General features: G+C 42.3%; 4 protein-coding genes and 1 long non-coding RNA gene across 8 annotated transcripts; 2 read left to right on the top strand and 3 right to left on the bottom strand.

Moving 5' to 3' along the window:
• Positions 1-230: 230 nt before the first annotated feature.
• Positions 231-2,955, bottom strand: NAT8 (N-acetyltransferase 8 (putative)). The gene is given in 2 exon segments (XM_027621291.1): positions 231-1,227; positions 2,350-2,955. A coding segment is annotated over 1 exon segment (690 nt). The 5' UTR covers positions 1,153-1,227; positions 2,350-2,955; the 3' UTR covers positions 231-462.
• Positions 2,956-2,969: 14 nt separating this feature from the next.
• LOC113937268 lies at positions 2,970-11,775 on the top strand. Of its 3 annotated transcripts, none has more exons than XR_003524567.1 (3): positions 2,975-3,100; positions 6,368-6,436; positions 10,891-11,775. It is a non-coding gene; the product is annotated as an uncharacterized LOC113937268 (long non-coding RNA). The 3 variants fall into 3 exon arrangements; XR_003524568.2 differs by lacking the exon at positions 2,975-3,100 and adding an exon at positions 4,146-4,844; XR_003524569.1 differs by lacking the exons at positions 6,368-6,436; positions 10,891-11,775 and adding an exon at positions 4,710-6,351 and having other exon boundaries at positions 2,970-3,100.
• Positions 8,401-14,770, bottom strand: TPRKB (TP53RK binding protein). Of its 2 annotated transcripts, XM_027621293.1 has the most exons (6): positions 14,612-14,769; positions 13,964-14,042; positions 12,569-12,726; positions 10,989-11,111; positions 9,462-9,638; positions 8,401-8,717 (listed from the first exon to the last, which is right to left on the bottom strand). In XM_027621293.1, exons 3-6 carry the CDS (start codon positions 12,707-12,709, stop codon positions 8,631-8,633), a joined length of 528 nt encoding a protein of 175 aa, XP_027477094.1. In that variant the 5' UTR covers positions 12,710-12,726; positions 13,964-14,042; positions 14,612-14,769; the 3' UTR covers positions 8,401-8,630. The 2 variants fall into 2 exon arrangements, with proteins under 2 accessions (XP_027477094.1, XP_027477095.1); XM_027621294.1 differs by lacking the exon at positions 13,964-14,042 and having other exon boundaries at positions 14,612-14,770.
• Positions 14,771-24,020: 9,250 nt separating this feature from the next.
• Positions 24,021-41,401, bottom strand: DUSP11 (dual specificity phosphatase 11). The gene is made up of 9 exons (XM_027621292.1): positions 41,166-41,401; positions 39,464-39,539; positions 35,217-35,348; positions 32,073-32,196; positions 28,427-28,487; positions 26,170-26,216; positions 25,819-25,894; positions 25,408-25,593; positions 24,021-24,502 (listed from the first exon to the last, which is right to left on the bottom strand). Exons 1-9 carry the CDS (start codon positions 41,264-41,266, stop codon positions 24,307-24,309), a joined length of 999 nt encoding a protein of 332 aa, XP_027477093.1. The 5' UTR covers positions 41,267-41,401; the 3' UTR covers positions 24,021-24,306.
• A 3,379-nt stretch (positions 41,402-44,780) lies between these two features.
• Positions 44,781-51,890, top strand: C8H2orf78 (chromosome 8 C2orf78 homolog). Its single transcript, XM_027623305.2, has 3 exons — positions 44,781-44,887; positions 48,348-49,109; positions 49,981-51,890. The coding sequence occupies exons 1-3, from the start codon at positions 44,788-44,790 to the stop codon at positions 51,888-51,890; spliced, it is 2,772 nt and encodes a 923-aa protein (XP_027479106.2). The 5' UTR covers positions 44,781-44,787.
• The last annotated feature ends 3,082 nt before the right edge of the window (positions 51,891-54,972 follow it).

The following is a 54,972-nucleotide window of genomic DNA, read 5'->3' as shown; positions in this document are numbered from 1 at the left end:
AATGTTTATTTGGGGATGCCTAGGTGGCTCGGTTGTCAAGCGTCTGCCTTCGGCTCAGGTCAGGATACCAAAGTCCTGGGATCAAGCCCCACATCGGGCTCCCTGCTCAGTGGGAGGCCTGCTTCTCCCTCTCCCACTCCCCCTGCTTGTGTTCCCTCTCTCGCTGTCTCTCTGTCAAATAAATAAATAAAATCTTTAAAAAAATAAAATAAATGTTTATTCGTGTGTGTTTATTAGTTTGTTTTAACTCAGCCTTCTCGTGGCACTGGATAAATGAAACAGTGGCCACCCCAAAAGACAGAAAGGAGCAGAGCTCTCCCCGCCCCCCCCGGGTCTTCCCACAGAAGGAACAGTGAGCTCTCTCTGTGCTGTCACACTGAGACTTCGGGGTTTGCTTCCTACCTCAGCAGAGCCAGCCCTCTCCTGACTAAGCCACCAGGAACTGGATCATGGGCCCCCTTCCTACTCCTGTGCCTGAGAGGCCTGAGCAGAGGGCAGGTGGTAGACAAACATAACCGAAGGAAAAGCAACTAGACTCCAGCTCCGGGAGAAGAAGAACTGGTTTGTCTTCTGGAAGCCCATGTGCTGGTAGAGGGCCAAGGCCGAATGCTACAGCACGCTGGTGTTGAGGACGACCTGGCGGTATCCCTGGTTGCGTGCGAACTGGAGGACAGTCCTGACCAGGGCTTTCGCTATACCCTGACGCCGGTGCGCCGAGGCTACGCACAGGTGAAACAGCTGCAACTGCTCCTTCGGCAGGGGGCGCTCCTTGATGGGCAGCAGGCCCGCAGTGCCCACCACCTGCCCCTCAGTCTCGACCACCCAGAAGCAGGAGCCGGGCTCACTCAGGTAGGACTTGCTGATGTCGGACATGTCTGTGCGCAAGCACATGACTTTAAACTTGGTCCAGGGGTATTTGGAGAGGAATCTCAGAGCAGTGAGGAGGGTGAGGCTGGCTACCAGGGCCAGGAGCCAGGAGCCAGAGACCAGGAAGAAGGCGAGGGACAGCCCCAGCAAGAGCACCAGGGTTCGGGGCAGCTTCAGGATGTGGCGGAAGGTGGTGGGGACGTACTCTTCCATTGCCTGGGAGAACAAGTCCAGGACCTGTGTGCGGTGGCTCTCCGGGTATTTGCAGATGTGGTAAGGAGCCATGGAGGTCTGCTGTGTCTGAACCTCAAAGTCCACGAGGGGGTGAGGTAGGTGTCCCTGCACACCTTCCTAGCAGCCCTGGGGAAGACAAAAGAAGCCAGGTAAGTGCCCCATCTCTGCCACCTCCCAGGAGTGGGGGAGACCCTGCTCAAGGGCATTTCTGCTTTTGCCCTAGAGGATGTAGGCAACAGCCACTGGGAGAAGGTGTAGGGTCAGAATGATTTGTGTATGATCTTGGCTCCATCCCTTTCTAGCTGTGTAACCTTGGTATGTCACCTAACTTCTCTGAACCTCTGTTTCTTCATCTGTAGAACAGAGTAAAATACAAACCTGCCTTCTGGGATTGTTTCGAGGATTTAATAAAATAACACATACAGGAGCACCTGGGTGGCTCAGTTGGTTAAGCTGCCTTTGGCCCCAGTCATGATCTCAGGGTCCTGGGATCGAGCCCTGGGTTGGTCTCCCTGCTCAGCGGGGAGTCTGCTTCTCTCTCTCTCTCTCTCTCTCTCTGCCCCTCCCCCTGCTCATATTCACACTCTCTCTCAAATACATAAATAATCTTTTAAAAAATAAAATAAAGGGGTGCCTGGGTGGCTCAGTCGGTTAAGGGTCTGCCTTCCACTCAGGGCATGATCCCAGGGTCCTGGGGTAGAGTCTCATGTCAGGCTCCCCACTCAGTGGGGAGTCTGCTTCTCCCTCTCCCTCTGCCTCTCCCCTGCTTGTGCTCTCTGTCAAATAAGTAAGTAAATAAATAAATAAATAAATAAAATCTTAAAAAAAAAAAAAGAGTCAAACATCAAAAAAGTCCCAGGCTTGATACCCAGAGGAGTGTCCGAGGCTCCAGGCCTCTCTCAAGACACTGTCCTTCAACCTGAGTCCTCTCACCTGCTATCACAACAGACTTGAATGTCCAGGGCAGTGACAGGACGGCCTCTGCTCTCAGCCTCTGCCTGACATCCAGGAGAGACTGCCCAGGGCTCAGTCCCCCACCAGGAAGCACGCCCTCCCTGGACGGCCACCTCATTGGCTGGCTTCTGCACACTGGATAATCATAAACCCCAGGATCAAAAGGCTGGGCTATTATGGAGCAGAAGCCCATTCCCCCCTGACCTCTGTGATCACCAGGGAATTAGCCTGGGGGGGCGGTGTTAGCAGGGTCTGGCACATCTCAGGGGATCCTTGCCCTCGCAGATGGCCTACACTCTTCCTCCCACGGTGGTTCGGGCCTGGAGCATCTCCCAGCTGGCATCTTGATGTGCTGTGGTGTCCACCCTCGGCCCCTTCACACAGCTTCTAGGACCCCGGGGATTGCACGCCTCGCCTTGTGCTGTCGTCGCAGGCTAGAGTCCAGACCCGCGGCGCAGCACGCAAGGGACCCTCTCCCTGCCTACGCTCTACCCGGTCTGAGGCAAACTGATCGTTTGCAGCTCGCCGCCCTCATCTCACTAGGCTGCATCTTCATTCGTTCGTTGGTTCGTTCGTTCAAGGCTCTGTCGTGTAGGATGCGGCGACTGCGCGCTCGGCGGCCTTGCCGCTCTGAGCAACAGCGACGTGCGGCTGACGGGCACGAGCACGGCGTGCAGCTGGTGTGTGTTCTGGTCGTTAGTCAGGGCCTGTGCCATAACAGCTGTTAAATATTTTGCGCTGAGATGCACTGAAGCAGGGAAAAGCAAAACAGGAAATCCCTTCTCCGTGGCACGTAGATGCCGTCGAGGGGGGTGCTTCCGTCCCAAAACGTCGCGCGCGCCTCTCCCCTCGCCGCGCAGTCAAGCCCCGGCGCTCGGGTCTCACGGCTCCTGAAGCCAGACTCTCCTCGTCCGCAAGATGTGTGTGAAGTGTTACAAACGCTTGTCTGGCGCCATGTGGGAGACGGGGCCAGAGCAGAGGGCCTGGCGCGCCCAGGTTTTCGGTGCTAGGAGCTCCTCGGGAGTTGCCGGCAATGGGCAGACCGGTGAGGCGCGCGGCGCGGAGAAGGGCCGGCTGCCCTAGAGGGTGACAGGGCCTCCGGGAGAGGACCCTCAGGTAGACAGCCGAAGGAGAGGTGGATGCGAGCAGGGCTGAGTGAAGGAGAGCGTCTGGGGCTGAGGGAACAGAGGCGCGGAGACCCTGAGGCAGGACAAAGGCAAGGTTTTCAGGGAAAGGGGGCCGACGTGGCCGCGGAGGGAGAGAGGGAGGGAGTGGTGACGGCAGCTGGGGCCTGGGCTTGTAGAGCCTGTCGTCCCAGTTGTGGGGTTTGGACCCTACTCCAGAAGTGACGGGAAGCCATCGATAAGCTTTTACCTGGGGAGTAACACAGGCAGGGGTGCGTGCATGTGCGTTGCTCTGGCTACAGCTGGAGAGTGAATGGGAGGAGAGAGTAGTGGAAGCACATATTTCCCACCCCACAGGCTAGTGTAGCAGTCCAGGTGAAAAAAGAGCCCCCAGGGACAGATATGCAGGTTGCTCACTGTTCAAGAGCAGCTGGCCGAGGAGGGCTAGTCAGAACAAGAATAGAGGCCCACTCCACTCACCAAGCCATGAGCCCTGGCACAGAGCTGAGTCTGGCCCAAGGAAAAGGTGACCTTTTCCTTATTTGCTCAAAGGCATCGCTGCCCACTGGGCTGTGCATCGAATGGGCTGCATCTGTGTGAAAGGGGTACCTTGTTCTATGTTCACTAAGGAGCCACATGGGCTAGCAGAGGCCCTACAAGGGTAAGTGGTGGCTTGGACCAGAGTGAGGTGATCCAGATGGTGAGAACCAGCCCACCTGTAGGTGCATTTTGGGGGCAGAAATGGCAGGAGTTTGTAATGACCCAAATGGGAATGAGGACGAGAAAAGGGTCAGAGATGAAAGCCACATTTCTGGCAAGAACTTCTAGAGGATGCAGGAGGGACAGACTTGGAGAGAAAGATCATGACTGCCCCTAGTGGTACCATCTTGTGGCCTTCTGGTTAGAAACCATAGGCTGGCAGCTGGGGCCCAGGCCCAGTGGACAGAGACTGATCACATTCCAAGTCTTTGGCACCCAACAAGGCCACAAGGGTAGAGTTTAACATGAAATCTGAGGGGTGAGCCATGGGTATTTGCTCCATTGCTTTCATACATTTTAATATTTAAACATTTCAGTGTTAACCAAAAAAAAATGAACTAGGAATCAAAAGGGGCTCTAAAGTACAACTGAGTTTGCCTAGAGAGTCTATTATTAACCAGTCAAAAACCTAATAGTCAAGCTGAAGAGCCAGAGGTCTGCGATCTGTCCCCATGCCCTCCTTCACTGTATTCTCACTGGCTTCTGTGGTCTCCTCAGAACTCAGTGGTCTTGGTTTCCATTCAGGCTTTTCATCCTTCCTCACAGCCATAAACAATGATAATGAGAATTTATTGACATGAAAAAAGTCAAAATACAGCTCCAAGAAATAAAAAACTATAAAACAGGTTTTAACTCATTTTTGGAAAAATATAACTTGAAACTAATGTACAGACATAAGCATGCAGGGAGAAAAGTCTGAGCGATCATACCAAATGCTGGCAGCAGCTGTCTCTGGATAGAAGACTTAACGGGTCATTCTCTGTGCAAAAGATGGAGCTTGGAGTGTGCTGAGGCTTCAGGCTCTTACCTTCATATGGTGAAAAAGAGGCTTGGGAATCTACCTGGCTCTGCTCAGCTGGATCTAAGAGTCCAAAGGCACCTAGCTAAGATCACGAACTCCTAAAGGTAAGGCAGATGTGTTTATTCTGTTATTTCATGTTTTAACTATTATAGTGTGTACAATCCAGCACACTCACTATGTTGTGCAACCACCGCCTCTGCCTGGTTCCAAAGCATGTTCACACTCCAAAAGGAACTCCCTGGCCCCTACACAGTCACTCTCTCTTCCTCCTCTCACCAGACTCTGGCAACAACTAACCTGCTTTCTGGATGTTTCATTTAAACGGAATCATGGGATAGACGAACCTCTATGTTCAGCTTCTTTCACTTTTTTAAGACTCACCCATGTTGTAGCATGTATCAGTAGGTCATGGCTTTTTATGGCTGCATAATATTCCATGGTAGGGCTATCCCCCCTTTTGTTTATCCATTCATCCATTGAGGGACACTTGGGTTTTCTCCACATTTTGGCTATTGTGAATTGTGCTGTTATGAACATTGGTGTCCACGTTTTGGGTTGAGCACCTGTTTTCAGTTCTACTGGGTATATACCTAGGAGTAGAATTTCTGGGTCATATGGTGATTTTATGTTTAACATTTTGAGGAACTGCCATACTGTTGTCCAAAGTGGCTGAACTGTTCTACTTTCCCACCAGCAACGAGTCCTATTTTATTTTCCTATCTGCCTCAGCACTAGTGCCTGGTACATAAAGAGAAATCAGATGCCTGGCACTGTGAGGAATCTCTTTGCCTAGGCTCTGTTTGATATTCATGCCAACCTAAGTACTAAGGTTGATATTAATGTCCCCATTTTACAAAAGAGAAACCAAGGCCAGAAAAGCTGAGATCTCCTACCCAAGGCCTCATAGAATCACCATTATTCCAAAGGTTGTGGATTTGAGAGGAACATGTCACTAAAACCCCACACTTATATTTATGAAAAATATTCCCTACTACACCAGCGCAGCCCAGAAATGAGCCAGCGAGATGGACAGTTCATAAATGGCATTACATTTTGGAAGTCTCAGGGAGAAGAGAACATCAATTCAGCTTCATTTAACTTAAGTTCCCAGAAAAAAATCTCCCCTAACCTCTCCTCAGGGTTCCCGTTAACCCATCAGATCAATGCCCTGAACTTCTACTGAGAACTCATCATTTAAAGGAGATGAGTGGAAGAAAATCATGGCAAATCATTTCAAGGGGAAAGAAGTAGGTGGATGGGTCATCCTTAGTAAGGTGTTCAGGAATCCTAGGACAATGACTCCAGCTCTACAGAAATGTTCTGTAACCTTACAACTAATTGTCTGAGAAAATGAGCCAGTATCAGGGCGTGATACTCGAATGAGGGTAACTCCCGCAGATTTTATGCAGATGATCCAAGGGGCTAATTCTGAAGGTGTGGGTGGGTAGAGGGGGACCAAGAACGAGGTGTATTATTGCCCGGAGGCCTGAAGCGAGGTGGGAGGGAGAGGTGACAGGAACCTGACCTAGGAGTTGAAAGGTTCAGGGACAAAGCCAGCCCACATGACCTTGCAGGGAGGGGTCAGAAGAATAAATATGTTGGCCTCACACTCCGTTCCCCTTTCCAGTCTACTGCAGGCCTCCCCCTGGCCAAACCCAAGCAGAAGCCAAGGAGGAGTCCTCTTGCTGCCATACAGGTCAGTCTCCCAGAACAGGGGGTAAAGAGTGATCTGGAGGGGAACACGGGAGGTCAGTGGCACAAAGGACTATGAAAACATAGTAACAGGCAAATTTGATGAATACAGACTGCTCAGAGACCAAACAAACTAGGTTATGCTTTCCTCGATATTGTGATGTGAGCACAGGGTGGCTGCCGTCAGCAAACCGGAAGCAGGGAAGCGGCTGCAGTAGGGAGAGCAGAATGGCACCTTTCTGCTCTGAAAAGGCTCTAATGAGTTCAACTCCTCATCCCCAAGAATTCTACTTGAGAGAATCTGTCCCAAAGAAGGAGAAACATGTACAAAGATTTATTTGCAGAAGTGAAACATTGAAAGCAGTGTGTGTAAAAATAGGAGACTAAGTAGGTATGTGACATATCAGCATCAATACAAAGAATGTGAGTGACGGCATGCGAGGGGCAGTGCAACGGAGGTGTTCAGAGCATGGAGCCTGGGGGGCTATTCGGCTCAGACTGTTAGTCTGGGGCAGCTGAAACACTGTCAGGGGAAGAGATGCCTTTGTAATGGAGACGTCTGGGGGAGGCACCACCTTAACCAAGGGATCAAACTTTGTATCACCAATGATGGGGTCAACGGACACATGCCTCCTGGTGACATGCAATGGCAAGGACACATTTACCTACTGTTACTCCCAAAAATATTTAACCTGACTTAAACTATAAACAAATCCAGACAGTGTGGAATTCTGAAAGATACCTAGGGTGCTCTTCAAAAAATGTTAACATCATTCTTAAGAGGTTTGCTTTAGATGAAAGGAGATGAGATATGACAACTAAACACTGTGTAGGCTGAAGTGCCAGGTCTACAACTTACTTTCGAATCATTCAGCAAGTGTGTGTTCGCATGTGGGTATGTACACACCTGAGCACAGATAGGAAAGCAAGAGGCAAGAGCAAACAAATGTAGCAAAATGTTAAGAACGATAGTGAATTCACATGAAAGGTACATGGACTTTTATTGTATTATTGTTGATTGTTCTGTAGGTTTGAAACTTTCTGAAATAGACTTCAGAGACTAGATCTGTTTCCTTGCTGGTAAGAATCTCTTGGGATTGTAGTAAGCACTAAATGAGGTAGTGCATATAAAATGCCAAGCACACTGCACACAAGAAATGTTAGTGATGTCTGTATGTGCTTTGTTATTTATGATCATGATAGAAATCACTAAGTATTTCCACCTCCCTGCTTTCCACCACGTGGCAGGATCACATTTCTCTGTCCCTTGTTAGGTTGGCAAGGTTACGTGACTGGCTTTGGACAGTGAAACATGAGATAAGCAGACTGGGTTTGAGTCACTGCCCCGTGTGTTTACTGCTTCACACTGGCTGTGCAGACCAGCACGACACGGACTTTTGTCGTGTGAAGCCAATGAGCTTTAGAGACTGCAACTGAAGCCTAACCTAAACCAGAAGTCCACAAAGAATGGACCTCAGGTCGAATCCTGCCCACCATTTTTGTCAATTGAGTTTCACTGAAACACAGCCATACTCATCATTATGGCCTGTGGATACTATGACAGCAAGAGTTGAGTAGGTGCAACAGAGACCTTATGGCCTGCAAAGCTGAAAATATTTACTATCTGGCCCTTCACAGAAGTTTGCAACCCTTGACCAAGGCTGTCTTAACTACTACAATCAAAACAAGATAAAGTGAAAAAGAAAACCCAAACCATTTATAAAACATGACTTTATACTAGCTGTATGACCTTGAGCAAGTTACTTATTATTTGTATAATCTTTTAGTTGCCCTGTATGTAAAATGGTGGTTATACTAGTATTTACCTCCTCATGAATGAATTCTTGTATGTAAAACCCTTGGAACCAGGAGGCTTGGAAGGGAAATGCCAGAGTAGCCAGAAGTAAAGGCAGGGATATGAGCTGATGAATATAAAATCACTAAGGCAAAAACCTAGTAAACACCCAATTATTCCAATTACATAAAGATGAAATATATTTGAAGAGAAACAGAAGACTAGAAGACAAGAACACATAATAGCAACAGTGGCTATCTTTTAAAATATTAAGAGAGACTAGTGGTGGCTTTTTTTCTTTGTTGTACCATTCCGCGTTTTCTATGATTGAACATATTATAATCAACAAAGAAAAATCCATGTTTTTTTATAAATGCTGAAAATTTTTAAGACTTCTGTCATTTCACAAAACATCTTTTGTTGACATTCTACAAATGATACCATCCAATAATGTTCCAATACTTTCTTCTTGTGAAGATAGTTTATATATCTGTAAAAATAGAAGACAAATTATGGCATGCTAATATATTCATGCACTACTCATTTTCATCATACAAACATGTGTAAGTGAAATTATCATTCAACTACTGGGATAATGGTATGAAATCAAATGTGATTAAAATATGCAAAGTAGATGGCAACTCATCACTTATGTCAAAAAAAAAGTTCCCTTTACATTGCAGTTATGGTGATAACCCTCTAAACACAGACACCAAATCTGTACCAATTTTAAAAGCATACATCTAGACATTAAAGATCAAGCTGACACAGGGCCACCTGTGTGGCTCAGTCAGTTAAGCATTTGCCTTCAGCTCAGGTCATGATCCCGGGCTCCTGGGATCAAGCCCTACATTTGCATTGGCATCAGGCTCCCTGCTCAGCGGGGAGTCTGCTTCTCCCTCTGGCACCCCCCCATGCTCTCTCTCTTGCTCTGCGCGCTCTCTCAAATAAGTAAAATCTTCAAAAAAAGATCAAATTTACACAGTGCATTTGAAATGTAAAATACAGAATGTATTTATTCTTAAAGAATGCTTTTACCACCAAATTTCTAACTATATTTTATATAAACCACCTTCTAATTCTTAGCTACTATAATTATTTTCAAATAATTTTAATTACATTATACTTTCTTAAAAGTTAAAAAAAAAAAACCAACCCAGAAGCATTGGTGATCAATAGGCAAACAGCATCAGTATTATTCTTCATCACACTCTAAAAATACAGATTTACAAACCTTTTTGACTTCTGTAATATTTGTTATGTCAGGAAGGTTTTTTAGAGAAACTTGATGACCTTCAACCTGAGATATTAGGTCTTCTTGATTTATTTGTTTTTCTCCCTCTTCAATGTAAACAATAAGAATTGAAGTGTCATTTGCTGAGATACCAAATTTTTTCAAAGCTTCTGAAATCTAAGAAAAAAAAAGTAAAGACAATAAACCAGTAGTTTTTATGTCTATCCCCATCAGCCTCCTTCTCTGGCTGGGTTATTTTACATTTCCTAATGGTTCTCTCCACCTAGTGTTTCTCTTCAACAGCCCTTCCTAACACCCTCCAGCTCTGCCTCTGGAGCACTCTGCTCACAGCTGCACCTCCTTACTGCACAGTCAAGCCCATTCTTGGCATGGCACACAAACACCCCCTCCTTCTGATCCCCACTGATCCTCCAGCCATGCGCACCTACCTTCTAGCCAGCCTGGACTGTGTGGGGGTCCCATCATTTCACACTTTTTTTCCTCATCCTCTGCCTGGAGTGCCCTCATCCTTCACTGCCCAGTACACATGGCATTCCCCACTGCACCCTCCTCCTTACAGGAGTTGCTTCCTTGCTGTTCCCGTAGGTTTGAATTATTATTCCCACTATATCATTTATCTTAGAGCAGTTAGATTTCTGTCATTTCCCTGCCTTCCTCAGGAGTGTATTTGTTTCTCCTGCCCTGGAACTGTAGCCAAAAGAGGAACCAGCCCAACAGATGCTTACTGAATGGAATAGTTTCTCAAGTTATTTCAAATGATCTCAAAGAAATAATTATCTGGTAACTTTTTCTCTAGGTACCAAGAAATTCTATTATCCTGCATTTTATAAACTTTACAAAATTTCAAACGTTATTTTAAATCATGCTACAGGTTTCCCAGTTATCCTCTGGATGATACTAGTACCTGGCTGTGTTATTAACAGTAGTGGTGATACTCAAACTTCATCAGCAAAATTTCAGGTTTTTTTGTTTTTTATGTGCCACAGATGGAATGTCTTTGGCTCAGTAACTTTGATTACTACCAGTATCTCAAACCCAAACTTCCTCACACCCGGGGGTGTGAGTGAGTCAGTGTTAAGGGCTGTTCCAGGTAACCGGCAGGCTTCTAGATATGGAAAAGACATGGATTCTCTCCTCAAGGAGTTTATCGGGAGAGTAGATGTGCATGATAACACACAAATATCCATGCTTAGTGTTTTACCATTTAAATGTATATATCATGTAGAGGGATCTTCCTATTATATGGTAAGAAGGACAGATAAAACTATCCTCATTTCATGTAGCTAAACTTTTGTTTACTCATATGTGAAATGACTGCTAAGCTTATTTGTCTAGTAAGAGGCAGTGCTAAACCTCAACTCTGTCCAGAACTCTCTTAACTATTATTTTGCTTTGTTAAAAATAACAGGCATACAGGAATTTAGCCTCCAACCCAACACTAGGGAATACAAGGTGTATCATGACAAGGTCAACAGAAATAAAGTAAGTGAAATCCCTATTAATTACACTGTTATTTGGGGAAAGGTTGAAAATAATTTCAGTTGATAGAGTTCTTGTCTTCATTTTTCCCAGTTTGTAGAGATGAACTGCTTTGTTTGCTGCCACAAGTATCTGAAATGGATCAACAATCTACCAAAAAGAACAGAAAGAATTACACGTGGAGCATCTAGAGATGCATGCCTTATCTCTTGGTAACTCCAATGTCAGGCTGTTTTTACTTCATCACAACTTCTATGGACTATGTTTTCAAAATTGCTGGGTGCTCAGAAAATCACAGAATTTTAAAGCTGCAAGAAACTTAAATAGTAAACATTTTTAAAAAGAATGTTACAGGAAAAGCTATATTCTAAACATTTTACGTGTATTATTTTAATCCTTAAAACTACCCTGTGAAATCGGTGTTATTCATATGCAGTGGATGAGGAAACCAAAGCAAAGAATGTCTGGATTTGAATCCCAGCTCTGTCACTTACCACTGAGGGGACTTGGGCAATTCCTTAGGTTTACCTGTTAGATGCAGATAATCATAGTAGTTACTTCATAGGGTTGTTGTGAAGATTGAGTTGGTATATGGAAAGGAACAGAGTAAGCACTCTCTAAAGGTTGTCCACCACTTGCTCGAAGTCCTAATGGCAGAGCTGGGATTAAATCCTACTGCCATGGTTCCATGGTGTGTGCTCTTAACCACTATGCACGCCCCCTGTGCAGAGATTTTTTTTTTTCCAACTAACAGCTTTCTAAAATTTCTTACTTATTTTTAAAATTCTTTCTTTAAATTCAGTTTACATATAGTGTATTATTAGTTTCAGGGGTAGAATTTAGTGATTCATCACTTGCATATAACACCCAGTGCTCATTTCATCAAATGCCCTCCTTAATGCCCATTACTCAGTTACCCCATTTCCCCCACCCACCTCCCCTCCTGCAACCCTGTTTGTTTCCTAGAGGTCAGCCTCTCTTATGGTTTGCCTCCCTATTTTCATATTTTTTATTTTTCCTTCCATTCCCCTATGTTCATCTGTTTTGTTTCTTAAATTCTACATGAGTAAAATCATATGGTATGTCTTTCAATGACAGAATTCTTTCGCTTAGCATAATACCCTCTGGTTCCACCCACGTCACTGCAAATGGCAAGATTCCATTCTTTTTTGATGGCTGAGTAGTATTCCATTGTATATATATATATATATATATATATATACATACACATCTTCTGTATCTGTTGAAGGACATCTGGGCTCTTTCCATATTTGGGCTATTGTGGACATTGCTGCTATAAACATTGGGGTGCATGTGCCTCTTTGAATCCTGTGCGGAGATTTTTCTAGTTCAGATGAGAAGATGAAGATCCAGGCATTTGCCATTATGTCAGAACCAGACCACAACCCTTCTTATCTCCTGGGGAAGTTCCCAGCACTTTGGCTTCTATTCACTGTTAAATTCAAGGTTGGCCCAGTCTGACTCCACAGCTTGGACAAAAACTCTTTACCCAAAGATGACAATTTTAGGCTAACATATAACATCATGAAAAATTAACAATCGCTTCAATGCCCTGTTATAGCTTATCTATTCTCACTTATACTTACCACCTTAGGGTTTATTAATGAACCCTCAATAGCACCTTCCATGGCCTTTTTTCTCAAGTCTCCAGCATTTTTTACATCTTTAAATAACAGAAGGGTCACCCTGCATTCGGGAAATAGGTCCAGCTGATGTGTTAACTGCATTTCAGACAAGCAGGATTCTATTTGCATAAAACCAAAAAGACCAAAAGACTTCATTTATTTAAAAGTTAACGTTATAATTCACTAAAAAATATCCTTAACAAATAAATTAATTTTAATAATAAGATGACAGAACTGTTAAACTAGAAGAATCCATCCCAAAAGCACATTTGGCATCCTCATGAGATGTCTTCCCACCCCCGCTGAGTTGTTTCTAGCTTCCTTTATCATTCCTCGGAAAGGATCAAGGTTGCTCCCTGGTTCCAGGATCTGATGCATGGCTGAGGGGAAGCTTCTCTAACTAACAAGTAGGAGTAGAATGTCAGGAATTTGTTAGACCAGAGGTTACTTATGGTATTAGTGAAACCTCACTCCAACTTAGCCTTTTTAGCTTTCTGGGCTTACCATTTTATGTATATTTTAGCAGAACCTAGACACAAATATTAAGAAAATAATTTTATTGAAGAAAGTATGACACCTGACTCAAAGATACTCATTTCACACATGACATTTAAGCAGAAAGGGTTCAATGACTAAAAAATCAATACTGGCCCCTTCTTAGACATAAGTTTAATAAGGAAAGCACAAAGACATAAAAGAAACATGAAAGACAAGAACTTGAGTAACTAGAAAGACAACCATATCCTTGAATTGAAAAAGTATTGCAAAAATTTGATATTTAAAACAATTTCAATCAAAGTCTTAGTGAGATATTTGGGTGTGGCAATTTGATAAATTCATTTTATTCTTTTACATGGTAGGTTCCATTTGTAGGACTCTTTACAAGGAATAAATTAAAAACCTATAAACTGATGGAAATTAGATGTCCTCATCATTCTAATAGCAAAAAGTTGAAAACAAATTATCTAGCTAATAATGGGATTTGTGACTAAACCATTAAAAACTGTAGTCTTTAAGAGCAGTTAAGGATGTGTGAAAACAGCAATAACAATGAGTAAAAACATCTGATTGAAAAACAAAACATAAAACGTAGCATAAATGGTGGGCTTCTCAAAAAATGCATAAAAAATACTGAAAGGAAAATACACCAAAAAGTTCTGACTCGGTGGAATTACATCTGACTTTTTGTTAGGAAAAAACAGTATGTGTGAATAATGTCCTGGGCACACCGCAGTTCAATCTTTATTGTCACGGTAATGTCCAATGGGGGGGGGGGGAAGATACAGGAAAACCTAACGAATATATTCCCAACTACACAATAAAGATACACACAGAAAACAAAAACATGAAACATACCAAAATACGGCCATCTCGGGTGGTAGGATTATTGGTAATTTTTATTGTCTTCTATTTAAAAAATGTATTTCTGAATTTTCTACAGTGAGCACACAAAATAGGAATACATATAATCAGCAAGGTAAATAACTCTTCGCTGTTTATGTTTTCACACTAGGGGAAAAAGGACCCCTGGCAAAAATCAAAATATAATTCCCTCACTTAAGCCAGAAACAGAATCATCGCTGGACACCTGCCTCTCGCTCAACAGTCTTGACGATTTTACCTCTTAGGTATCACTGTGACCCTTACACTTCTCGCCCATACCCACCGCCCCCAAGCAACCTCGCTCGCTCATCTACAGCTGTGGCCTCCCAGGGGCGGTCGCCTCGCAGTTCCTGCCCTCCCATCATCCAACCTCCACCCGGCAAGATGAGCGATCCTCTCCAAAAGTAAGCCACAGCTGGTCCTTCCGCTGCTCGTGTGACAAAGCCCCCAGCCCCTCCAATCCGGGCCATCTCTCCCTCCTCCGCTCGCAGGCGCGTCGGACCCGCGCTCTTTCCGCCACCGCCGCAGCGGCCTCCCCGGCTTCTGGTCCCCGGGCTCTCGCCCCCGCTCTGACCTCCGACAGGCAGAACCCCGACTCCTTCCTCCCTCCCTTCAACTCACCGTTAAGAGTCCATTTACCAGGGCGCCCGGGGTCCAGGTCCCCGTGAGACGCGCTCCTCGGACCTCTCACGACGTCAGGGAGCCGGCGCCCGGCCCCGCCGTGAGGCGTGCCCAGGGCTGGCACTCCGGGCCCCGCCCCCAGCCCTCTCCGTCCGGCCCCGGGAGGACCCACACGCGCGCGCTCCTGGTCCGCCCGGAAGACCTTCCCCTCGGAAACAAAGCCCTCACTTTCCGGAAGCCGGGCCGTAGTCGCGTCCGCCCCTCCCTACACGCTTCTTCCCTAGCCTGAGCCGTCAGCGGACGCGAAGGAGAACTGGGGCCCCGTCCGTCACTTCCGGCTACCGGGACGGTAAGGACATGGGGACTGGACGCCGAGTTCTCAGTGCTGGGTCTCAGCCTTGTCTCCGACGCGTGTTGGGCGAGACGTCGGTTTCTTCCAGTTCAAAGAACAATGTTGGCCAGGATGAGCTCCACCTTCGTTTCCGCTACAGTTCTTTGCGGGCCAGGCGGGACTTGTTCCCCTCTTGCTCTCGATGCGGTCGGTCATTTAGGGAGGATCTCCTGGAGTGGACTGCGGCTTGTCTCCGGTACCTAAAGTGACACGACACTGATGAAATCAGCCTCTTCCTGCATCTAGCAGGCTCAGAAATTTCTCATCCCTAAGTGTATCAGCCTCCAAGAGAGGAAGTAATCCCCTAAACGGGTTGCAGAGAATTATTTTCCATGTTCTATATGGTTGGAGCTCATCTTGGACAGTACTTTTCTTTAAACAGGTAAATTTACACAGGTAAATAACAGATATAGCTGTCGGGTGGATATGTGCTATAGAGAAAAAAGCAAGGAAAAGGGAGGAATGCCTGGCCGTGGGTATTACTATTTCAAATAAGATGGTTAAGATCTCACCAGAGAGGGCCCTTATAACTGTGACTGGAGGAGGTCTGAAAGCAAGCTGTGTGATCTGGGAGAACAGCATTCCAGGCAACAAAGAATTCAAAGGCTCTGAGTCACATAAGGCCTTCCCTAGGCCTTCCCCTATTTAAGGGATAGCAAAGAGTACCGTGGGCTTGAACACAGTGGGAATATATATGTGAAAAAGATATTCTGACCAAAGATTGGTATCCAGACTATATAAAGAACGCCTATAACTCGATAAGAGAAAACAACGTAATTATGAATGGGTGACATATTTGAACACTTTACAAAAGATATAGGAATCAGGCCAATAAACACATAAGATGCTCAACATCATAGCAGAGTAATGCAAATTTAAAACATAATGAGCTACTACTACACACCCACATAACTAAAATTTTAAAAACTGATAGTATAAGTGTTGTCAAACACAATTGGTATTGCTGGTTTGAGTTTTATAAAATAGTATAACCACTTTAGAAAAGAGTGGCAGTTTCTTAATAAATCAAATGTGTATTTACTCAGCAATTTCATTCCTTGGCATTTACCAGGAGAAATGAAAACATGTACATACAAAGGCCTGTACATGAATGTTCACAGCAAGTTTACTCTTAATACAAAAGACTGGAAACAACCCAATGCCCAACAACATGTCAATGGATAAACAAATTGTGGTAAATTCATACAACGAAGTACTACTCAGAAACAAAAAGGAATGAATTACTGATACTTGACAATACTTGCAACATGGATGAATCTAAAAAACATGCTCAGCAAAAAAAGTAAGAAACTAGAATTTAATATATTACCATATGATCCCGTTTCTACAAAACTCTAGGAATTACAAATTTATTTTAGAGTGACTGGAAAGCAAAAGAGTGATCGCTGGGAATGGAGGGGTGGAAGACAAGGACTGGAAAGGACCCCAAGGGAATCTTTGCTGTGAAGCCAATGTTCTAGATCTTGATGTGGTGTTAGTTACATAGGGAGTAGGACTTTGTCAAAATTCATCATACTATGCACTATAAAAGTATATCTTATAGACTATAAATTATGCCTCAAAGTTGATTAAAAATAGACATTAATAAAAAGCGGCTTAGTTTTTAGCAGCTTATTTGTAACCACCCAGAGCTGGAAACAACCACAATGTTCAAGTGAATGGATAAGCACATCATATATCCATACAATGGACTACAACTTGGCAATAAAAAGGAACCAACTATTGTGACACAGAATAACATGGATGAATCTCAAAATAATCACACTGAAAAAAAAAAGCCAGATGTAAAAATAGTACATACTGTATGATTCCACTAACATTAAGACTGCAGTCACACAAAGCAGATCAGTGGTTGCTTAGGTAAAGGGCCTTGGGTGGAAAAAGGGAATTACAAAACAACACAAGGAAACCTTGGGGGTAATAGATACGTTCTGTCTTAATTGTGGCAATGGTTTCATGATTGTATACATGTCAAAAGTATCAAATTGTACATTTAAAAGCATACAGTATATCATGTCAGTTATATCTCAAACTTTATTTATTTTTTGGAGAGGAAGGTGGGGAGGGGCAGGAGAAGGAGAGAGGATCTTAAGCAGGCTGCACACCCAGCATGGAGCCTGACACAGGGCTTGATTTCACGACCCTGAGACCATGACCTGAGCCAAAATCAAGAGTCAGATGCTTAACTGACTGAGCTATGAGGGCGCCCCCTCAAACTTTTAAAAATCACAATGAGAAAATAATACATCCGTATTAGAATAAGGTACAATAAAAAAAATTGACAACACTAAGTGCTAGTAAGGATGTGAGCGATTGGAACTCCTATACCCTGTTGATGGGGATGTAAACTAGTACAGCCATTTTGGAAACATTTGGCAGTTTCTTATAAAATTATCTAACAATTACCTCATAGCAGCAATCTCACTCCAGGGGAAATGAACACATATATTCACACAAAAACCTGTATACAAATGTTTATAGCAACTTTGTTCAAAAGTCAAAAACTGGAAGTCTGTCAACTGGTAGATGGATAAACAAACTGTGATATATCCATACAATAGAATACTAACTCAGCAACAAAAAGGGAATCAACTATTGATCCCCCTCATGGATGCATCTCAAAAGCATTATGCTAGAGAAATCACATCCAAAAGGCTATATACTGTATGATTAAACTCACATGACATTCTAAAAACAAAAATAGAGACCAAAAACCAAGAAGAAACAATGAATCATGGAACACTACACCAAAAACTAATGATGTAATGTATGGTGATTAACATAACATAATAAAATTTAAAAAAAAAAGCTATCTCAGGGATGCCTGGGTGGCTAAGTCGTTAAGCATCTGTCTGCACTTCAGGTCATGAGCCCAGGGTTCTGGGATCGAGCCCCATGTCTCTGCTCAGCAGGGAGCCTGCTTCTCTCTCTCCCTCTGCCTGCCACTCTGCCTGATTGTGTGCTCTCTCGCTCTCTGTCAAATAAATAAATACAGTCTTTAAAAAATTTTTTAAAAAAGTCATCTCAGAGGTAAAGATGATCCCTTTACTACAGTTGCAGAGGAAGAGATCACTATGCATCATAAAATTAGTTTATAAGAGTTAAATGAGAATTTTCACAAAAGTATCAACCTTGTTCTCTGCAATATATTAACTTGCATAAATATGCATAACTGTTACCATCTGATAAAGTGAGTTTAACCTGGAAGTGTTACCTGAACAAATGGGTCATGGAAGATACCAAGACTCCAAAAACTATTCCCAAGCCATGTGAAATAACCCCCAGAATAAATGCCTACCTACAAGTCTACGGCCTATACTTCTTGGTAAATTGTTACCTTGAATATAATTGACATTTCTGTATTCCTAAAGGTATAAACATTTGTAGGATCTCAATGTCAGATCAGGAAGAGCTCTGGTACTTCCCACTCTCCTATACATGGTTGAACAATTAAAAACCTATGACTGCCAAATTTATTAACAAGTGCTTAAGTGTCTTACCTAGGTCCTCTGGAAAGCAGAGCCTGAGGCAAGGATTAAAGTACTGGTGTTTTATTTGGGAAATGTGCAAACAGACTGGTGAGGGTGAGGAAAAAAGGGAAGTGAAGCAAGAAAAGCTGCAAAGCAATGTGAGGTAATGGATTACCTCATAGGCAGGCTCCACAATGAGCCAGGAAGACAAAGGGGTCGTTTGGCACGTGTTTGCTCAGTGGGCTAAACTTTCTCTGGAAGGCTTGAAAGGAAAAACCTTTCCTGACAGTCTTCCACAGAAGGGAGCAAGGAGGGGGGAGAATTTGCCTGCCAGGCTCCCTCCTGTCCTGTGTTTCATTAATTAAGCCTCCCCAAAGTGGGAGCTTACTCCTCCACATTTCTGATCATCCCTTCATTGGCAGCTCAGGAAGTCTGATCCTGTGGCTGTCAGTAGAGCATCTCCTCCAACTCCAAAGTGGAGAAATGACAGAAGAGAGAGGACTTGGTGTGGAGGCTTTAAGGGCCTTGTTTAACCTGGACTCTAGTAAGCTCGGGGAATGCTAAGTAAGGTTTGCTGGCAAGGCAGAAAACGGGACTGTGGGCCGGGTGACAGATGGCGCCTTTGTGAAGGAAGAGGAGGTTGAGGGAATCTGAGACTGTGCTTGGAACTTTTCATGTAATAGGAGATATAAATGAAAGAAATGCTAGTGACACAAGGTACCTTGTAGGAAAAGGAATGATTCAATAGGGGGTAGAGTTGGGAGAGAAGGCTTTACTGAGATGGGCTTCAAGAATGGGAATGATTTGCTCACAGAGACCACAGTGCCATTATAGCCAAGGGAACAACCTGGAAGACAAAGACGTGTGGCATAAATATGTACAACACAGTGTACTCAGGGAATGGCCTGCACACTGAAGAATGGAGTATAGTAGACACTTTGAAAAGTCAGCTGGGAGTCAGATCACGGGAAGGCCTAGACAAGGAGTTGGAAGTGGACTCCGAAGGCCATAAGCCATCCAAAATTTCCAAGAGGGGAATACCACAAATGAGCTTGTTTTCAGGACATAATTCTGGGGCGGTTGTTGGAATTACATTAGAAAGGTGGTTCACACAGTTCCTACATGGGGCCTCCCGCCACAGCAGGAGAGTTTGTGACTGACATTGCAAGACCAAATCATGACGGAGGACACTCAAAGGCCTACACTTCTGGGACACAATGTATAAAAATCAAGCTTGCCAGACTGAGGATAAATCCCCAACTCAATTTTATTGGCAGGAGAGGCTCATCACACTGGCTGAACTGAACCAATACTTGTATCTATACTTCTACCCAAAACGCCAATAAAGGAATTTTTACAGATTAAAAATTCACAAGATAATGGGGAGAGATACCAAATGGTAGATGAGAGAGAGCACAATAAAATTATCAAAGACAGCAACCATCAGAATAGAGAAAAATAAAACCTAAATGCGTGCAACAAGGGGAAGTAAACAAAAAGCAAACTTACAACATTATTATTACAAATCTACCAGGAGACAACCAGAGCTTCCATCAGTTTTGAGGGCCTCAATCTTAAGTATGAAAAGATGGACAAAGGTCACCAGATATCTCAAGAATACCACTAACAGGAGAGACAGGCATCAAACAAACAAACAAAAAAGAAGAAGGAAAACAGTTGATGTAGGGAACAGAAGAAACCTAAAAATAATTGGTAACTTTGGAGAGAAGAGAATACATTCATTAAAAAAAAAAAAGTACTTGAAAAAAATGCAATTCAGAAAATAATATATGGAAGGTAGAAAATAAAGCTGAGGAAATTCTCCTGATTTTAAAAAAAGAAAGGGCAAAAAGTTAAAAATGGAAAATAAGAGAAAAATACATAATTAACTTAGAGATACATTTCAAAAAATCCAATATTCAACTAATAGAGGTTCCTGAACTAGGTTAAAAAAGAAAGAAAATTTCCCAGGACTGATAGACACAACTTGCCAGGCTGAAAGGGCTCACTAAGTATACAGCACTGCAAATAAAATACTCAACACTTTTAAACATAACATGAAATTTCAGGACATTTGAGATAAAGATCCTAAAGCTTTCAGAGAGAAAAACTGCAGGTCCCAAATAAAAGCTCAAGAATCAAAATAGCACAGGATTTCAAGAGCAACAACAAAATGTGGAAAACAATGAGTAAATGCATTTAAAAAGTGCCTACCTACAAGTCTACAGCTTAGCAAATTATCAGTGGAGTGAAACAATAAACTACCCATTTCACACATGCAAAAGTCTCGAAAAATTTACATCCTGTTAACCCTCCCTGGGAAGCTAAGGAAGCATATACTCCACCAAACAGGGAAGTACACCATGAAAGCAGCAGCTATGGGATCCAGGAAACAGAAGAGGGGTATAAGAAATGACCAGGGTGACAGGGAAGAGAAATCCCAGGGTAACAGCTATGCTCCAGGCATAGAGAACGATCAAGGTCCCTGTCATGGGCCAAGTTATGCTACCCTCCACCCCTGACAAATTCATATGTTGAAGTCACCTTAACCCCCAGAACCTCAGAATGTGATTATATTTGGAGATAGGGTCTTTATTTATTTTATTATTATTTTTTTATTTTTTTTAAGATTTTTATTTATTTGACAGAGAGAGTGAGAGCAGGAACACAAGCAGGGGGAGTGGGAGAGGGAGAAGCAGGCTTCCCGCCAAGCAGGGAGCCCGATGCAGTGCTCAATCCCAGGACCCTGGGATCCTGACCTGAGCCGAAGGCAGACGCTTAACGACTGAGCCACCCAGGCGCCCCTGGAGATATGGTCTTTAAAGAGATAATACATTTAAACAAGGTCATAAGGGTTGGCACTAATCCAATATGACTGGTGTCCTCCTAAGAGGGAATCTGAACACAGTCACAACTGGAAGACCATGTAAGGACAAAAGGGAGAAGACAGCCATCTCTAAACACGGAAGAGACCAGCCTGCCGACACCTTCAGCTCGGACACCTAGCCTCCAGAACTGTGAGAACCTAAGTTTCTGTTGTTTAAGCCACCCGGTCTGGTGCTTCTAGCACACTGACACAGCGCCCAACCGGGAAAAGGCCAAGAGGGCTCCAAGGAAGATTTCAAACGAAAAAGGATCTGTGTCTATCCTATCCATACGAAGAGAAATGTTACAGTGGTGTCGGGATCTGGGGGATGAACCGGTGATAGGTGCAGGGAAAAGCAGCCAACAAACGAGGCAAAATGAGGACAAAGGCAGTATAAGGAGCATAATCTCGGCATACTATGGCTCAGTATACCTAGGCAACAACATGAACTGAGAATACTGACTGAACCAGAAGTTGGGAAATAACTATACTGAGGGGTGAGAACAGAAGTGTGCATGTGGGTAAATGATGTGCACGAGCTAAATCTGCATCCTCCACAGCAGGTCAACTGGTAATATCGCAAATAAAAAATCAGTAAGCAAAATAAACATAGTATTTAAACATGGAGGCAAATACTAGACGATAACCCAAAAATATTTAGTGTTGGGGCACCTGGGTGGCTCAGTCGGTTAAGTGTCCAACTCTTGATTTGGGTTTAGGTCATGATCTCAGGGTTGTGAGATGGAGCTTTGCATCAGGCTCTGAGTTCAGCGTGGAGTCTGCTTAATATTCATTGTCTCTTTCCCTCTCCCTCTGCCCCTCTCCCCCCATAAACTATTTAGTGTTTGCCTTTAAGGAGTGATAGGGATAGGGTGGGGCAGGGGGAGGGGCTATTCTTTTCCACTATAACCTCAGTAGAACTATTTGAATTTTTTTTTTTAAGATTTTATTTGACAGAGACACAGCGAGAGAGGGAACACAAGCAGGCGGAGTGGGAGAGGGAGAAGCAGGCTTCCTGCTGAGCAGGGAGCCCGATGTGGGGCTCGATCCCAGGACCTTGGGACCATGACCCGAGCCAAAGACAGCATCTGAGCCACCCAGGTGCCCCGAACTATTTGAATTTTAAACTACTCATATGTGTTTTTTAAATAAAAGTGAAAACTTTAAAAGCTTAAAAGGCTACTGAAGACCTTTAAAAAAACGGAAGTCACTGGTCCCTTTAGCCAGAGGACTCAGTGGGTACGGTACTAGCAGAAGCCAGAGCTCTAGGGTGGTGAAGAATAAATGAGACCTGAGAGAGCAAGAGGAGCCTAGTTTGTTTTGTTTTTAAGGAGTCTAGTTTTTTAACAAACCATGTTGACGACTGAAATGGGAAGGGGACAGAGGGGACGATAGGGTCACATCTTCTGAAGGTAGCAGTACCTCTGATGATGGCACTTCTGCTGGCAATGTCCTCCTCAGAAACTGCTTGCCAAGGAAAACTATCAGAGTAGCTGGAATCCCATGCCTGCCCCTGCTTGTTCTTTTATGGCCCACCAGTTAGCTGTCCGGCTCCAGTTTCAGTCCACGTGAGCCTTCACGGTATATCCTGGGCAACACTTGCACAAGAGCAGCCTTTCAGGAAGGACTTCTGTACCTCTGTCACATGTGGCAGGCAGAGGAACACTTCATGCCTGAGCTATCGCTCAGATGAGGAGGAGCGGTGTGACTGGGCTAATGACTCACAGGCCAGGGGCCTGGTTGAGCTAGAGCACTTCCCTGCGGTCCACATGTTGTTCGTATGTTCATATGGAAAAGAGGATAAAGAAAATGCCGGTCGCGTGCAGTAGGAGACAGTCTAGGATACAAATCTGCAAAGTCAGAGGCCTTAAAAAAATGAAGCCACGCTGCCCCAGTATTCATTGAATATCTACTGAGGCTTATGATGTCATGCTGGTGAGACACTTTCTGGAGCAAACTTAAGGTCTCTGGCTTCCTCTGCAGCTAAAAATATTTAACACCTCCCAAGTGATCCATCTATATGTTCCAGAGGTATACCAGCAGAAAAGATAACTTAGAGAAAGTCAAGGTCGAGGCACCACTCCACCATGAGGCACGTGGAAAAAGATCCCAGCAGGTTCAACAGAGAAGCAATAAAACAAGGAGCCATCCTTGTCCACAAGTCTTCCAGATATCCCAGGCTTTACGTGTTGTAGCCTATTCTGTTCATTAAAGAACTTTTGTAGTCTATAGAAGTTTTCAAGTTTTCTGAATAGTTCTACCCAGTTGATAACAATTACCCTGTCAGGTAAATTAACCAGCATTCTGGTTTATCAGTTCCTCTTACCCATATGACCATCAATTTACCTAAAAGTTTATCCATTCTTGTGTTAGATGGCATATCTGACAATTCAGTGAAAGAAGTTGGTCAAGTCCCACAACAGACTGCCAAAGAAAGAAACGTCTAATCACAAAAATACCATCACTAATTTCATATAGATTTTAAAGAGATTGTCTCTTAGGTAGGTTTTTAATAGAAATCTTGAACAGTTAGGGGGAAAAAACGATAGCCTTAATGATTGGGTAATAGAACACGACAAAAACACCAGAAATTTCCGCACATACACTATCACAAGTCTAGTCAGAAAGAAATACATCGATAAGGAAGACAGAATTTTTAAGAAAATAATTTACAAGGGCAATTCTTTATTACTTTCTCAGTTCTAAAATACCATCTTCCTTTTAAAAAATTTAAGACTGAGTGACAGATTATTTCCTTTACTGTTGCAAATACTGCAAGTTTATCAGCCAAGAGGTAAGTATCAATGTAATTTTCCTTTAAGTTTGAACACATGAGGGAGCAATAAAACAGATTATAAACCTCATTTGACCTGATCTTATAAAAAGTCACTCCAGCTGGTCTTCAGTCCTGCTCTATCTGCAGAGCGATTTCCAGGACAGGTTTGTGTCATTCAGTCCATCCGCAATAGGTCGGACACGGCAGTCTGTAGTAAGTGCCAGGGTACCACACTGTATTCTGGGCTGCTTGACTGGCGTTCGGCTTTCTATTCCAAGAGTACCGCCTTTGTGAGTAGTCCTCTCCAGGGGGACCAGGAGGAGGGACATGGCCTCTCTGGTAAACGTTCTGGTTCTGTGAAAATTTTCTTAAAAGAAAAAGTAATGAATTATTATTAGTTTTAGTAAAATATATTAAAAAGCTTCATAAAATAATACAGACACTCTGGTTCTACTGTCTTCTGCTTGTACAACCTTAGATAAATTGCTTCATCTCTGGATTACTTACTTCTTTATAAAATGGAGGTAATACCTTCCATTTTCATGGCTTGTTTTCAAGGTAAATTAAGACAACATATTTAAATTACCTACCACAACACCTTGGCACACAGTAGGTTCCCGAGCTATTCCAACCTTTCCCTACAGAGATAAATGCCCACACTTTTCTAATCAAATACTTTCTCCCCAAGTCTTACAGTTGGGGAGATGTGAGACAGTATTAAGGTATTTATTTTTAAAAAACAGAAAGCTGCTTTCACTTTATAAATACATATATAAATTAACTATAAAGTGTAGAAATTCTAATTATTAACTACACATGCAACAAATTTGGAAAATTAAGACTGAAATTTAACTGCTTCAAAAGCAAGATCGGTAAATTTATTACATCATACTGGAATTTTACTACTTTTTCCTATAATTTTTATTTACTCTTTAAATAAGAACCTTCTTTATTCTGCAAACTATACTATTAATAGAGCCTAAGAATGCAAGATCCTTTTTGGTAATCACATCAAATTGTTGGCTTAAACTAAGTTTAGAATCAATACAATTTTCTAGGTCCTTTTCCCAACTGCCTCTGAAAAGTCACATATTCCTCCCCATCCTATACTTTATTTTCCAGCCCTGAATGCAAAATATGGAGCAAATGATACCTCTAATCAGCTGACAGTGATCAGCTAGAAAACATCAATTCTCACCATTCTCAAGTGTTTGCAATAATTTACAATATAAATTTCTATTTCAATTCTAGAAAAGGGAACAGCAGAGATACCTTACTGACTGCTGCAAATCCTGGGTCTGGGTGTGGAAATGCCGAGAAGGTACTGGGTAACCTTGGGTCTGATGTAGGTTATACCAATGTCCTTGGTTAACAGACTTAATAGTGGTGTGGACTGGTTCCATCATATGTGTTGCATCTTCAAAACCACTTGATCTGGATACACTGGAATCCCAATTCCTCAAAGAGAACATTCCCACACAGTATTACTGGTTTCCAAATTCTGTAGCCAATTTAGTTAAGGATATTTCGGCCCATGAAAATAACAATCCATCCTCCCCTCCCTGTTTCTTTAGGGTTCCCCGAGCAAGTAAATAAGCTACAAGAAGAATGGATATGTGCAGCTTAAATGATATAAAAAAAGATCTCCCTAACCAGAGATCTCACATAAAAAATGCAACTTACTTTCTGATGGGACCTTTCTGAAGGTCTTCAATGTAGTTTTGTCTTTCCAAGCAATGTCCGCGGCACCTATTGAATACTGAAGAGTGGATGAACTGTTAGAAATCACTGTACAAATAGCAAATCTTTCCCAGAGAAAGCAGATCAAAGCTGAAATCCACTGACTAATTATTCAGGCAGTTATACCTCACCATTTCCAGATACATCCCTTTATAAACTTTTGGCAAAAGAATGCATTGTGTCAGAGCAAATGAATTACAAACATTTCTTTTTTCTAAAATTTGAGAAATTCATCTACATTTCCACCTTCAACTTTTATAAAGAGGAAAAAATAGTGACAACCCTCATACTTACATTCAATTGCATCATCTGGCCTCATGCCTTGTACATCAATCAAATATCTAATAAAACAACATAATTCAAGTCATTTATATATACGAAAAGAAAAAAATCAAGTGTTTTCAAAAAAGGTCCAATTTCACTTACAAATATAGATCTAAAAATCCTAAGAAAATATTAGCACATCTAATCCAATAATTATTAAAGAATGATATATCATGACCACAAAAAGACTTTATTCCAAGGATGACCCAACTTTAGCAAATCTATTAATATAATTATTTACGTTAACACAATTTAATTAATAAATGAAAAAGAAAATACAGGACCAAACTGGCAGACGTTAAAAAGGTATCTGATAAAAAATACAAGTCATTTTTGTTTTTTTGGTTTTGTTTTTAATTTATTCATTTGAGAGAGAGATAGCGAGCAGAGCAGGGGGGAGGGGCAGAGGAAGAGGGAGCAGCAGACTCCTCGGTGAGCAGGGAGCCCAACATGGGGCTCAATCCTGGGGCCCCGGGATCATGACCTGAGCTGAAGGCAGACGTTTAACCCACTGAGCCACCCAGGTGCCCCACAACAGTCATTTTTATCAAAGTGTTTTGTATACTAGAAACAGGAGACAATATGACAGAGTATTTATCAGGAACCAATAGCAAAAAACAAATTGGGAAAAATATTAACATCAAATCTAAGTACCATCTAACCAACTGTATGGGCCAGAAGCAGCTTAGGAGTCACTCTCACTGCCAGCCATTTTCTCCCTCACCCTCATCTGCAACATACTACCAAGTCCTAACAATGTGCATCTCTAGAATATGTCCACATCCTTCTACCCAAATGACCACCACACCCTGGTCCAAGCCACCATCATGCCTTGATTTCTACAAAAGCCTAACTTTTCTCCTTGCTTCCATTCTTCCCCCAGCCCCCGCAGCATATTCTCCAGTTAGCAGCAAAACAATGGCTTGAAAATGCAAATTTGATTATGTTCTATATACTCACCCTTAACACAAAAAGTTCAGTGGTTTTCAGTTACTCTTAAGATAAAGTCTAAACACAGACCCGCATGATCTAGCTCTTCCCCATACTTCCAGCTCCATTTTAAACTTTTTTTAAAGTAATCTTTATGCCCCATATGGGGCTTGAACTCAAGACCCCAAGATCAAGAGTCACATGCCCTTCTGACTGAGTCAGCCTGGTGCCCCTCCAGCTCATTTTAAACTTTTTTTTTAAACTGATCTCAAAAAAAAAAAAGTAATCTACACACCCAACACGGGTCTCAAACTCATGACCCTGAGATCAAGAGTCACATGCTTTCCCGACTGAGCCACCCAGGCACTCCCACCTCCAACCTTTTTTTTTTTTTTTTGAACTTTTCAGCTCCATTTTAACACCGTATTTCCCATGGCCCAGCCTCCCTGGCTCGTTCCAACACAGCATATGCTTTCCTATTATTAGTCTTTGCTGTTCCTTATGCCCAGAATTCTCTCCCCAGTGTCTAACAGGTTAATACCTTAACATCCTTCAGATATCAGCCCAAACATCCCCAAAGAAACATTCTGTATTCTCCATGCCAAGGTCAAATCCCTCCTATTAACATGCTCTTATGTACTATGTCCCTCTCCTTGGCATTTGTCAGAGCTCTAATTCCACATGCATTCATGTGATTCCTGAACGTCTACTCTCTCTAGACTGTTAAAGAGTTCTCAAAAAGCAAGTCAAGTCTCTGAAGTCTTTCTGCTAGCACCCAGCATGGTGCTTACAGAGAACAGATGCTCAGTCTTTCCTGAATGAACAAATGTATAAATTCTTTGATTCAGAGATTCCATTCTGAGTGAAATTATCTGAGAAAATAGCATATATATTCAAATCTGTTCATACAGGAATGTTCACCGATTCAGTGTTTTAAAATATTAAAAACTTCTGACTTTTACGTTCATCAGGAAGCAAAGGAACAATGCAGCTTCTAAAAAATAATAAGGTTTCCAAATACTTTCACAGGAAGATGCCCACGATATATTAAATTATAAAACAGGGTATCTAAAATATTACACCATTAAATTACACGTATATACTTGTACCTCTCTGCATTTTTAAGTCTGAAAAAATACGTACTAAATTATTACTGGTGGTAATCTTTGGGTGAGGAGCAAGACTGCTTTCTACTTCATACCTTTCAATACCGACTGCATTTTTTGCAACTAGCTTATGCTACTATTGTAAACAAAACAACTTATACGTGGTCTGTCTTTTGGGGTTGGCAACTCACCTGCAGATGAGATAGCCAGTCCTGTTTAAACCATGGGTACAATGAACACCAATGAGTTTGTCTACAAAACAAGGAATAGAGAGTTTAAGTAAGTGAAGTAGATACACTTAAAACAAATTCTACAATTTTCTTTAGAGTACCATTTATTAGTTGCCACAACACTACCACTCCCCTGAAGAGGAATAACTGATAAAGAGTGTGTTATTTTAGGAATACACTATAAAGAATTATCTAACATAAAGCAGAAATTCACTGACTCTGAGAAATTCTGCATAGCCCCTCTTAGCTGCAATCGTGTAAACTGGAGAAGGCCTGGTCAGGTACTAACAGCTAAAAGGGCATTGAGAGGAACCCAGCTTCTTAATATAGAATGTCCATCAGCAACTGATTTAATTATAGAAAATGAGAGCAAAAAGAAAAAAAAAACAGGCTAGAAGAATGAAACTTGTTTTTGAGTGAGACAAATCAAATGCCTTTTCTTTGGATACTGAATATGAAAAAGAACAGTTTCTGCGGGACTCACGAATCCCCAAAGCGCTTCCGTCCCTTCTCTCATTTGCTGCTTCTCACACACCACAGTCTGTGTGCTGGTGAAGCACCCGGGGAAGCAGCACTGTTCATATTTTATGATGAAAAAGTGAGAATTGGAGATGTAAGCCCAAGCTGCACAGCAGGCAGACAGAACAAAGACTAGAATCAAGTCTAAGATTTTTCCAACCTGTGCCATAGTATTTCTTAGTCCATCATTAAAAAAAATTACGCAAGGGGCGCCTGGGTGGCTCAGATGGGGAAGTGTCTGCCTTCGGCTCAGGGGCTCAGGTCATGATCTCCGGGTCCTGGGATTGAGCTCCATGTTGGGCTCCTGGCTCAGCAGGGAGCCTACTTCTCCCTCTCTCTCTGCCTCTCCCCTTGCTCATGTTCTCTCTCTGCCATCTCTCTGTCTTAAATGAATAAACAAAATCTTAAAAAATAAAATAAATTAAAAAATTATGTGAGAAATTAAATAAAAAACGATCAGGTGTAGTTGATCTCTGCAAAATGTGTATCTGTGACTAGGAGGTGTCTGGTAGGAAAGCACTCACCATCTCCTGCCCAGGTTACTATCTCCCTACCTCTAAATTTTGTCTATTTCAAGTGACCCTTCATATAGAAGATGTGATCTTCCTAAAATATAAACTCGTAGGGTTGCTCCCTTGCTTAAAAATCTCCACTTAGCACAGCATTTAGAACTCTTTATAAACGGTATCATCAATCTCTCCAACTGAACTATAAGACTACAATGATTCAAACTAGGACTTAGAGGGACCTCCTCCTGCCCCCTGCCGGCCTCTCAGATCCCATTTTCTACACCCTGACCACACACACGTTCCCCACTCCAGCTACACTGGCCTCCTTACTCAAACATGCCAGCATAGTCATGCCTCAGGGGCTCTGCACCTACTATTACCTCTGCTTTAGAACAGTGTCCCCCCAAACTCCCCAGATAGCCAATGGTTCCTCACTTCTTTTAAGGCTCTACTCAAATGACATCTTAATAGAGGCCTTCCCTGATCACCCAACACACGCCGTCACTTCTGAATCCTGTTTGCTAATTCTCCAAAGCACCTTATCACCATCTGACATTTCATATAGTTACTTATCCCCCTCCCCCACTAGAATGCAGAGTATAAAAGGGCAAGAACCTTCTTCTGTTCCTGCTTCCTAGAACAGTGCCTTTAGCTTAAAAAGTGTCCTGTAAATGTTTGTTGAAAATGAACATGTGAATTCTACGCCCTTTCACACTATCCTCTGGTCATTCCAGAGGCTGCTACTCCCGGGCACAAGGTCAAGGCCTATGCCTTTTGCACCTGTTCCCCAAACCAGGACATTCCTTTTCTCATGCTGGCAAAATCCTCTTCCCCACAGCCCAGCTCAAATGCTGTCTCCTCAGTCAGGCCTCCCTCAACCTCTCCTCCATATTCCTGTTGCACTTAATTCTTTTATTATAATTAACCCACTGTCTTATAGGTGCCACCCATTTAACTTCCCAGGTAACTGTTAGTTTCTAATGAACAGAGACCACTATCACCTCTATATCCCCGTGCCCTACCCACAAATCTAAAAGGCTCTCGGCATGTACCGAATCAACATATTTTCTGAGTCTCTACCAGTTCTAGGGAGTGGACAGTCTAGTGTCCTCCTCTTCATCGGGGAGCCTGGTATCTGTGGGAGGGGCCTAGAGCAGAGGTAGCCAACACGGATCCTAAGCAAGCTCCCGAGACCGCCAGGGCAGAGAGCACAGCGAAGTCAGCACAACACAGGCAGACGACCAGCACGGGGCAGCACGGCAACAAACAGGATCTGCAGAGCCGTTCACGCGGCCTCGGACGGGCCTCTAGCCCTCGCAGAACAGAAGGGGTACCGGAGGGCAGCTGCACGCGCGGGAGCCGGGATGCCGCAGGCAGGACGGCAGTTGCTCCCTAACGCCTCCCGTCTCACGAGGTAATGTTTCTGAGACACGGTAACACCAATCACAGAATCGACCTCCTCCTTAGACGACGTGGTTGTCAGAGGCAGGGCCGAGCCTCTCAAGTTTTAAAGTATGGGCAAGATCTGGAAACAGGCCCTAAGATACTTAAGACCTAGTGCCTGCGTTAGGCAACCAGGTTATAGTTTGAAAAATTACCTTAAAATTCCCATCTCTTTCTCTCTCACCTCCCACCCCCTATTTTCCCACCTCCATCTCTATTTTTTCTCCCCTACTCCGTTTATGTGTGTATGTGTATATATGGAATATTTACTCTGTCATACTTATTTAACAAAACATACACTCCTCAAGCTAAAGTTAGAAAAAGAACAAAATGAGCACTTGGTCCTGTAAGTCAGTGGCTTTCCAAAGACAAAGGATTCCTCAGTCTTAAAATATGGCAAATACCACATTCTTTCTGATAGCCAGATGCCAGAAATAGGTAGGTGGATCCTTAAAATTCAGAAGCTAATAGCTTACTAAGATCTATTTCCCACACAGTAAGGTAGATCTTAAGGCAGGAACAAGAAACACCAGCTTTTTAAAGCCCTTCTGTCTGAATGAGAGGTGGTCGTGTACCCCTGCGTCTGTGCCCAAAAGGGAAAACCGGCAGGAATATCTGAAATGTGCACGATGGGGACGCTGCCCCACTGGCGCGCCTTGCTTTGCTCTGCTTCCAGGGCTCCGTCTCCAAACTTTTCCTTTTGTTGTCTTTCTTATATACCCTAAGACCTTGACATCGTTTCTCCTTGTTTTCAGCAGAGGGTCACACAAGCCATGCTCCCCATACCTCTGACCCAATACCCTGACACCCTTGACCTTTTCCCCCCCGCCTCTCACCTCTGAACCAATAAATAAGACAAAAGAATGTTTTTATTTTAGTATATATTTCCCAGTCACATATTTTAGAGAGAGAGGAGGAAGCTAGTTCATTCACATTTCTCATTAAAACCACTTCTCAAACTAATTTGTGACTATAAAAGGAAAAACACCTCACTCTACCTGCACCATCTGACACTTCTACCTTAACATTACCATATACAACAGGCCTAATGGTAAAACTATTAAAAATAGTAAAAATCCCAAACCTATTCAAAATGCATACCAAAGTTCAGGTAAGAGAAAAAAAACCAAACTCACCGTTATCTGTATTTTCTTTTAAAAACTCATTAACAGCACATTTGAATTTAAAAATAGTGTCATCATCAGGCACCTGATGCCCAATTGTATAAATTTTTATGTAAGGAATAGTTTCTGGTAAGTCCTGTAAGGCAAAACCATGAAAATGTGTATTATTTCATTTGTAAGGAAAGAAGTAAAAAATAATCAGAGAAGCCAGACTATAAACCAAGAGATTATTAATATAGTCTGTCAGTAATTCTGATAAAAGAGCCATTTTTTCCCCAGGCCTTTCCAACCAGGAAGTATCATCTGACTTTCATTAAAACTACAGAATGGTAAAAAACAAAAAACAAAAAAGCCCCTACAGAATGGATAGGCAATAGGCATACAAGCCTGAAAGCCAAGTCCATGTGAATGAATGCATATAAAATGATGAATTATATAAGTAGTTCTACTTATTGTTTTATATTTTAAGGGTCATAAAGCAGCTGTGATTTAAGCAGAACAGTAGAACAGCATCAGAAAAACTTGGATTTGAATTGTAAGATAAAGCAAACTGCAGGCACTGTTGAGAACCGGTATTCTTGGGGTGGGAGAAATTAGACACCAATAAAAGTGGTTAAGTGAAAATCCTATAGTTCTGAATTTAAATGGAAAGTACCAGTATGAACCTATATTTATTTTATATTAAAAATAAACATATACATTTCCTAGCCCTGACGACAGAAAAAGCCTAGAAACAACTAATGTCATGTCTAAAAGACTCAGGAGCACTGAGTTTCTAATGAGAAACACTGAGAAGCAACTGGGCAAAGACAGGGCCTCCATTTGTGCCTTAATGAGAATAATAACTGCAATGAAGTACACAGTGATACAAAAAGTAAATAAATAAAATTTATTGGTCACCACTGGAGGATATTAGTGAATCAACTCATTATTTTGATACCTGTTAAATAAAAGGAAAGAACCATGCCTCTGTAACTGGTCAACCAAATAGATGATGAGGGGAAGTTTCTCTTGATAGAAATACCCAGCTAATAAATGAAAAAGGAATAGAATTCACTATTTTCTGAAGTCCCAAATGAATTAACGGGTGTAGATATCAATCATCAGTGACTACTAGAAAGAGATAATCACTTTATGTCTCCACAGAAGACATCATCACCTCTGAAACTGTCTTGCAAAAAAAAAAAAAAAATTCAAGCCTGAATCTGATCAAGCCTCTACGTCCAACTACCAATTTACAGGAAATAAAAGGATTGAAGAATATGTTAACAACACATGCAGAGGGAATCATCAAATCAGAATGAACTACCTGGTTTCTTCAAAAAATAAAATTCACCAGGGGAAAAAAAAGAAAGTAAGAGAGACATGGAAGGAGAATCTACAGACTAAATAGAACTTCGGGGACCTAATTATCAAAGGCAAAGTGTGGACCTTATTTGGATTTAATTCAAACTCTTAAAAAACCTTTTTTATGACATTTAGAAGACAATAAAAAATTTGAGTACTGACTGGATAATGTTAAATAATGACAGTAAAAAATAAAAGTCCTATATTTTAAATATATATACCAAAAATGTACAGGTGAAATTATATGATATATGGTATCTGCTTCAAAATAATATGGAATGGGGTGAAACCAGTAGATATACAGGCGAAACATGATAGCCATCAATTAATAAAGATTAAAGCTGGATGAGTTCATGGGTATACAATGTTTACCCACAGTATTATGTCTACTTCTGTGTATGTTTAAAATTTGTGATAATTGTTTAAAAACAAAATGACACTGGAAAACAGCTTGATGGTTTCTCAAAGGTTTCTAAACATTGAACCACCATATGATCCAGGAACTTCCACTCCTATGTATACATTTAGAAGAGCTGAAAGCAGGGATCTGACTCAATACTGGTATACCATCATTCACAGCAGCATTATTCACAATAGCCAAAAAGTGGAAAAAACTGAAGTGTCCATCAAAGGTTAACGGATAAACAAAATATGGAATGTATACATAATGGAGTATTTATTAGCCATAAAAAGCAATGACATTTTGTTACATGGATGAACCTTGAAAACATTATGTTTAATGAAGTCAGTCAGACACAGAAGGACAAATACTGTAGGATTCCACTCATATGAAGTACCTAGAATAGTCAAATTCACAGAGACAGAAACTAGCATAGAGATTACTGCTGTAGGGAGAGGAAGTGGAATTATTTGTTTAATGGGTGTAGTTTTTGTTTAGAATGATGAAAAACTTTTGGTTATAGACAGTGATGATGGTTACACAACATTGTGAATGTATTTAATGCCACTGAATTGTATGTTTATGACTGGTTAAGATGATAATTATTTACGTATATTTGACCACAATAAAAAAAAAGAGGAATAACTGAATTCAAGTGTCAAATCTTCCTGTTTTGAGACTCAAGTTTTATCATCTATAAAATTAGCAACTGTAATAATCCTCTATCCCCTGAGCTTAGCGCAGAGTAAGCACTCAGGAGATACCAGTACTCCTACTACTTCATCAGCAAAGGACTGTTGTGAGGATTAACTAAGTTAATGCATGTAAAAGTACCTTTTAAATAGCAAACTGATTTACAAATATTAATAAACATTGGGTGTTACTGTTGTCCAAGGCCATGAAATTGGTCAGAAGGATAATTCCATCCCATTGATATGCCACATAGGCCAACAGATCATATGGGCTTCTGTCTTTTATCAAGAGATATTAGGAAAAGAAAAGCATGAAATTTAGAGAGCAGTTGTCTTTTACCATGATACTCACATGCTCAGGCAACTGCTTAAAATAAGTGCTAAAGACATAATGGTTATTCATTTCTTTCCTTTTAGGGCTGCTACTATTCTTACTGAAAGTTTATTTCATTTTCAAAATATGGAACATGGAAGCTTATAAAATTTCTTCAGCACATAGCCTACTGTCCTATATTGCAGTTTAATTCATGTCTTTAATCTCATTTTGAGACACCAATTAGAAATACGTACTTAAGGAAACCACCAAGTTCCCTTTTTGAATTATTACCCATGGAATAAAGCCAGGATTCACCTTAGCATAAGATGATAATTCCTGAATTACTATGCATTATTACAGTATCAGAAAGTAGGTTCTTTTCAATGAAGGGTTCCATTTACCTCTGGTTTATAATAGCGGTGAGTATAAGTTAAATCAATAATTAGTCCAAGTTCTTCATTCTGTTTTTGGATTTTGTTAAAAAGATCCAAGGGTGAAAAACGTTCTTCTGGAGCAAGGTTCTTTTCAAAACTCTGTTAGAGAGAATGAAATAAGAAAGAGCAAACATGTGCTTAAAATCCTTTTCCATATATTCAAGCCTTGTGCTGCCAACACACAATGAGATTCAAAGCAAAGTTTCCATTCCGCTGAAATTTACAAGCTATGTTACAATCCTTTCTTCTAGAGATGAGAGGGAAGAAAATAAGCTCACTTCTAACCTATTTATTTCTGTGTTTGTTTTATGTTGATCTCCTAACCAGACTTTAACTCCCAGAAGGCTGGGACTGCATCAATTTTGCCCACCACTGTATCTCCAGCTCCATGGGGAACACCTATAAATAGGTACTTCCTTTTTTTTTAAGATTTTATTTATTTATTTTGACAGAGAAAGACACAGTGAGAGAGGGAACACAAGCAGAGGGAGTGGGAGAGGGAGAAGCAGGCTCTCTGCTGAGCAAGGAGCCCAATGTGGGGCTCAATCCCAGGACCCTGGGATCATGACCCGAGCCAAAGGCAGACGCTTAACGACTGAGCCACCCAGGTGCCCCTAAATAGGTACTCCTAAATACTTCTTGAATACTCATATATACGAAGGGTGGCTTTTATTGCTAAATATTCTTTTATGTATTTGGCTTATTTATGTACTCTACTCATGGATCTGTTTGGTTATTCAAATGCGAGCAACATGCTTTGGGGGGGGAATTAATAAACTAGTTTTTAGAGCAGTTCTAGGTTCAAAGCAAAACTGAGCAGAAAGCAGAGTTCCCTCTTATACCCTCTCTCCTTTACCCCACACAGCTTTCCCCCATCAACATTCTAAACCACTGTGGTCCATTTGTTAGAATCAATGAACCAACACTGACATGTCATTTTCAAAGTCCACAGTTCATGTTACAAATCACTAGTAAAGTCCACAGTTTATGTTACAAATCACTACCTATTGTACATTCCATGGGTTTTGATCAATGTATGACACGTATTTACCCTTATAGTATCACACAGAATAGTTTCACTGCCCTAAAAATCCCCTATGCTCTACCAACACTTTTAATACAGCCTTAATACCTGACAGGGCTACATGATCTACTTCCACCATTATTCTTCTTTTTCAGAATTTTCCTGGCTATTTAGGTTTACTTTTCTTTATGAGTTGTAGAATCGGCCTACTTGAGATGATGTTAAATTTATAACAAACTTAGGAAAATCTGACAGATTGATGATGTTGAGTCTTCCACATAATACTGTGAAAGTTTTGAAGAGTAAATTACAACAAGGCATACATACAATCTCTCCATAAGCTGCTTGCAGACTTGGAGCTGATGGATCATATATCATCTCTAGCCACGTGAACAACTAACTTTAGGTAACTAATTTAAGTCACAAACCCTGTAGGAAGGCTTCCTGTCTGTTATCATTTCCCCCTCCTTTGAATTCCTTGGTATTTCTTGCCATGGCATTTATGTGACACCTAACATACTCTATTTTAAATTCCAATGTGCATGAGAAGTGACAGTCAAGTATTGGGGCTGCTTTTCTTTGGCTGACTTCCATAAAACACACAGGAAACCAATGTGACATTTTACTCCCTGACTCTAAGCATGAATAAGACCTGCACTGGGGTGATTATGCAGCTCTGTAATTCCCTTTACAGTGCCTAAATAATCCCAAGGCTGAATACAGATAACCTGAGTCTACAGAGTGAGGAGGAGGCTTTTTATCACTCTCTCATACAGGAAAGATTTGTGGCTGTGTGGAGGAAGGGAAACCGCAGAGTCTTCCTATCTTCTATCTTGCTGATGCACTTTTAGGCAAGGGGCTAAGCAGGGACCCTGGTAGAACTCAGGAATCCACTTTTAGAGGCCATGGAGTAGGGAGTTAGGGAATTAGGACAGTCTCACAGAGAAAAGAAGAAATACAGGAGATAATTCACAGTAACCACAAATGGGGGAGGGTGTCATTCCACACATATTTGCTCATATTTATTATATGCCAAACACTATTCAACTTATTCAACAGCACCACACTTGGTGTTGATGGATGTGAATAAGAACCATATGTTTAGCTATATGAAAAGACTAGTTTTTAAGTCCAGATGCAGAAGAACTGACACAATAGGTAAGAACGGAACTCTGACCTATGAGTCACAAATTAAATAAATTCCCAATACACTCAAAGTGGGCTTTTTCAGATACCAATCCATTCTATGCTGGGCAGTTCAATGAGACATGAGTCTCTTCTCACCTTTTTTATACTGGCCAAATGCTTTTCCCACCTATTCCTTCCTTAGTTCAAACAAAAACACAATTTTCAGAATTTCCATGCTGAAATCCTGACTTACTAATCCAGGGCACTGGGGTTCTTTTTTGGGGGCGGACGGTTTGGTTATGATGGGAGTGAAGAGGTCTTATTAGCATTTAGTCAATGCGGATCATGGATGCTAGAAATCTTGCCGAATTCATACAATCCTACAAATGTGTCTCACACCTTTTTTTCTTCTTTTTAAGATAAGAGACTTTACTGCCCTACAATTAAAAGTATTCAAACAGGGGCAACTGGGTGGCTCAATCGGTTAAGCGTCTGCCTTCGGCTCAGGTCATGATTCCAGGGTCCTGGGATCGAGCCCCACATCGGGCTCCCTACTCAGCGGGGAGTCTGCTTCTCCCTCTCCCTCTGCTCCTCCCCCTGCTTGTGCTCTCTTGCTCTCTCTCTCAAATAAATAAGTAAAATGTTAAAAAAAAATGATAATAAAATAAAAGTATTCCAACACTTATTTTTCTACATAACTTACTGTGAATGATCAGTGTTAAATAAAAATATCAATTTTCATCATCTGCTTCACTTCATGTCTTCTTAACCAATTCTTCATTTTTCATTCCAATTGCATGCGTTTGAGACAATGAAGAATTTTCTACCACCTTAGTTATGGACTGGAACATTCACCCGCAGCTACCTAAATGCTCATTTCATGCAGTTGTGCTCCTAGTGGTTTTATCGCAGCCATCCTCGGAGAGTTTTCAGAAAACGTCAGGACGATCTTCATTCATCTTCACCTCACAGGCTCTGTTGCACCTCCAAGAGCCCAGTGACCGGCCTGTAGGTGCTGTTGCCCCCCACATCGTGCCTCAGCGGCCACGCAGAGAATGACTTTTGAATATCCTATTCAATGCTCATACAGGTGAAAAACTGTTTCATAATTATCTAAGCCTTAAAATCTAACTTCATTTCACAAATACAAGAGTTTTTTTGCCTAGTTTTAAAGTACTTTGAATTTTCCAAGATAGTAATCACAGTATCAGCCAAGTAAAGGTCATATACTTTGTTTTATTTGAAAATCTACTAAGAGCTGTTCACTATCATGGAAATTCCTGCCAGTAAGGCAAGAAAATCCACCTAGTTCAATCTGCATTTGCAGTTTTTGTATTCATGGTGCAAGTTAAATGACTATGTTTTTATTTCTAATATAGTCATGCCCAAATATTTACATATTGAAATTAATACATATTACTTTATTGTAAGTTACTTTATTTATTGTTTATATTATTGGTTTCAGCATTACATTGATTTTTTTTCTTTAAAATTAAGTATGGAAGTAGTATTTATCTATGAATTTTATTTCAGAAGAGTAAAGGGGATATAACAAAGTATTTGCTATTAAAAAGGGAAAATGGAGGGCTGCCTGGCTGGCTCAGTTGGTAGAGCATGTGACTCTTTTTTATTTATTTATCTGACACAGAGAGAGAACGCACAAGCAGGAAGAACAGCAGGCAGAAGGAGAAGCAGGCTCCCGATGAGCAGAGAGCCTGACATGGACTCGATCCCAGGACCCCAAGGTCATGACCTGAGCCAAAGGCAGATGCTTAACCAATTGAACCACCCAGGCGCCCCCACTTTTTTTTTGACCCCGAGATCAAGATGTGAGCTGAGATCAAGAGTCAGACACTTAACCAACTGAGCTACCCAGGCGCCCCTGAGCATGGGACTCTTGACCGTTGGGTCGTGAGTTCAAGCCCCACATTGTGTACAGAGATTACTATAAAAAATAAAAACTTAAGGAAAAAGGGGGGGGGATGGAGTGTGACATGGTCGAGCACCAGTGTTCTACATCATGAATTCGGATTTGTGAAATACTGAATCAACTTTTGCTCACCTTTTTCAAAGGAACTTTGAAAGCAATGAAACGAGTCCCAGGCATCCGTTGTCCAACTGGGAGGTAGTCTTTCCACCTATTAATACATTTTTTGTTAGCCAAACTTTATGTTAGCCCATCTCCCTGCATAGAATGAAGGCTCCTTGTAAATGGAAACCACAGCCCACACAATAGGTGCCCTCTTCTCTTTGCTTTGAATTCTGTTGTTCCACTTATTCAACCGCACCTAGTAACAACTTCTACTGTCCTAGATACAAGGCAACAGAAAGCAGAGTTCCCTCTCATACCCTCTCTCCTTTACCCCACACAGCTTTCCCCCATCAACATTCCAAACCACTGTGGTCCATTTGTTAGAATCAATGAACCAACACTGACATGTCATTTTCATACAGGATATGGAATGAAAGTCCATACAGGATATGGAATGAAAGTTAAGTGAAAAGGTCTCAACAAATAGGGCAGATCTAAAACCAGAGTTGGCCAGTACTTTTGTATCCCTGATAAAACCTAAACTAATCCTGATTACTAAGACGTCATTAATACATAACCTGTTGAGTGAAATAATTTAAATTCAATTCTTTCACTTCACAGTTTATTTTTAGTCCTTATACAAGTGATGCCATCAAAATCAGTCAATAGGGAACTTCAAGTTCATATTTTAAAAGACAACCTGATAGAAAAGGGACCGTGAACTTCACTTTGTAATGTTAGGAGTCACAGTGAAAAGTGATATTTGAGATGATGTCTTAGGATGAGTTAGTTAACTAAGGTTGTTGATTCAGTATAGCTGAAGCACAGAAAGTGATGACAAAAGTGGCACAAGATGGGGCTGGAGAAGCAAGAGAGGAGTCTAGAATATGCAGAGTCTTAAAGACCATGTGTAAAGAGTTTCTTTTTATTCTTAAAACAATGTTTTTGGTATATGTTTATGAGCCATATTCGGACTAGTCTATTAAAAGGACTTCTTGTGGGAAGAATGGATTGGAAGGCAACAAGAGTAGACACGCGTACACTAGTTAGGACCTAACCGCCAACAGATCAGGCAAATTCTGTCTTAGGATGCTGACAGAGAGAAGCTGACAGAATAAACATACTCAGAAGATAAAATGAAGGGGACTTGATGTAGGAAATGGGAGGAAAGGAAAGTCTCAAGGAATACAAGAGTTCAATGCACACACGAGCAAGGTCTCAAAATTAATCCTTTGTACAGAAGCAGCAGTCTCAAATGAGACGTGTTAGGAAGCAACAGTATGTGATCCCTGTGATTCCTGGAAACAATATAAAATCAACTTTTTCGGTGGAAAGTTCGGACGTCCTGGCGGGTTTTTTTCACTTGAACTTGGTCCTTATTAGTCACGTTTGCTATGCCAAAATAACACGGCTCGAGGAATTGTGGGAGACTCCAATTTGCTAATTAAGGGGTGTCCCCAACACTGGCAGCCCCATCTTAAAAAGCCGTCCCTCTGCATTTTACCGGAAAAGCAATGGCCAGAGCCTCGCTTTTAACAGAATGGGGAGAAATCAGAACCTCAAAGATGATCAGATACTGTGGGCGGAGCAGCGAGAGCATCAGTGCCTCCCAGCTAGGGCGGACCGGCCAAGCGCTCGGCGGGGACTGGGGCAGATAGACACCACAGGAGATGGAGCCCAGGCCCGGGAGCTCCGAGCTGGAGGGCCACGCCCAGGGGCCAAGGCGGATTACCTTTCCGGGACGTGGTTTCCGCGCTTCTTCTTGGCTGAGCTACGTCCAGAGAACGCCCGTCCCTGGCCCCAGGCGCCGCGGGCATGATGCCACTGGCTCATCTGGGCCCCAAGATGCCGCCCACCCAACGGCAAGAGCGACAGAGCCGCCAGCCCGGGGCCCTCGGTGCCAAAACAAGATCCCGGACCGGAAGCGAATAGGCAGCAACCCACGCAGTTCCCAGGCCCTTTACTACTGCGCACGCGCCACCGACAGTCGTGATGACGTCACCACGCTGGCTGGCCGACTGTAGTTTGATTACTAAACAAGAGTCAGGGAACCACAGTGCCCTCCTAAGCTGGGGGCCGGTAGCGCAGGTTCGATGAGCGTGTAGGTACACTTAAGAATTCAAATAGTACAGGGTATGGAATGAAAGTTAAGTCCCACTTCTCCAGTGCCTTGTGTGGTTCTTCCAGATATTTTCCAACTGCTCACATTCATACTTATTGTGTGTGTGGGTGTTTATACACTTGTACATACATGGATATCTCCTATTTTATACAAAAGCAGTTAGTATATGTATCCTACAATCTATCTTGGGTACTGATTTTCCCAGTCAATTTATGCATACATCCGTTCTATTCTTTTTAATGCCTGGTATGCATAGTATTTCATTGATTATAAGAAACATAATCTATATATCCAGTCGAATATTGATGGACTTTTAGTTATTTTCAGGTTTTTGTTCTCTGTTACAGACGGGCTGCAATGTAAACGCCCTGAAATATGTATACGTCTATATCTAAATCCCTAGAGATACAACTGTTGGAGTGAAGGATATGTAGACTTAAAATTTTGAAAGATACTGCCTCACTACCCTCCAAAAATACTGTACCAGCCTGCACTCCCACTCACGGTGAAACTATTATTGGATTGTTATCATGCACCAGGTTTCACATTAGAGGTTGACAGTAGGTATTTAGGTTATAGACAAAACAAAAAAATAACTGAGAGAGATAAGAGTAAAAGCTCAAGTCTAAGGTTGCCACACAGTATCAGGCATAGGGATCTATACCTGTTAGAAAAACTCTGAATTTCTGCTATACGTGGAACAGCAAAGGATAGCATGTCCTGTAGTAGGTCTGAAGGCAGAATAGAGTACTGAATTCCAGCTATAATAGCTGGGGTTTTTTGTCATTTGTATTTTTTAGTTTCTAATATCTGAAAGTATTTTATATACACGGTTCGTCTTCACAACCGCTTGAGATCTGGACAAACTGAGGGTCAGGAAGATCAGAGTTATTGAATAAATGATTAAATGAATGGGTAAAAAGATCACTAGCTTTAACATTTCTGGGACAGTCATATTCTAACCAAGTTTAAGTCCATAAGCATTTACAATTCTGAAAACTTACACATAATGTAAAACAGGTCAGTATTATCACATTGCTATTTGGAAAAAGAAAAGATTTAAGATAGCACAGCACATTTGTAAACTTACAATTAGGTACATTCAAATTTGGTGCTCAATCATAAAATATTTTTTTGGAATTTATGAAAAAATATTCAATAGGCATAGAATGGCCAAAAAGTATGAATGGTACATACATCTACGAATATGATAATATATAAAAGGTGACTTAAATCTATCAGAAATTACAAAAGGTATATTGGTCTTGCACTTCCAATGTGCTAAAAAACACAACAAACTCAGTTATAATTGACACAAGAAAATCCAGACCTAGGCAGGGAGCCGGCTACTCCCTCTGCCTGCAGCTCCCCCTGCTTGTGCTCTCTCTCTCTCTCTCTCTCTCTGACAAATAAGTAAGATCTTTAAAAAAAAACTATATTCTACAAACATACCAATCAATGATATAAATGAGGTAAATGACAAAAAAAGTGAAAAAATATATTTAAGATTATTCTCTTTAGTGTAGAGAGTTCATGGCAGTTGCTGCACTATCTAGTTGCATAAATAACTTAATGACTATAAGATATTAAATACTAAAATATGTTATATAAGTTACATTATAATCAATGTTATATATGAATTAATATTATAATTGTTATGTGTTATGCTCATATGTATATGTAAATTTACATTTATATGTATATGAACATGTATATAATTGTATGTTCTGTTAATACAAAATGAGGCCAAAATGTGTCAACTTACTTTTTTTTTTTAAGAGTTTATTTACTTGTCAGAGAGAGAGAGCGAGAGAGCGCACAAGCAGTGGCAGTGGCAGGCAGAGGGAGAGCAGGCTCCCCGCGGAGCAGGGAGCCCGATGAGGGGCTCGATCCCAGGACCCTGGGATCATGACCTGAGCCAAAGGCAGACACTGATTGACTGAGCCACCCAGGCGTCCCAGTGTCAATTTATTTCTCACAGAAAGCAAAAATCCACAGGAATCTCTTTTTTCCTGTACTCTCCACACACGTTCCCTAGCCTCAAAGAATGTCCTCTTCTTTCTCTAACTATTCTCCTCTTCATGTTGCCTGATCTTGCGCCCAAGCATGGCAGGCAAAGAATCCTAAAGGCCCAAGATTCTACAGTGGCTGTTTGCAAGGGGGGTGGAGGCTACAGTAACTGCCACACTGGATACACTTAAGTGAGAAGGAAAAAGGGAAAGTATCCCGAATGCCATCAATGCCTTTTACCTATAAAAGAACGGGATGGCAGGATGCCCATGTGGCCCAAAGAGTCAGAGGTAGCGAATTATGGGCAAAAGAATTGCAACCAAATGCTGGAAAAAGAAAGGTCTGCAATCAGCTGCGTTCTCCAGCTCTCTGGTATTTGCTTCTAATGGGCAGAATTCATTTTGGGAAGCATCAGGCACTGAAAAGAAGACTCCTGCTGCTGGAAGTTGACCAGAAGTAACATCCAGGAGTGTTAAGAATGCAAGATCAAGGCTTGTCCCAGAAACAGTGCCCATGATGAAAGAGAGAAGAGAGATCTAAGTCCAACCTGGCCCAGCCCAGCGCAGTCCAAGAAAGTTAGGATTCAAGGAGAAGAATGAAAGAGAAGAGCCTGCACCACATCATTCCCCGCAAGGTGCATTCAACGAACTTCACGCTATTCTTTAACCAAATTACCAAAGGACCTCTTTAATCCCTTCCTTTGCTCCTTAAAAGCTGCAGTAAGTTCACTAATCAGATTGACTATTATTTCAGAACACCTGTAATTGTTCAACCTAGATGTGCCTTTCCTTTGCCTCTAAGGGTGTTAATTAATTGTATATATAATTATAAATGTAGAATACACAAGATAAAATATGATATATAGAATGTAAATAACTATTAGGTAATTATATCAATGAACATCTCTAAGAAACGTTGAGATGACTCCCCTAACATAAGATCCTGGGGAAAGTGAGACTATCACATCTGTCTTGTCGGATTAGGTACCACTTAGGTGTTGCCTTAGCTCTCCTACCACTCCTTCCACCCAATCCCGTCTTCTTTTTGGGAATCTGACCTCCCCATTGGTTCCCTCATACCTTTAAACTGCCTGCTTTGTGACATCATTCTCCCACCAAACCTACCACCACCTGGTAGAATCTTGGGGTTTCCATGGAGTTGTCTGTAAATAAATTTGGATCATCGCAAGTGACCAGTGACCGGTGACCTTCATACTGGACACATGCACTCCTTGGCTTCAGCTGCTCCGACACCCTCTAGTATCGGCTCCGCACCCCTTGTTTCTGCAGCGGATGTTTCCTCTTCTTCTCTGACCATGTCTGGTAGGGAAAGAAACTTTTAAAAGTTTCTCATTGGATTTTTTTTTTTTTACCCTAAATGTAGTTGTAGATTCAAAATAGCACGGACTAATGGGGGGAAGTATTGAACTAAAAATCTGAGACCTCATTTCAGTTTTGACGTTGGCATTTACTAGCTGTGTGACTTTGGATGAGTCATTGACTCACAGAATCTGTTTTTTCCTCGTCTGTTATGTTAGGATGTTAGATTGGTTGTTCTCTCTGGTCCCTTTATTTTCTAATATTGAGTCTTAAAGGGCACCCAGGGAGAAAACGAAATCAGAGACTTCTTGAGAGTGTTTCAACAGAAAGAGAGAAAACCTTGGTTACGTAGAAAACTAGCAATATTTGCCAAGATGTTTCATGTGAAATGGTCCCTCCACTAATATTTCAAATGTAGTATTTTAAATTTCGTGCTGTTCAGAAAGTCAGAGTCACATGATTTGAAGTTTTCTACCTGGTGTGGGTGAAAAGGGAAATCAGGGAAGGAGGATGGAGAAGAGTGGGCTCTGGGGAGGCAAGTCTCAAAAGGTGAGGAAGTTCAGGATTGTTTCCCTCAACACAGGCCAACGGGAACCAAGGGGGAGGAGAAAATACTAAGAACGAAGGGGATGCAGGGCGCCTGGATGGCTCGGTCGGTTGAGCAGCCTAAGTATCTGCCTTCAGCTCAGGTCATGATCTCCTGAGATGGAGCCCTGCGTCAGGCTCCCTGCGTGTTCAGAGGGAAGTCTGCTTCTCTCTCTCTCTCTCCCTCTCTTTTTCCAAAATAAATACATAAATCTTAAAAAAAAAAAAAAGAGTGAAGGGGAAGAGTAGAGGAGCTTTCAAGAAAAAAAGAGGTAGTTTAGGATGGAATGTTGAAGGGAACCAAAGATTTTAAATTAAAGCAGAAAGAGCATAAAGTGAAATTTGCTTAGAGCAGGGCAAAACAAAGTTGATTTTAGCAAACACTTCCATTAATAGACAAGGCAGGAAAGGAAGGGCAGAATAGGGCCTCACCAGGAAAAGCAGCTTACAGAAAAGTCATACTCAGCTGTTTAGGTTTTGTTATTGGCCCCCTGAACACAGATGGCACTTAACAGTTTAAAATGTAAACATTTTAGAAATACAATTTAGAAAAGATGCTTCTTATCAACAAGCAACTAATAAAAGTAGCTATCGAAGGGGGGATGGAAGAAACAGAATTTTCAGTTTTATTTCTTTTTTCTTTAAGATTTTGTTTATTTATTTGACAGAGAGAGACACAATGAGAGAGGGGGAGCACAAGCAGGGGGAGTGGGAGAGGGAGAAGCAGGCTTCCCGCGGAGCAGGGAGGCCGATGTGGGGCTCGATCCCAGGACCCTGGGATCATACCTGAGCCGAAGGCAAATGCTTAACGACTGAGCCACCCAGGCACCCCTCAGTTTTATTTCATTTTGACTTTTAAGCTATGTAGATGTTTTGCCTATTAAAGATCAGACTAAGTTTGTTTTAAAATTGGCATCTCCTAGATTGAATCATAAGGCTGCTTCTCATCTCTACAGTTATTTTCTTCCCAACAGAGGGCACACATCTGTTTTTAGATCTTAGTTAGCAACTTAACAAGAAAAGAAAAAGTCAAGTCCCACATCTCTAATTCCACATTTATCTAAAACAATTTTGTGGAGTCCTTTGGGTTTTCCCACATTAAAAATTTTTTAATTTGATTTTAGTGATGATGGCTTTTTTAGGCTTTGAAGGTGACATTTTCCTGGATGTTGAAGATGATTAAAATAAATTTTTGGATGAATATAAAAACCTCCATGATGTTTTTTAAGTGTTCGCTTTTGTTATACGATTATATTGAAATATATATGTCTTTTTTATTGTTTTCTTCTGATTTTATTTATTTTTTAACTTAAATTCAGTTAACTAACATAGTATAATATTAGTTTCAGAGGTAGAGTTCAGTTGAAACATATATTTCTACTAGACCTAGTACCTGTTACTTGCTGGGTAATATTCAGAAAAAATGTGAACAAACCCATAATGGAATTCCTTTAAACTTACTATTTCCCTCTCTGCTTTGTACCAGATTTTATTGAAATATTTGTCTACAAAACTTGTGGCTACCTCTACATTCACATTTATGGCATTTGCTGCTTGTTAGGCAATTTTTACTGATATATCTTCTCTGTCTACATGCACTGGCTAGGAACTCATTCTATTGTGGGGCTGTGTTTTGGTTAGTAGTATTCATCAAAATAGGGTATGCAATATTCACTTCCATCATATTGCATATATGATACAGAATTTCATTTATTAGTGAACTTATTATGCTCTGATGCTTGCTACATATCCCAGTTTTCGCTAGTATCTATATATTTCTTCTTAGTTCTGTAATATATGTTTTTCATGATTTTTCTGTCTTTCCAGAACATAACATATCTTCCTTCATATAAATATAAAAAGTGTAATGTACCACTTTCATTCATGTAAGAATGATTATTCCATTATTAGCATTGTTATTATAACCACTTTATAGATGAGTAATCTGAAGCTCAGAGAGAGTTTAAATAACTTTTTTCTTTCAAAAAGCACTTCCTGAGAAACTTACTCTGAGGTAGTCATTTTGAGGTAGGATCAGAAACCAGATTTAAAAGAATAAGAATGACCCTTTTTTCTTTTAAAAAAGATTTTATTTTCAAGTAGTCTCTATACCCACCGTGGGGTTCGAACTCACAACCCCGAGATCAAGAGTCACACGCCCCTCTGACTGAGCCAGACAGGCGCCCCAAGAGGGACCCTTTACATTTACCAATGGACTGAGCTGTACATGAACTCTAGGAAATAGCGCGTGAACTGCACAAGCAAAACGAGACCCTGAAGTTACAATATGGTCACAGCTGTACTGTTCTCTAATGGGGGGAGAAAAGGTCTATACTAGTTGCATTTCTCCTGGTTTCTGACAGTGTTATGCTCAGAGCAGGGTCCTGGCAAGAAGTCATGATACTTAGGCTCTGTAACATGGTAATGAGACCTAACATCAGGGGAGAACTTGAACAAGTCCATGTGACCTCCCTGAGCCTCAGTTTTGTCCCTTGGAGAATGAGAACGTGAGAACAGAGGCTCTCTGAGGCCCTCCGAGTACTGAAATGCTTCAATCTAGAACAAAGTGGTATGCGAGTGGCTGCTGGGGCAGGCTCCAGGCAAAGCTAGGGCAGGAAGAAGGCTGCTTCTCGCCTAAAGAACGATGCATGAAGCACACCACCTAGGTCTTCTGCACACCCGGGCCCAAGCTGGGAGCTCGGGCGGTGACTATAGACGAGTAACGACCACCATCCTACATGGTTTGGGTTTTGGTATCTCAGCAAGCGTTGGTTCAGAGGCTTCCTGGTAGCAACAACTTTAAGATAATGCTGTTCCTCAAACATAGTGAGAATTGATCCATCCCCCTGATTTTTCATCACCCTCTTTTTCCCTACAGAAAATTTCCAAAATCCATCTTTACTTGGAACTCCAAACTCTCTGCAGTTCTCTCTCCCCATGGTGAGCAATGCGGCTTCCCTGACAGGAAGCGTCTGCAACTTCTCCCGAGTCTCCGCTCCAGCAGTCAGTTCAGCATGGCTAGTGCCATCAGTTGCTGGCACCTCCTTCCAGCCACTTGTGGGGAGTGCCTACCTTTACCAACATTGCAGTACAACCATGTTGTCTGGAATTACTCGCCAGAGCCAGATCTCCACATCAGCTGCTTCCTATCCCGGGATTTTTGAGTGGGATGTCACAGGAAGTACTGAAAAGAAGTCCTCTTTGCTCAGAGACTTCACTGTGACTGTCATTGACCAGGACACAGCTGTGTCTTCCATGTCTATGGCAACCCCGTATGATAAAACTTCAGAGGCCAATAACATGGTCCCTCTGTATCCATCGCTTTCTGCCAGCCTTGTTCAGGGAACACCATCTCAGATGCCAAATCAAGGACATAGCCTAGCACTTCCCTACCAGGAAGGAAGCCAGGTATATTACTATAATCAAGGCACACTGGGTCCTCTACTGTCTGGAGAACTTGGCCCCTGCCTGCAATCCTATGGCTCAGTGTCATACACCGGAAGTAGGGCCTCTGCCCCTCAGCCAGAAATGGTGATGGTACTAAAGGAGGTTCAGCCCGCAAACGTCCTACCACCAGCCTCCACCTCTGGAATCTACTACTCTGTGTCTGCCCAACCCCTCACAGAAACAAGTTTTCAAGGTGAGTAGAGATAGCAAGAGGGAGAGAAATAAGGTCAGCATTCAAAAAGAGGGTCAAATCTGCAGCTGAGAGGTAGTGAGTCCCCAGATGGGCAGAATGTAAGTCCTGAGAGGTTAATAACCACGATCTTGCTCGGTGCTCTCCACTTTCAGACTCTGTTCAAGAACACTGCGCAGAGGTGGGAAGGTGGTACACTGTAATGGCCAGCTATGCTACAAGTGCAGGAACCCCAAGAGCATAGCAAGGGCTCCCACACTTTTCACTGCCCTAGCCGATCACCCTCCCTGTACTACCACATGGTAATGAACTCCCTTCCCCGAGCTATTGCTTCAGTCTCTTTGGAAAGCATTTCGGAACTCTTGTTGTGATGGAGACAGTTTAACTCTGCCTCACTTCCTTAATTTACACCAGGATTTAAGACCTTGCATTCCGAGATCCTGTCCAAAGCAAGCAGGCTAAGAATTTACCCTCGTTTACATATTTTATCAGGAAGAGCTCCATTCCCTCTCCCAGTCCACGGTGTGAAGTAGTTTTATTCTTTAAGGAAAGGGGGAGAGACTTGAAGTGACTCTATATGAGAATGCTAGGCTTTGTTAAACATTTCATAATACAAACCACTTCTACTTCTTATTTGACTTAAAACAACCCTACAAAATACAAAGAAAACCAAGAACCAATGACATCAAATGATCACCTGTAAGAACTAGAAGTCACCTCCTATACCTCCTAGCGCATGGTGCTGTCCTTGATCCTTAAGAAAAGCTGGTAGAACTGCCCTGCCCATTGCTGGGAGGTGCATGATTTCTGTATTAGTGTCTAGGGGGAGCATCTCACTTACCAGATAATGACTTTTTCCTTGATTCCTTTGTAGTGATGGAGACTTCCCTGGGGATGGAGACTTCCCTGGGATTGCAACCTTCAAGTCAGACATTTTGTCTGCCACAAACTCCAGAATTCCCCAAGTCCTGCAGTAGCAGAAATATCCAGATGCTTGAAAGTAACCCACCACCTGAGCTTGGAGACATCTCAATGATAGCTCCAGTCCAGAGTTCTAGTAATGTGCTGGCACTGCCTCTAGCTCCAAGCCAGGAACAAACAGAGAACAAGAATTTGGATGATATTAAAACCAAGCTTTCAAAGCCTCTGGACGCCTACCAGATCCCAATAGAAAACCAAGATCCTCCACTACTTCCTTTAGACATTCCTGATATTCACCAGCTCCTGGCGTGCATTGATCCCCTGGGCCAGGAGGAGCAGCCTCGTTCTGAAAACACCAATCTGGGAAAAAATACCCTGAGTCTTGAAGACCAAGTGACCCTTGGAAATGGGATTGAATCTAGTGGTGATTTTGCAGACATCGCTACACTGGTAGAGGACATTCATCTTCCCCAGCTCTTTAATTCCTTGAAAGACCTTGATCAAGCCAAAGGTCCCAAGGTGATCAAAGCCAAAGATACCAGAGTCATCAAGTTGAATCAGGTGCAAGAAAAGTCAAGTGTCATAAAGGCTCCCTCTAATCAGGTCAGGAAGAACAAGCATAAAGCCACTGAGCCTATCAATGGCACTCCCAAGACCAAAATCCAGGTGAAGAACCCAGAGTGCCTCTTAGGGGGAGAAGTGGTTATTTGCAATGCTGTAGACAGTAACAGTGCTCCTGTGAACATGGCCAAGCATTCCAGCAGCAAATCTCAGAAAGCTGCATCCAGCAGGACCAGCAAAACAAAGAGCCATGGGCAGGAAAAGACCAAAAGGACCAGAGAAAACAACCCCAAGAAAGCTGAAGAGAGTAAGCAGCCAGGGAACAAAGTCAAGGCAGAGGAGAAGCCAACCATTCCCAAGATGAAGCAGAAGAAAAATCAACCCGAGCTTAGCCAAGAGACCTTTAAGAAGCCTCGAAGCTGCCTAGGCATGCACATGTTGGAGTCTGTGCAGGTTTTTCATGCACTGGGGAAGAAGAGTGATAAGAAAACTGGACTGTCTTCCTCCCGGGCCCTGGTAAGCTCCAGGAACCTGAAAGATGCCCAGCCATCCCCAGCCATCAAACGATGGCTTGATACCCCACGTGAGGGTAAAGGTCCTGAGAAAAATCAAGTCAAAGCCCAGAAACGAGACAGAGGTGAGGACAAAGAGTGTCCCTCTCCATCCCAGTATGAGCTGCCACCTCCTGGGAAGGTCAAGTTGGTGCCTTTGCCTTTTCCAACCTTGGAGAAGCCTCAGGCTCGACCTGTTCCTAGGAGGCCACAGTCTCTGGCCTCACGTCGGTCTTACCCTGCCCGGCCTGGTTCTACTAGCTCAGCTCAGCCTGTTGCAGTCAATTCATCCCGGCCGACTCCTGCCTCCTTGACAGGTCCTGCCAGACCAGCTTGGCCAACTTCAACCAATCCGACCCGACCAGGTTTGACCAACCCTACCCGGCCTAGTGTCCCACAGTCTGCTGCCTCTAGGCCTGCACCCTACAAAACATCATCTTGTACTTCTCTCCAGCGGGAGCCTGCTCCCACGGCTGTGACCAAGCTCCAGCCCCCATCCAAACCTCCAAGTCAATTTCTACTCCAAGACTTCTGCCTTCAACCAATTCCATGGAGGAAACCCAATGTCCCTGAGCCAGTAATGTCAAAGCCCATCACAAAAGAGCAGAGACCAGAGCGGGAGGCCATGAAGAGGCAGGCTCAGCAAGAGCGTGAGAATGCTGCCAAATACACCTCTTTGGGGAAAGTGCAGTTTTTCATTGAGAGGGAAAAGGATATGGAAATTGCTCGATATCATGGCTATGCAATATAAGAGGTGCTAGGATTGTTGGTACCAATCTGGGTACCAGCTGTTTATTCATATATAGATAGATAGATATAAATTTATTTATTTGCATATATTTTAAGACTTAATAAAACGTAATAAATATAATTAGTCGATTAGAAATAAAGAAGTCTTTTTGAGTTCTGAGGTGCTGTTAACTGTGGTTTTTCTTTGGTGCGGGTGGGAATCAAAGGCTGCATGAGAAAGAAAGAACTGGAAGTTGGATGAGAGAATGAGAGAAAGAGATAAGAAAAGAAAAAGGAACTTGGTCCAAGCCTAGAAAGGCCAAAAGAGGAGAGATTTTATGGGTTTATGAAAAGCAGGAGTGGGGGAAATGGCAGAATCAGGGTCTGAGGTTAGGCTTAAAAGAATACATTTTGTATAGACTTGAAGCTGACAGCAGATGAGTCTTGGTTGACTAGGAAAAATTAAAACCTTTCATGGACACCGGCCCTATGTCCCATGTCCACCAGATAGGGATTTTTGAAAACAAGAGACTCAGGACACACCTCCAGAAGGTTTGGGTTGCCTTATCCATGTAGGACTATGGTTGGGTAAGGAAAGTATAAATCATAGGGGAATCTACCAGAAGGATTGCAAGGGCTCACATTTATCCTGGGGGCAGCTGATAACAGGAGCCTAGCCAACTGCGGCAGCAGGAGGGCCACGCAGAACCGGGCCTGGGATACAAATCACCGCTTCCTAAACACCTATGCCCCAGGCCTGCGAATGCACTACTCCGGTGAACGTGCACAATAACATGCAAGGCTAGTCCCGCTGTGCCACTTGACTAGCGAGATTCGGCAATGGGTTTAGGTCACGCTGCAGGCGGAGCACAAGGCTTCCATTTGAAGCTTATATGGCTCCAAAGCCTTCAGTATTTGCAAGCGCCGGTAGGCGGCCAACCTGGCTTTCAGAGCACAGCGTCCGGAGTTTACTGGTGGTCGAGATCAAACTTCTGTAGGAACCTAAATGTTAACTTGAGGGGCCTGTCAGGTCGTCCTCCATCGACCCTGGCACATGCCGGCTTCTCTAAACGTGACCAACCGAAGCGCACAAGAAAAATCCGCCGGTCCCTCTCCGCAGGGTAAGAGCTGCGGGCGCCCGGCGCCGGAGCGCACCGGGTAGCGCACCCACCGCGGCAGCACGCGGGCGCCACGGGTCTAACTGTGCTCCTCCGGACCTCGTGGGGCGGCTGGAGGGAGGGAGGGAGGAAGGGAGGGGGGGGGAGGGGAGGGGCGGGGCCCGAAAGGGAATGGAGTGGGGGGAGGGGAGAGATGGGGACAGCGAAAGTCACCACGGGAAAACTGGTAATTTGCATTTTAAAAATTATTTTGTTTGCGATATAATTATCAATCCATAAAAGTCACCTTTTGAGATGGTAAATTCGGTGTCATTTAGTACATTCACAAGCTTGTGCAACCATCGCGATTATCTAACCCCTAACATTTTCATCACCCCAAAAAGAAACGCTCTTAAGCATTAGCAGTCACTTCTCATTCCCTCTTCCCTCCGGCCCCTGGCAACCGGGGATCTGCTTTCTATCTGTCTGGATTTACCTTCTCTGGACATTTCATATGTATGAAATAATACAATACATGACCTTTGTGTCTGACCTCTTAGCATAATGTTTTCAAAGTTCCTCCATGTTGTAGTGTGTCTACATCATTGCTTTTTAGGACTGTGATATTATATTGCATGACTCTACCACATTTGTTTAATCATTCATCGGTTGGTGGACATTTGGGTTGTTTCCGATAATATTTTACATTTTTCAAGAGTTTATTCACTCCATTTCACAGGTAATGAGATAGGCTTGGAGACTGTCAAGAATTTACCCAAGATTAAGAGCTAGCAGTTGGGGGAGCTGGGGTTTGAACTCAGGCAGTCAGACTTCAGAGGTAATAAATTCACATGATGGGACAAGGTACAAAAGGTATTCAACAGAAATACCCAGCTGCCCACTTCCCTGCCCCCTGAGAGACATCTACTCTTGCCACGCTGTGACTCCTTCCAGAGAAATTATTTATGTCTCAACATGTATATATCACAGTGTTTTGACTAATTTGTCCCACTGATTTGTAATGTCACTTTTATAGCATACTAAATTCTTATATGTATTTGTATTACTCTTTTCAGAGTTGTCCTGGCTTTTTTGCCAATCTTTTCTATTTGCCATTTCTCTAGAATTCTTTTTATCTTCTTTTTGATTTTTAAAAATTTCCTACTTTTCTTGTTTGTTTCTCTTAAAGCCTTATCCATTGTGTTCGTTAACTCTTTTTTTTTTTTTAAAGATTTATTTATTTGACAGAGACACAGCGAGAGAGGGAACACAGCAGGGAGAGTAGGAGAGGGAGAAGCAGGCTTCCCGCCGAGCAGGGAGCCCGATGCGAGGCTCAATCCCAGGACCCTGGGACCATGACCTGAGCCGAAGGCAGACGCTTAACGACTGAGCCACCCAGGTGCCCCCATTATGTTCATTAACTCTTATGTTATTTTTAATTTAAGTCTTCATTTCTGAAATTTTTAATTTTAGTTTTAATTCTGTCCAGAGCTCTTTCTTCTCGCCAAATTCTGATTTATGTTGTTCTTTCATGGTTTTTTGTTTTGTTTTGTTATGGTAAAATATACATAACACAAAATTGACTGTTTAACCATCTTTTTTTTAAGATTTTATTTATTTATTTGACAGAGAGAGTGGGAGAAGGAACACAAACAGGGGGAGTGGGAGAGGGAGAAGCAGGCTTCCCGCGGAGCAGGGAGCCCGATGCGGGGCTCGATCCCAGGACCCTGGGACCATGACCTGAGCAGACGCTTAATGACTGAGCCACCCAGGCGCCCAACCGTTTAACCATTTTAAGTCTAGAATTCAGCGGCATTAAGTACATCCCTAATGTGGTGCAACCATCAGCACCGTCCACATTTAAAATAATTATGTCCAAAAACTGAGCAGGACTCCAGAAAGGCGGAGCCAGCAGTCTAGTTTTTGAATCTCCCCAACCTTCTCACGGAAATAGATCAACAAAACCCAAAATGCCATTTCCCATTTCCAGAGCTTTTTCATCACCGC

The sequence above is a fragment of the Zalophus californianus genome, chromosome 8, assembly GCF_009762305.2.
Source record: "Zalophus californianus isolate mZalCal1 chromosome 8, mZalCal1.pri.v2, whole genome shotgun sequence".
NCBI lineage: Eukaryota > Metazoa > Chordata > Mammalia > Carnivora > Otariidae > Zalophus > Zalophus californianus.
This window is presented reverse-complemented; position numbering and strand designations above follow the sequence as displayed.

Bases quoted from the DNA above. Each gene is read 5' to 3' on its own strand.
- TPRKB (XM_027621294.1), bottom strand. From the start codon at position 12,709: ATGCAGTTAACACATCAGCTGGACCTATTTCCCGAATGCAGGGTGACC. The intron at 11,112-12,568 runs GTAAGTATAAGT...TCTTTTTGGTAG, and splicing joins CATTAATAAACCCTAAGGTG to ATTGTTGATCCATTTCAGAT. The intron at 9,639-10,988 runs GTAATTAATAGG...TTTTTTTCTTAG, and splicing joins ACCTTTCCCCAAATAACAGT to ATTTCAGAAGCTTTGAAAAA.
- DUSP11 (XM_027621292.1), bottom strand. From the start codon at position 41,266: ATGAGCCAGTGGCATCATGCCCGCGGCGCCTGGGGCCAGGGACGGGCG. The intron at 25,895-26,169 runs GTAAGTATGAGG...TCCACTCTTCAG, and splicing joins GCCAGATGATGCAATTGAAT to TATTCAATAGGTGCCGCGGA. The intron at 24,503-25,407 runs GTATCTCTGCTG...TTTTCTTTTAAG, and splicing joins GATTTGCAGCAGTCAGTAAG to AAAATTTTCACAGAACCAGA.
- C8H2orf78 (XM_027623305.2), top strand. From the start codon at position 44,788: ATGCACTCCTTGGCTTCAGCTGCTCCGACACCCTCTAGTATCGGCTCC. The intron at 44,888-48,347 runs GTAGGGAAAGAA...TTTTCCCTACAG, and splicing joins TTCTTCTCTGACCATGTCTG to AAAATTTCCAAAATCCATCT. The intron at 49,110-49,980 runs GTGAGTAGAGAT...ATTCCTTTGTAG, and splicing joins CACAGAAACAAGTTTTCAAG to TGATGGAGACTTCCCTGGGG.